The sequence below is a fragment of the Vicia villosa genome, linkage group LG4 (genome assembly GCF_029867415.1).
Source record: "Vicia villosa cultivar HV-30 ecotype Madison, WI linkage group LG4, Vvil1.0, whole genome shotgun sequence".
NCBI lineage: Eukaryota > Viridiplantae > Streptophyta > Magnoliopsida > Fabales > Fabaceae > Vicia > Vicia villosa.
Window position 1 is genome coordinate 13,965,855 of NC_081183.1, and position 72,089 is coordinate 14,037,943.

General features: G+C 35.3%; 2 protein-coding genes across 2 annotated transcripts; one reads left to right on the forward strand and one right to left on the reverse strand.

Moving 5' to 3' along the window:
• The first annotated feature begins 13,276 nt into the window (after positions 1 to 13,276).
• Positions 13,277 to 20,101, forward strand: LOC131594544 (uncharacterized). Its single transcript, XM_058866713.1, has 7 exons — positions 13,277 to 13,517; positions 14,843 to 14,924; positions 15,862 to 15,912; positions 16,631 to 16,731; positions 19,129 to 19,282; positions 19,382 to 19,621; positions 19,758 to 20,101. Exons 1-7 carry the CDS (start codon positions 13,318 to 13,320, stop codon positions 19,872 to 19,874), a joined length of 945 nt encoding a protein of 314 aa, XP_058722696.1. The 5' UTR covers positions 13,277 to 13,317; the 3' UTR covers positions 19,875 to 20,101.
• A 7,792-nt stretch (positions 20,102 to 27,893) lies between these two features.
• On the reverse strand, positions 27,894 to 29,273 carry LOC131598849 (protein HEADING DATE 3A-like). The gene is made up of 4 exons (XM_058871420.1): positions 29,070 to 29,273; positions 28,823 to 28,884; positions 28,675 to 28,715; positions 27,894 to 28,120 (listed from the first exon to the last, which is right to left on the reverse strand). The coding sequence occupies exons 1-4, from the start codon at positions 29,271 to 29,273 to the stop codon at positions 27,894 to 27,896; spliced, it is 534 nt and encodes a 177-aa protein (XP_058727403.1).
• Between the last annotated feature and the right edge of the window lie 42,816 nt (positions 29,274 to 72,089).

Sequence of the window (72,089 nt, forward strand, 5' to 3'; positions counted from 1 at the left end):
CAGGCATTCAGAACAATTCACCGATGTTCTCTGAAGGATTCTAAGTCGTCATCACTAATCATAACACGCTGATAAGTATCTTTCATTCACGTTTTATTTCAATTTTTTCCCAAATTCGTATGCATTCATGGACGCATCATAAACTGATTTTGAGTGTACAATTGTGTTCATAACATTGCTGGCAACGTATCTGGATGCTTTGATTTGAGTTTCGTTGCAGAATCCATAATCCACCATAACTAGGGTTCATGAGCTTCAATTTGGGGCCACATGATTAGGGACTAAATTCGTTGAAATCAATCGCGGGTTCGTACTCAGGGGATAACGGTTACTCGATGTGGATAATTAGTCTGCCTGGATTCACGTTATTCTGCAGGTTGGAGCTTGAAAAGCTATGGCCGCGTCGCCGTTCCCAGAATTCCGCGAAGAAGAAGAAGAAACAGGGGCGCGACTTTCTTTAATTTCTAATTCATATGCCGATTTTATGTTATATACTGATGCGTGCGTTATTTAATCAGGATCAAAATGTGGCGCAGTTGGCAAAGGTTGTTGGCTGTTGAGTAAAAGAGCGACGGTTCGAACCACGCTCGAGACAATATTTTGATAAAACGCCACGCCACTATTTGATGCAAGATTCTACGCTACGCCTGTGTATGCACTTGCCATGCGCCTTCACTCAGGGACCATAGGATCAAGCTCTCACCATATCTAATGCTCCAGAATACGCTTACCTACCATGGACGCTCAGATCAGCGCCACATACAATCAAAAGTTAAGTTTTTTTTTAATTTTTTTTATTAATTATTACACAATCCGTTCTTCAAGTTATATGTATATTCGCTTCGTTTTCTTTTATTAATAAAAGACTAGTTTTAAAAAAAAAAATCTTTTTTTTATAATTAGGATACTTATTTATTTTATAATGTTCATATTATTTATTTATTCAAATTATATTTAATTATTTATGTATTCAAAAATTCATATTTTATCTTATTCTAACTCTAAAAATTCATAAAAAATATCTTTATGCTCGATCTTATTTTCTCTTCTCGATTTAATTAATTAGGTCATGAGACCTATAATTAATTAAATCGCTTACGTTTATTCCATTCAATTCGTGCCCTAATCAGGGTTTACGAAGATCATGCCCTACACTGAGTGTCCTTTTCTTGCCTTTGCCTTATTCAGGGTTAGCAACAGGGTTAGCAACCTGATTCCTCACCGACTACGCGCGATGCCAATCAAGAAGCTAAGTTTCTAAACTTTCTCTTTTCTTTTATTTTTATTATATATTTTGATTAAATATAATTTTTGTTATTTTGCCCTGAATTATCCATACACTCACTACATCCTTTTTCTTTATGTCCAACTTTTCAGATTATCGTCAGAAACCTCCGCCCATCAACCTTCATCAATCAAAGCTAAAGGTTTGCCCAAACTGCCAAAGCTACGGATGTTGGTAAACCTAAACCCTATTTTTATTATTACTTATGTCAAGCCCTATTAAGGGATCCGCTGGTTTCATTGTCCCCTCCCCCATATTATTCCCCCATATTATTATGTATCTGTTTACTGGTTGTATTGATTGGCCTTGAAGGCACTTAAATTGTTATATTATTTTTTTACTGCGTGGTTAGTAATTTAGGGAGTGCAAGCCATGAAATGAACATAGATCACCTAACTACAAGATAAATGTAATCGAAGTTAACCACGTGAATGTTGCACCCACACACCTTTAGGGTAATCCCTCTGGTTGCCTTTGTTGCCTGTTGCCTTGTTGCCTTTAATTATACTAAATAGTCAAAGTCCCTCGATTCCGAGGATACCTAAAAGCAAACAAATGTTGCCCTAAGTTCATTATTATCATCAACATTGTCCCTCGAAGTTGCCTCGGTAAAACATGATGATTGTCCCTATTGCTAAGGTATCCTCGCATGATGCCTAAAAAGATTAATGACTATTATATCCTTCCCTTAGACTACCTGCCCTCTTTATGGCATGGGACAGTCTTATGGCGAACGATTACTCGATGACCCTTAAACATCCAATTGAAAGACTTCCTACCCTTTATGGTATGGATAGATCCTTTCACCTGAAAAGCTAAAAGAACACATTTTTAAACTTAGGGTAGTTGCTACTAATTGCTTGCTCTAAATTCAAAAACTATTTTTCCATTCTTTTCAAATCAAGTTCAAAAAGACTACGCTTACTTACACGCTAAAGTTCTTCTTCGAAAATCATTTCAAATTCAAAATACTTTTCACACCTCCTTTCAGAACAATTTCAAAACGAGGCTACGCTTATTTACAAGCTAAAGTCCTTAACGAGTTTTTTACTATTCGCACACTGCTTTTCAAACAATTCAAACAAAATCAAATATTTTCAAAGTGAGCTAAGCAATTAAGAGCCCATGGATAATCATGGATGCAAGGGGTGCCTAACACCTTCCCTTTGTATAATTACCCCCCGAACCCTATTTTATTTAAAAGGTTTTTCCTGTTCTTTTAGCCTTTCTAATATTTGGATAAAATAAAAGTCGGTGGCGACTCTTGCTTAACCGCGACATTTTCGATTATAAAAGTCAGTTCACCGTATTACACCTTGGTATGAACATCATCAAGAATATCATCATCACCATCCAAATTTTTGATGTTGACACACCTTATCACTTTTTCTTCTTTAGAGCATCACTTCTATTCCAAGACAAACACAAAAAATTATATACACCTTAACATATAATATATGTACATTATTCTACTACTAAAACACAATATTATAACAACAAGGGCATAAATTGCCCACACAAACACACATTACTTAAACAAATTACTTAATCAACAAAGGCATAAATTGCCTACAAAATATGTTCGGGTGGCACCCACGGCCACCAAAGTACAACAAACCTCATCCTCATATGGATGGCACAAAAGTAGTTACTAACAAAAGCACTAGAAATTATGCTACTAGTTCAACAACAAAAAGTAAAATCAGAGTATTACATAACTAAACATAAACTAAATAGACAACAATAAAAAAAAACACTGAATATCCTCAATCCTCCTCATCATCCTGCTCCATGCCATCTCCTTCCTCTTCTTCCTCTTCACCATCCCCCTCTCTGAAAAATGGCCTCTCCGGAGGCCATGCACAATAAGCCTCATAATCCTCATTAGTAGGAAAAGAGGGAACATCCGCCGGGTTGACTTGGTGGCGATAGAGCTTGCACAGAGAGTCATGAATCATCGCCTGCGATCTTCTGTTGGCATCAAAATACGCCCAATTGTACCTGCAAGCTAATTCTTCATTATACCTACCACCAGCAGGAGGAGCCATGTTCTGTGGCTGAGGATGCTGCTGGACACCTAGCTTGGGAGAGCAATGCCTATGCACATAACCAGTGTCCACAACACTAGTGGATTTCATGCTTGCAACATTAGGAAACTCCACACCTGCTTTCCTACATAGTCCCATAATCAAACTTGGAAAACCAAGCTGAGCAGAAGGCTTTGTCCCTGACTTGGTACCACTTGAAGTCACAATCCTAATCTCCTCAGAAATGATTTGAGCCACATCCACCTCTCCACCTGTCATAATCCAAAACAAAAGACAAGACATGTCAATGGTTAGGTCAGATGTGTGGCTCCTCGGCATGACATTGTTCAGGAGGAAAACTGTGTACAGCTGTGCCATTTGAGTCATGTTCTTCCTGTCCATCTTCTGAATATAACCGGAAGGGTTAAGAGTGAACCCTCGGCGCTCAAAGGACAGTAGATCAGCAATCTCCTGCATATTCCAAGTCTTTGCAGCCTTTTTCCTCGCATACTCACACTTCTCACCTGCAGCACGAGGAGACGGTCTTCCCAAAAAAGTGTTAATTGCATCCCTTGAAAAAGAAATGCCCCTACCTCTCACATAGGACGTGTAAGTGTACACCCTTCCCTCAATCGGAATCGCATTGGCATAAAACTCACGCACGAGGTCCGCATTGATTTGAGTATCTGGAGAGATCAGAGCTTCCCAATGGCGCTCCGCAATATTATCCAGAAACTGATAAAAGTTACCACTATGAGGGAGGTCGAACACCTTTTCTGGCCAAATCTTCCGACCAACCAATTTCTCAAACCTTGCCTGCTGCTCTGGACCTAGAAACCTATGTGAATCGAAGGGTGGTTGTGGAGCAGCTCCTGAGCTTGAACCTGCCAATTGCCTAGCTCGCTTTCCCCGATCACTTCTTGACGACATCTACAAAAAAAAACAACATAACATCGAACAAACATCGTCAAGCAACATTTATTAAATGCAACATATCCATCTGTAGCATTGCACTAGGCCCTAACCAATTCCACAACCAACATAAAACAGAAACAACATTCTGCACTCAGCAGGGTCCGCTCAACGGAGGGGGTCCGCTCAGCGGACCTGCGCAGAAAATCAAAAATCCTGCAAATCACAGGTCTGCACCAGGACATCCATGGGGTTTCAAACCCCTTTCAAGCACAAGGACACAAGCACATAAGCAATGGAAAACAAGAATATTAACATCCAATTCAAGAAACCCTAACATTACAATTTAATCTAACCTAAATCTAAAACCTAAACAGAATTTCTTACTAAAATCAAACATAATTTACACCCTAATCTTACTTATACTACCAAAACACACTAAATCCTAAAAGAAACATAATTTACAACCCTAATATAGTTTAAACACAAGATTATAACAGAAAAATAACACATACCTTGTATGAAAATGAAGAAGAACACGATAAACCAAGAAATTGAAGAGAAAATGAAACTTGAAGCTTTGAAAATGGTGGAGATGGAGATGGAATCAAGTGGAGGCAAGTATGTTTCAAAAGTGTGGTGAGTTAGGGTTCTGAACCCGCTCAGCCACAGATCTCTTTCTTAAATGGGCCTTTGGACCGGTTTGGTCCATTGGGCCCTTTTTTATTTTTCTGGTTTTTAGCAGGTCCGCTCAGCGGAGGGGGGTCCGCTGAGCGGATGACAGAAAACAACATTTTTCTGGTTTTTTCTCAGTCTGTTCCACTCGATTCTTTCTCCACCGACTTTTCAAATGTTCCAAAACACATAAAACAGAGAATACTTACAATGTTGGGGTGCCTCCCAACTAGCGCTTTGTTTAACGTCGGTTAGCTCGACGGTCCGAGGCGGCTTTACGGATCAAAAATCGGAACGGATTCCGAATTTCGATCGACTTCACCACCAAGATACGGCTTGAGTCTTTGGCCATTCACGGTCTAACTTTCATTTGTTGTCGGATTTTCTAACACAACCGCTCCATAGTCTTTTACTTGCTTGATTCGGAACGGACCCGACCACTTCGACTTTAATTTGCCCGGAAACAACTTCAACCTTGAATTAAACAAAAGAACCATTTGGCCTTCTTTGAACTCCTTCTCCACAATCTTTTTATCATGATATCCTTTCACTTTCTCCTTGTAGATTTTGTTGGATTCATAGGCTTGTAATCGCAATTCTTCCATCTCAAGCAATTGCAATCTTCTCATTTCTCCACTTGCCTTAGGATCAAAGTTAAGCAACTTCAAGGCCCAAAATGCCTTATGCTCCAATTCCACAGGTAAATGACAACTCTTCCCGTAAACCATTTGAAACGGAGTAAAACCAATCGGTGCCTTGTATGGCGTACGGTAAGCCCATAAAGCATCATCAAACTTCTGTGACCAATCCTTTCTTGATGAAGAAACTGTTTTTTCCAAGATTCTTTTGATCTCTCGGTTGGAAACTTCGGCTTGACCATTAGCTTGTGGATGATAGGCTGTTGTTACTTTGTGCTTCACACCATATTGTTGTAAGACTTTTTCAAGTTGTGTGTTGCAAAAATGTGAGCCACCATCACTAATGAGAATCCTTGGTGTTCCAAACCTTGTGAAAATATTTTTCTTTAAGAACTTGATTACGGTCTTTCCATCCGCCTTTGGACATGCTATTGCTTCCACCCATTTTGAAACATAATCAACCGCAACCAAAATATACTCACACCCAAAAGACGAAGGAAATGGTCCTACAAAGTCTATTCCCCAACAATCGAACACTTCCACTTCTAACATGTTTGTCAATGGCATTTCATTCCTTTTGCTCACTCCACCACTTCTTTGACAATTGTCACAACTTTGTGCATGCAAGTAGGCATCTTTGAATAACGTCGGCCAATAGAACCCGGATTGGAGAACTTTTGCCGCCGTTCTTTGTCCACCATAGTGCCCACCATAAGGTGAGTTATGACAATGCCACAAGATTCTCATCGCTTCTTCCCTTGTCACACATCTCCTTAACACACCATCCACACCAATTTTGAACAAGTATGGATCATCCCACACATAGAATTTGGCATCATGAAGGAACTTCTTTGTTGCACTTTTACTCCAATCTTCCGGCATCCAACCCGATGCCTTGTGATTAGCCATGTCAGCAAACCACGACCTTTCTTCCACCATGAACAACTTTTCATCCGGGAATGATTCCAAAACCTCTTCTTCTTTGCTTGTTACCTCTTCATTCACCAACCTTGATAAATGATCCGCCACCAAGTTTTCCGCTCCTTTCTTATCTCTAATCTCTAAGTGGAATTCTTGTAGCAACAATATCCACCTGATGAGCCTTTGTTTTGAATCCGGCTTGGTAAGAAAATACTTTATCGCTGCATGGTCAGTGTAAACAACAACTTTCGAACCAACTAAATAGGACCTAAATTTTTCTAATGCATATACAATAGCTAGTAGTTCTTTTTCAGTTGTTGCATAATTAATTTGTGCTTCATTAAGAACCTTACTAGCATAATGTATAGCATGAAAAAATTTTCCTTTTCTTTGACCCAACACCGCTCCTACCGCATAATCACTAGCGTCACACATTAGTTCAAAATCAAGTTTCCAATCGGGCGCTATGATTATGGGTGCGGTGGTCAATCTTTGTTTCAATTCATTAAAAGCTAAAAGGCATGCGTTATCAAAAACAAAAGACTTATCTTTGTTGAGCAAGTTGCTCAAAGGCTTTGCAATCTTTGAAAAGTCTTTGATGAATCTCCTATAGAATCCCGCATGGCCTAAGAAGCTTCGAATTCCTTTGACATTTGTTGGCGGTGGTAACTTTTCAATAACCTCCACTTTTGCTCGATCGACTTCAATTCCTTTGGAAGAAACTTTGTGACCAAGAACTATGCCTTCGGTAACCATGAAATTGCATTTTTCCCAATTGAGGACCAAGTTGGTTTCAACACATCTTTTCAACACGGCATCCAAATTCTTCAAACAAAGATCAAATGAAGCTCCAAAAACGGAGAAGTCATCCATGAAAACTTCCATTGTCTTTTCTATGAAGTCCGAGAAGATAGCTTGCATACATCTTTGGAAAGTGGCCGGTGCATTACACAATCCAAACGGCATTCGCCTATAAGCAAAAATTCCAAAGGGACAAGTGAACGCCGTTTTCTCTTGATCTTCCGGATTGACCGAAATTTGGTTGTACCCGGAGTAGCCATCCAAGAAACAATAGAACTCTTGACCCGATAACCTTTCCAACATTTGGTCCATAAAAGGTAAAGGGAAGTGATCTTTCCTAGTAGCTTGGTTAAGCTTTCGGTAATCAATACACATCCTCCAACCCGTCACGGTCCTTGTCGGAATCAACTCATTCTTTTCATTTGTGATCACGGTCATTCCTCCTTTCTTTGGTACCACTTGGACTGGACTCACCCATGCACTATCGGAAATAGGATAAATCATTCCGGCTTCCAATAGTTTCACCACTTCCTTTCTTACAACTTCTTTCATTGTAGGATTCAACCGGCGTTGAGGTTGAGCTACCGGTTTAAAATCCTCCTCCATCATAATTTTATGCATACAATAGGCCGGACTAATTCCTTTTAGATCGGAAAGAACCCATCCTATCGCCTCCTTGTTAGCTTTCAACACATGAATTAATTTCTCTTCCTCCTTTTTAGACAATGAACCACTAATTATCACCGGCTTCTTACCACCTTCTTCAAGAAAAACATATTTCAAATGGGGCGGTAACATCTTCAATTCTAATTTGGTTTCTTCCACCTTTGGCTCATCTTTCAACTCCTCCATCTTTGCTTCAAAAGGACTTATCTCTTCAAAAACATCAAGATCTCGCAAACACTCTTCAATCTCTTTTTCTTCTTCTTCATTGAGAACATCAAGAGCTTTGGTTAATGTTTTCTCAAGAGGATTGAACACATGAGCTCTACTTTCAACTTGCATGATAACTTCCTCCATAGCATCAATTCTAAAACAATCACTTGTATCATTTGGATGTTTCATTGCTTCCGAGAGATCAAAACATACTTCCTCATCTTGGAACCTCAATTTCATCAAACCATCATCAATGTCTATCATCATCCTTGCCGTCTTCATAAAAGGTCTTCCTAGTATCAATGGGGTATCAACATCTTCCTCCATATCAATGACAACAAAATCAACGGGAAAAAAGAACTTATCAACTTTCACCAGTAAATCTTCCGCTATCCCAAAAGGCATAGTTGTAGACTTATCGGCTAATTGAAGAGTCATTCTTGTATTTTTCATATTAACAATGCCTAACCTCTTGACCATGGATAAAGGAATCAAATTGATACTTGAACCCGTGTCAACCAAACCTCTTCCAATATGAATGTCACCAATAGTAACCGGCAAAGTAACTCTTCCTGGATCTCTTTCCTTCCTTGGTAAAGTACTTTGAATGATGGCACTACATTTAGCATCTAGGACAATCGTTTCGGACTCAGTGTAACTTCTTTTCTTTGTGAGGATGTCCTTCATAAACTTGGCATATTTTGGCATTTGCTCTAAAGCTTCACCAAAAGGAATATTAATTTGCAATTGCCTAAATATGTCAAGAAAACGAGCATATTGCCTCTCATTATCTTTCTTTGAGGGAGCATGAGGGTAAGGTAAATTACGAACGGGGGAACTCATAACTTTCTTCTTTCCTTCTTTAATCTTTCTCTTTTTCTCTCTATTTTTTTCTTTTTCTTCCTCACTTTTTTCTTCACTCTCATTTTCAACTAAGACTCCCTCATTTTTCTTTGGTTCTACTTCACTTTCTACCTCTTTCTCCTTTTCTATCCTAACTTCCTCCTCCTCGACCTCCTTCTCCACTTCACTTTCAAGCACCCTCCCACTCCTAGTTACAACCGCTTTGCAATGCTCCTTAGGATTGGTTTGAGTGTTTGCCGTGAATGATGGTCCGGTTTGTTTCTCGGCTAGTTGTTTCGCAAGTTGGCCGACTTTAGTCTCTAAATTCTTTATTGCCGCTTCATTACTCTTTTGATTTGCCATTGATGCTTGCATGAATTGATTTAGAGTCTCCTCCAACTTTGAAGGCTTGTCTTGAGAAGGTGGTTGTTGTTGATAAGGACTTTGTCTTTGTTGATAATTATCTTGTCTCCACCCTTGGCCATATTGTGGTGCATTAGGCCTTTGTTGGTATCCACCTTGGTTTTGGTAAGGAGCTTGTCTTTGTTGATAGCCTCCTTGATTTTGATTTGCCATGTAATTCACTTCATTCACCGGTGGACAATATCCGGTAGGGTGGTCTCCACTACAAAGCTCACACGAGGCAACTTGTTTGTTCTTGTTAGGATCATGTAATTCCTTGAGTTGTTGAGGTAACCTTGCCATTTGTTTTGTAAGCTCCTCCACTTGCTGAGAAAGAAGCTTGTTCTGAGCTAGAATAGCATCATTGGTTCCTAATTCAATAAGTCCCGGTTTCATTTGAACAACTCCTCGGTTATGTTGCACCTGATGATCATTCCTGGCCATTTTCTCAATTATCTCTATGGCCTCCTCTGCTGTCTTAGCCATCAAGGAACCTCCAGCAGTAGCATCTAAAAGAAGCTTCGGTTGTGGTTGTAAGCCATTACGAAAAATGTGAATCTGGGTGAGTTCATCAAAGCCATGACTCGAACATTTTCTCAACATTGACTTATACCTTTCCCATGCTTCATTAAGAGTTTCATTCACACCTTGAGAGAACACTGAAATTGCTGTTTTTGCTTCAAGCAACCTTGACTGAGGAAAGAACCTATCAAGAAACTTTTCTTCTAACTCATTCCAATTTGTCATGGTTTGAGTAGGTTGATCAAGGTACCAATCCTTTGCTTTACCAATCAATGAGTGAGGAAATAATCTTTTAAACACTTGCTCTTCCTCTCTTTCAGGTGCTCCGACCGCTCCGGCAATTTCATAGAACTTTGTCAAGTGTGTATATGGGTCCTCATGATCAAGTCCTGCAAAGGGACTAGCATAAAGTAGTTGAAGAATGCCAGTCTTCATTTCAGAATTTCTTGCATTGTTGTCATTTCGTGCAAACTGGGCTGCTCTTCTTGGACTGTTAGCACATGGTGCTCTAGGAGGTGGTGGTGGTGGCGGTGGTGGATCCTGTTCTCCATGCCCTGCCATCTCTTCTTCTATAACTTGTGGTGCTGATGAAGTAGTAGCTTCTTGGGCTAATCTTCGTTCTTTGGCTAGTTTCCTTCTTCTTCTGGTTTTACTGTTCAATCTCCTTGCGGTTCTTTCAATTTCTGGATCAAAAAGAAGTTGATTTGCTGGTACACTCCCACGCATAAACCAGAGCTGAAACACTAACCAAAAAGTGAGCAAAGACTAGGTAATAATAATAATATTTATACTCAAAACACACAAAAACTATTGCTATGCTTATAATATCTTAACGCCAATCCCCGGCAACGGCGCCATTTTGTTAGAAAGTTTAGGATAAGTATTCTTAGTATCGTCTCCTCAGGGATTGATGCGATATTATCGCCGTTCTACAGCTCAGTGTATTTTGAGTTAAGGTTTTGGATGTTTTTAATGTCATGAAAAATAAATAACATGAAAAGAAATTAAAGACAATGACTTCGGGTTTAAAAACTGTTTGGTAAAACTGTGTCAAGATTAGTGTTCATTAGTTTGCTTCATATGTACTCTAAAGATTATATATATGAACCTATTCATGATTAATACAATCACGATATTGCTTTAGAGATAAACAGTATCGAGAGGATACGTGATTGTATTAATCATGAATAGGTTCATATATATAATCTTTAGAGTACATATGAAGCAAACTAATGAACACTAATCTTGACACAGTTTTACCAAACAGTTTTTAAACCCGAAGTCATTGTCTTTAATTTCTTTTCATGTTATTTATTTTTCATGACATTAAAAACATCCAAAACCTTAACTCAAAATACACTGAGCTGTAGAACGGCGATAATATCGCATCAATCCCTGAGGAGACGATACTAAGAATACTTATCCTAAACTTTCTAACAAAAGGGGAGTGTCAATGTAACAAGTGACATAAAACTTTGGATCACCACACTCATCCATGCGACATTTTCTCCTCGTTAACTCCTTGATGAGTTGATAAATACAACTCTAAACTGAGTTAAACTTTCAATGTGAAGTTATTTTCCATACATTGAATGCTCATTTACTCACTTGTAAGTTGTCTTGTTATTATTTGAACACACCAAGGGGGTAAAAGGCCTGCCCCACAAAAGCCAGCAAAAAAACGGGGAGATGGGGCAGACATGTTTGAGGGTGGAGACCTAAAACTTTGGGCACTGGCCTAAAAATATAAAAAATCATGTAAATGTTAGTGCCTGCCAAAGCTCGAAAAAAATGGGATGGCGCGGGCACACTAGAGGTTGCGGGCCTAAACCCTTGGCCCGTCGTGTATTATACCTAACCTTCTTTGGCAACAGGATATGACAGAAGAACTCTCTGCTCTGCACAAGACAAATACTTGGGAGTTAGTAAGTCTTCCTGCTGAAAAACGTGTTATTAGATCTCGTTGGGTATACAAAATCAAAACTAAGTTTGATGGTTCAGTTAGGCGCTACAAAACACGTCCTGTTGATAAGGGATTCTCTCAATAATATGGTATGGATTATGAAGAAACCTTTGCTCTAATGCCCAAAATGACTACTATTCACACTCTTATTGTAGCTTCATTTATTCGCCAGAGGTATATTTCTCAAATGGATGTTAAAAATTCTTTTTTAAATGGTGATCTTCACAAGGAAGCCCACATGTTACCTCCTTTAGGTGTTTCTTGTAATCCTAGGGAAGTGTGTAAGTTGAAGAAGGCTTTATATGATTTGAAACAAAGTCCACGAGTTTGGTTTGAGAAGTTTACCATTGTTATTATATCTTGTGGTTTATTCTCTTGTGATCATGATTCAACTTTATTTATCAGGACTACCTCTCATGGTATTATTTTACTTTCATTACATGTTGATGATATGGTAATTACATGTGATGATGTTAATGGTATTAGTGATTTGAAATTACAATTAGCAAACAGTTTGAGATGAAGGGTTTTGGTACTCTTCACTACTTCTTGGGGATTGAAATTGCTTACTCTCCTAAAGACTACCTTCTTTCTCAATCTAACTACTTTGCCAACATCCTTGAACAAGTTCAACTTTATGATAGTAGATAAGCAAATAGCCCTCTTGAATTGAATGTGAAATATGCTCCCTCTAATGGTGATACTCTACCAATCCCACTTTGTATCACACTTTAGCTGGCAACCTAGTGTACCTTACGATTACTAGACCTGATATTGATTATGTTGATGTTGTCAGTCAATTTGTTGTCTCTCCCATTATAATACATCGGGCATTTATTCTTTGCATTCTACAATATCTCTGAGAAACCCAATTTCAGTCTTATATTTCCCTCATCATCCTCATTGAGGTTACATGCATATATTGGCGCTAATTGGGTTGGTGACTCCATATATTATAAGTCTACTACATATTTATGTATCTTTCTTTCTTGGAAACTCTTTTATTTCTTAAAAAAAGTAAGAAATAAGATATTTTATATCACTATTCTATTGAAGCTAAGTATCATGCTATGACATCAACCATTGCTACAATAATTTAGTTATGTTGGTTACTTTTGGATATGAATGTCACTCTTTCTAAACCAACTCCCATGTATTGTGATAACAAAAGTGCAATTCAAATTGCTTACAATTTAGTATTTCATGAACGTACTAACATATTGAAATTGATTGTCATTTCACCATCTTCAACATAAAATAGTCGATACCTTTTACTAATGCATCATGAGTTTGAGGAAAGATATTAGATAATATAGTACTACGTATTATATAATATTATATAATAGTAAGTGTCATTTAACTTATTTTTTTTAATTTTTATTTTATAAACTTTTATCATTATAATATATAGGTAGAATTTGATGAGATTGATATTTCAAAAAATAGAGAGCGATGATGAAACTATTTGATGCACACTGTCATCTTCAGGATCCAAGAATCTTAAGCAAGACACCACAACTGATTAAAGCCGCACAAGACATCGGCGTCGTCAATTTCGCCGTTAACGGAGTTTGCGAACAGGATTGGGCTTCCGTCAACCAACTCTCCATCACTTTTCCTTCCGTTCTTCCTTCCTTTGGCCTTCATCCCTGGTTCGTTCCTTATTCACACTTCTCTTCTCCATTTTTTTCATAATTCAAAAATTAATTGTTTCAATCATGCATTTATAGAGAGTTAGTTAGTTAGTTATTTTTCGTTGTAGTTAGAGAAGTTAATATATGTTTGGTTTCACATAATTGATTCTCGATGCGTAGAATTGATTTTGAGTATCGCGTAGAATTGATTTTGAGTATCGAGTAGAATTGATTATGACATGTTTGGTTGCTTTTGAGTAGAATTGATTTTGAGTGAATGATTCGGTAGTATTGATTCTGGCTGAAAGTGAGTTGAAGGTAAAATGATTTATGTTTGGATAAATTTTTGCAAAAGTGAGTTGAAGAGTTAATTTTAGTGTACAAATTACGTCTAGACTCAAAAACTACTAATCCTAGTTTGAGAGCAAAATCAATTATGGAAAGCAAAGTCAATTCTATTTGAGAGCAACCAAACATGTCGAAGTCGATTCTAAGTGCATCAACTGTGAAACCAAACATATACTTTTGCACTGAAATTTAGTCTTCAACTCGCTTTTGCAGAAGTTTATTCTAATATAAATCACTTTACATTCAACTCACTTTTAGGCATAATCAATTTTACAGATTAAGTGCATGTTTAGTTTGGCTTTTGGAAAGGCCAAAAGCAATTATAGAGGTGTAGAATTGATTCTGGGTGATTTTAAGATGTTTGGTTAGGCAAAAGTAGAATTGATTCTGTATCCAGAATTGATTCTACTTGAAGCTAGAATTTGTAGCTTCTGTCTCTAGAATTGATTCTGAATGATTTTTACACTGTAATTTATTATTCAACTAACTTTTACATAAATGTATCCAAACATAAATCAATTCTGTTAAACTCAATTATGATAAAATCAATTCTACCAAACTCAATTCTACTAGAATCAATTCTATCCACCGCCAATCCAAACACACAAATTCATTCAAAATTAATTTCCTTCACTGTATAAACACACACTCACAACTTGTTGTTTGGATTAGTTAGAGTATGTATATAAATAGGAGAACACTACAAAAGTCAAAATATTCTTTGAATATTTTAATTGTGAAGAGTATTCTCTATTATGAATAGAGTTATTTCTTTGGAATCCAATTCTTGGGTTGCTAAGAGTTACACATTCAAAGTTTTGTTGTTACAAATTGATGTTAAGTTCAGATAGTCTAGATAACATTTCTCAATAATTTGTATGTTGTGAATCCCAAACACCATACACAATACTGAAATTGACATGTAAACACAACTAGTAATTTCAGAAAATAGAAGTGATTGAATATAACTGTATGTGTTCTCGTGTAATTTTCAGGTATGTTGCAGAGAGGAGCCCCAATTGGTTTAAGAAGTTGAAAGAATATTTTGACTCTACACCCTCTGCTGCAGTTGGAGAGGTATTTTTATTCCCTGGATAAAATATCGGTCATGTTCTTCTCATCTGTTTGCACCGTTCAACAACTATAATATCTCGCGTTACAAAATTTTCAGTTAAATTTAAATTTTAGAATGATTCTGATTTTTACTATTGAATGCATATTGAAATATGTTTATAAAACAGTACAAGCACAATACGTACAGAAATGGACATAAGTTTAGTCCTGTTTCTATTTGTGTTCATTGGTTAATGGCTGAATGGAGTTGTAAAACAGTCGGGATATGTTATCAACAGTTCCATATCCTATCATTAGTTGAGACTATCACTTACTTTATACTCGAAAGTGAATTGAATTGTTCACTCTAGAGAAGTCAAATCCTGATTTTCCAAGCTTGATTGTAGAATTTCATTGTGATTGGCGTTATCTTTCTATTGACTTTGTAAACCATCAAACTTCAAAGGTACCTAAAAACTCATATCACAAACAAGACACTGTTTAAATTGTAGACAAATGCTGCCGCGAGTACACTCACTGTTGTGATGCAACTACAGTGCGGCACAACTGCACTTAGAGACTTCAATTTTAAACCTTTGAATTTGAAACTTGAAAGTACAATAAAGGATAAAAGAACATGGCTCTATCAGTACATAGTACCAAGGTATCAAGTTTTCATGCGTGGAAGATTATAGGCTCTGTTTTCATTTTTGAACATTGGCAGGTACCAAACTTTTAATATACATGCTGATTCTGTTTTTCACTATTAGATGCAGAAGATGCCATAGTTTATGTGGGTGGCTTCAATACATTTACATGCTGAGATGCATGTTAATAGTTTCTTTTTTTAAATTTATAAATGAAATTGGCTTTGCTCTAATTTCCATGCATCACATTCACATGTATAGAATATTGCGTGCTTAACATCAAAAACGAGTGAATTGTTTGTTGTCTTTCATAGATTGGCTTGGACAAAGGATCACACGGCAAGAAGATTGATTTTTCTGAGCAGGTTTTAACTCCTCTTTTATTTTTGGCTAATTTTCGTTGATGATTTTGAAACTCTATTCATTTCACTTAAAGCAATAAATAGATGCACTTTTTCCTTGCTATTGTTTATCTGCATACTACAGTAATCATAGTATTTATGAAGACTTCAAGGGAAAAGGGGAGCAGTCTGAATCTTTCTAAAGAGTGAATTACAATTCTTATGTGAGCGATAATATGGCTATAAAATAGACCTAACAGAGACTTAATACAGTTAAGTGCAATTTGGTTGGACCGGACCCACCTGTTATAACAGATAACAGAATCAGTTATTGAGTACAGTGAGTCAATATCACAACAAATAGAAACTGTTCACGACATTATACTTCACACTCTAACAATAATTTTCTTTTGAAACATTACTTAAGCCTAAGATGATTTTGGTATCCTTTTTAGCAGTAATTGTTTATGTATGGGTAACAGAAGTGCTGTATGTATACGAAGTTGAGCACTGTTTCTACTTAAGTAATTTGAATCGAGTTAACTTTAAAAGGATCTTTGATGTTAATGACCCTAAATTTGCCAATTATCAAAATTCCAAACTGAATCTGTAGCTGTGATAGGACAAATGTCAAGGAAAATTTTAAACTTGGTGGTATTGGTTTTAGAGTGAAGATGTTGCTTTCTTGCTAAAGAATGTTAGCTGGATTGTTGATTTCTAATACATTAAGATATCTATGCAGGTTGAAGTATTAAGGCAGCAGCTTGAACTTGCTAAAGAGTTAAACAAGCCAGCATCTGTACACTGTGTTCGCGCTTATGGTGACCTTCTTGTGCTAATGAAGTATGCATATCTGTTCTTTCTTTTGTTAGGATTGTTATTTTAAAAGATTGCTTGAGAACAATCATGATGAAAGGTCATATTTTTAAATTGCAAACTACATTGTTGTCAAAATTGAATTTCATGTTGGAAAAGAAAGGACAGGGGAGGTGTAGGATCATAACATTGACTTTAAGATCTTGCCAAAATGATTATATTTGCATTGAAAATAAAATACATAACATATATTGTTAAGAAATGTGGTTGAGCTTAACTCAACCCTACACAACCGGCTTATAGGGTGAGGATTTCCCTCAGTTATAAACACATGTTTAGGCCATATATTGTCTGATGTGGGACTCTTATCATATATTAATCACATAAAAGACTTAATACAACTCATAAGTCGCCTAAGTTTTTGATAACACATAAAACCAAAACATAAACGAAAATAGTCTAGCTCTAGAATCTATAGAATCATTCAAGCAAATAATAGTCATCCTTCATGTTATCTTCATCTCTGTCATTTTCCACGCCATCTCCAACTTCATCAAGTTCGTAACATAAATTACGCATTTTGAAATTATCTACAGGTGTGGCCCCATTACCATTCATTGCAAACTCATTGGAATTCCATCTCTTGGATATGAACATTCTTATTAATGCCCTTTTGTTATTGTTTAGGAAACCCAAAGTCAAGTAAGGTGTGCCGAAATATTTAATGGTAGGTCTAACCAAACCCGTTTCAACAAATGTTGGTTGTAATCTTCCTACGATGTGCAGTTGTCTCTTTATGAATGAGTATATTCTTCTCAAAATCTTGCAATATCAAGTCAATAGAATGAGATGCACTAGGTGCCGGGTCCAATATAGCGTCTTCCTTTTCTCCCTTGACATCCTTAGGGGTGTAAGCGGATCAAAAAAATCCAATTAAACCGACAATCCAAACCAAACCAAACCGAAATTAAACCGATTATTATTGGTTTGGTTCAAAAACCGAACCAAACCAATAAAAACCGATGTGGTTTGGTTCGGTTCTCGGATTTAGTTTTTAGGAACCGCCAATCCGATGAACCGAACCAATGGAAATAATGACGCTCTAAATATTTTATTCTACCCATCATTAAACTCAAATTTTTTATCGGTCCAACCATTATCCATCTTTGTTTACACTTCCTTCCTTTAAGCAAAACACGCATCTAGAATCAAACTCTAAAGCATAGACAATAGAAACCATAAGTCACAAAAGTTATGCTTTCACAGAACTGCTGCTGTTGCTGCCCACAACTATTGTTCCTTTCATTACCGTCATTATGATATGTTATGGTCATCTTCTTCGTGTTCAAGTTCTCTTTGTTAATTTTCATATATTTTTGTACCTTTTTTTTCTTCTTTTTCTTCATCAAAACTCATTTAGATCTTGTTACAAAATAGTTTTGATGTGTGTTTGAGGTGTGAAACATGTTAATGAATGTGCGTTTGTTATATTCTATATGTTATGTTTTGAAATCCCTTTCCAACTTTCTGATACTAAGTGTTGACTTTTATATTTGATAGGAAACTTATTTCATGATGCAATGGAAATCATGTCACTATTTTGTATGGAATAAGAGCAACTTGTAATTTGTTTGAACAAATATAGCATGAAACATATTATTTTAAAAAATAATAGTATAAAATACACCAAAAAATACGATAATGGAGAATATACAGATGAATATAATGTTTTAAAAAATAATAGTATAAAATATACCAAAAAACACGATAATGGAGAATATACGGATGAATATAATATTTTAAAAAATAAACATTGTAAACCGATCAACCAAACCAAACCAAACCGAACCAAACTGATTAGTTTGGTTCGGTTCCATTTTTGAAAAATGTTGAAAACCGAACCAAACCAAACCGATGGAAATATCATTGGTTCGGACCTTTTTTCAACCAAAAACCGGTCCAAACCGATCCGATTACACCCCTAGACATCCTTTTCTCCCTTGACATCGCTTTTTTTTTTTTTTTTAGAGTTTTCTGCATTATCAATGACAGTTTGGACAACATTTTACTTGAGATGCATGGGAGAAATATATGAACTGAAATGATTCTGAATATACTTCAGTGATGAGATCATTCTGCAGAATTAGTATTTACATAGATCACGATTACAAGGATAATAAATTCTAAATTCAATTTAAGAAGAATAATTAGTGTTTACTCTCTTTCCTAAGGTGCATTGAATCTATTCGACTTACCATAATATGTTTTTTCCTTCACGTCGTTAATACGGTAACTGGTATATACTTTGATTCTAATCCTCTAATGGAATGCAATGGAATTAGTGTTTTAGAGATACTTTTAGTGATTATTACGAAGTAGCATCCTTGTAATTAGTCTTCCTTAAAAAATTTCAAAATGTTCCAGGTCTATGGGACCTTTTCCCGCCGGTGTCATTCTTCATTCTTACCTAGGTTCTGCTGAGATGGTTCCTGAATTTTCAAAGCTTGGTGCTTATTTTTCCTTCTCCGGGTTTCTTATGTCACTAAAACCCAATAAGGCCAAGAAAATGCTAAAGATGGTGTGATTCTTGTCACTTCTGTTGAATGATTGATGCTCAATGTAGTTTTAATATTATAAATATCAAAACAATGACATTCTTGTATTCTATTCTATTTAGGTTTCTTCTGATAGGATCTTGTTGGAGACAGATGCACCCGATGCGCTACCAAAGTCGAACATAAATTCTCTTTTCTTTGTTGAAGGAGATACTTCTCTTGCCGAAGAGATTCATCGCCAAAGAACAACTTCATCCTCAACTTCTGATTCTTTTCCCTCTAATTCTAATTCGTCTCAAGTTGTAACCGATGCTTCAATGTTGCCGAAGGAAACACTAAACCATCCTGCTAACATTCATAACGTAAGTTGCTAAAGTATTTGCCTTTCAAAATCCCAGTCAGTATTTTAAAAACCGAACCAAATTTGTGAACTGAAAACGGGTCAATTTTCCAGTTGGTTTGCATATGTTACATAGTTTATTTCATTTTTACATACAGGTACTTGAATATGTTGCATGTATGCTAGAGATTACAAAAGAGGAAGTAGCTGAATTAAGTTACCAGAATGCAGTTCGGTTATTCTCCTATGAAGGATCAAAACTACTTCAAAAGTAAACAAATTACAGGTTCTTCTAAGATAAATTCTTAGCTTAATTAGCCAAATTTATTTTGTAAGATACGTCCAAACTAGAAATTCAACAAAGATATAAACAGAAAGATTGTAACAACAGTTTGATAAGGTCTAAGGTGTGTGGTATATGTGATAGATTTGTTTGCCTCTCAAATTTAATTACATTCAATTTTCTAATTTAAATCAAGGATTGATTATATTATTCTTCCTCTATTTTGCCTCATTCACTATTTTGGTGCCTCCATTTTTAAATCGATGGATTTGTAACCAAAAAAGAAATGCATTTATGGATAAATTTTGGATAATGTACCCATATTTTTTTTAATTTAGAAAAATTAAAAAATGTTATTAGAGGGGGATTTTGCATTAGGATAATACTACAGTAATGTAAAATTTGAATAATAACTATTCTCTAATCACCTATAAAATGATTTTTTAAAAAAGGGAAATATTTTACATTTTTCTCTTCCTTGAAGGCATTTCTTCCAAACTCTAATCAAAACCATGTAGTTTTTTCCAATTTAAAGAGGGATGGGTTTATTTTGCAAATCCTAGTTTAATCGACAAAAGCCGATATTGTTTGAACGTCATCGTCAAAATTTAAATTCTGGTATTCATTATTGATTATTGTGTGTGTGAATTTTTAGTAGTTATTATTATTTTTGCATGTTGATTTTTAAGACACAAACACACGAATGTTTTCTTTTAAAAGGTAAAATGGAATGATTTTCTTAGATATGTGAAGTAGTAAAGCTTATCTGAAAATCAAATATCATGATTTATTATTTAAATAAAATAAAAAAACTGAAATGGGCCCATGAAGAGATAAGAAGAAAAGAAAGGGCCCAAACAACTTTTAGTAAAAAACAAAGAAACTTTAGCCATTGTCTGTCTCAAATATTCATTCATGTGCTGTCTCCTCATTTCCAAACCACAGACAAACCCTCTCTTCTTGAACAAGAAGATCTCACAGCAAAGGAACAAATCACTTATGAGGACTCTGATCCAAAATCAGAGAGAGAGAGAGAGAGAGAGAAATAGAGATATAAAGATAGTGACTTTTTTTTTCTTTTTCATTTTCTTCTTTTTCACCAATTTTTATTTTTATTTAAAATAAATAAATAGAAAGTTGTTGTTCTGTTTGTGTTTTTGGGATCATTGGCTTTGGATTGATTGATGAAATCAAAGGACATCTCAAATTTGCTATGAATTAGACTCAAATTAGGCTTTTCTTAGGTTGGTATTTTTCTTCTCCTTCCATTCCATTATTGCTCATCTTTTTCAACTCTCAATATTCACATATATTATTATTATTAGATTAAAATCTATATATTATTCTTAGTACTGCTTATTTGTTTTCCATAAAAAAAATGATTATACTATTATATAGTTTTTGTTTTTGTTGCGGTGTCTAATGGCAACTAGATATTTTATCTCTGGCGTGTAGGATATTTTATTACAGCTGAGAAGATATTTTAGTACATTTTCTAGAAGAGGATATTTTGGTATATTTTGTACGGATATTTTGGTACATTCTTTGTTTTTACCTTATGAAAAAAGCCAAACAAATTTAATTTAACTCGTCTCAAGAGTCTCAAATTGGACAATATACAGTCTGGACATATTTTATAAGTGGGGGCAATCCTCACCCGATAAGCCGGTTTTGTAGGATTGAGTTAGGCCAAATCACATTTTTTAAATAACATGGTATCAAAATCTGGTTTAAGATCACGTGAGCCACCTTCTATAGTTTCCGGTGTCGGGCCCTCCACTTATGATAGAAAAAACTTGTAATCTCAACCGTAGATATGGAAAATGCAATTGATATATTACATTATTTATCTCAGTCGTTGATTCTAAATCAAACGATTGATTGATGGCATCATTCTTATGATCAATCTCTTAGTAGGAGGAATATTAAGAGTATAGTGTCACACTCAATCAAGATGGAACAATCTTTTGACAAAGTAAGAGATAAGATGAAGCAGGCTTCACCTGAAGGTGCTGGTGGTACCACTAACATATAAAACAAATCAAATAATTTAATATTTCAACACATAAAAGTATTAAACTATATTAACAAATTTTAAAAACTACTATTTAATTTTCTGTTTCATCTGACTTCAGTTTTAAATTCAAACCAAACTTCCCCAAAAAAAAAAAAATTCAAACCAAAGAATGGACTCACTTTGACTATTTTTTTTATGGAAAGATATCTAATCTAATTTCTAAGATTTCCTAGTTACTTTTAAAGACGTATTATGTTATGTTATGCAGAACTAGCTTAGTCGATTCAGATCAGAATTGATTAACTAAATCTAAAAAAACAGAATTGCAAATTACACATTTTTGATTGTTTTACCGGTTTGAGATTTTGTTTAAATTGGTAAAATATGATAAAATGGATAAAATTAACTTAAATTTTATTTAGTTAAAATTGGATGAAGCATAATAAAATAATAAATGAATGATATTCATTCTATTCTATTCTATTTTATTACTTATTATTAGGTCCGGTCATGATACAATTCTATTAAAAAACTGAAATAAATAAAACTATTTTAATTTCTCAGAATATAATCGAACCAAAAATTTATTTGTTTGGTATATCAGTTAGGAATTTTAAGCCGTAGTAAATTGTTAGAAGACATATATTTTTCAAACTGAACCATTATACTTTAAAAAAAAACTAAATAACAAATTCTAAACTTGTTTTTAAGTTTGATTTTAGTTTCAATTTAGTTTATTTATCATTTGGTTTGTTTTTAGAACTATTTGTGCAACACATGTTCAATTCATTTATCAAATATAATAGTTCGATTATTTTAAATTTAATCAATTTGATTTGATAGTGTTTTTGAACCATTCTCTTTACCACTATTTTTTTACCTTCTAATTTGGATATAATAAGAAATTTTCTCTCCCCACTAAATAATATATATTCAAACTATAGAATGGGATCTCCACTTTGCTATGTTATATTCTCATTTCTTCTTACTATATTTAGATATTTTAAAACGAATAGAATGGAATAAAAGAAAATAAAAATGTCATTTTATTGTTTATATATTTCATACTGAAATCAAATAAAATTGCTATTTCTCCAACATTGAACGGTATAAAAAGCGATAGATAAATGATATAATGATATGAAATACACTCTATCATATTCCACTCGAATCTAGTAATCCAAACAATTAACATATATTTATTCATTTCTATGTATTTTATTTAATCAATTCAAATTCAAACTCAAACATAAAGACTCCAAAGTTGTCTTACCAATAATTCTATTTGCAAGAAAGATCTTGTGAAATTAAAATGAGAAAGTTTTTATAAGTATTCATGCCTAAAAGAAAGAAAGAAAAAAGACGACTTACAAATTTAATGGGGTTATATATATTTCAAATCTTAATTTATAATTTCACAACAAAACATTTGATTTTCAACCTTCAATTTTTATAATTTTTTTTTTGCCAAGTCTCATTTTACACAAATTAATTGACATGTACACCTTGACACCAATAAAAATATATAAAAGTGAATTAATTAAACATAATTATATATAATTATATGTGTCATTCACAAGAATAAAAAAATGTAATACATTTTTACAAAGAGTGTTGATGCTACATATTTTATAATATTATAGAAGTTGTTTTATAATCTCTTTTGGATACCTAGAGGATAACTCTTTAAATAAAACGTTGGCTAAGATTGATGCCAACTTGTCTATAGGGATATCTTACATAATCGGTTTGTAAGACGAGAATTGCACCCTCACGATTAAGACTGGCATCTGGAGCGTGGACATAAATGATGGGTGACCCTATAGCGGGAACTTGATAACAAGTGACCCAACAAATTTTAAATTAGACTCTGATGTCATGTTAAAATTGACGTTTTTCTAAGTCATCCCTACTAAACACAATTGTAAGGTGACAGATACCACTCTATATATATTATTTGTAGGCTTTATCTTTATTCAATACGAGACTTAGGTTTTTCCCGATACATCCCCTCATGCGCAACACTATTGGACTTAGTGCATGGATATAGACGATAGGTAATCCAAAATGTCATATATATAAAAGACTTGATTTTTCAATACACCCCCTTACGTCCAATATTATTGGGCTTAATGCACATATAAATAATGGATCATCTTAATCTCCATGTTCGGGATACCATTTCTTAATACACAAGTACCTAAATCTTAAATTCACCACAAAGATTAAAATTGTTGTAACAAAGAGAATCAAAGGGTTTTGCTATTAAGTGTTCTAAAAAAAATTAATTGACATATACATGTTAACACCAATAACAATATAAATTAATTAAACATAATTATATGTGTCAATATCGTCTCACCGACACGTTTTAAACACCAAATACATTTTTATGAAAATTATAGAAGTTATTTTATAATCTCTTTTTGATAGCTAGAAGTTGTTTTATAAACAAAAAGTTGACTATGATTGATGCCAACTTGTCCATAGGAATATCTTGGCCTTTGAAATGCGCTCATGCATTCACACACATATATGCATTTGGAGTAGCAAGAGTAATAGTGGCTTGATAGATAAAATCTCTAATTTTCATATGAGTAAGTTGAGATGAAAATCTCATAGTGCAGGTTACTTTATCATATTGTATTAGAATTAGAGTTTTACTTAAATCATTTTTATAAAACTAACTTGTGACTTGTAAGGTGAGAGATAACACTTAATACAAACTTTTTTTCAATACACCCCCTCACACCTAATACTATTGAGTTTGATACGTAGTTTGTGCCTCAATTGATATGCTCTAATATCATTTAGAATTAGATTTTGGTCTAATTCATCCTTACAAAATCAATTAGTAAGATAAGAATTGCACCACTTATAAACATATGATCAAACCATGTAATATCACATGTAGACCTCTTTAACACACCTTTCACGCCCTTGACTTGAAATAAGGAGCATGTACATAAATGGTGGGTTATCACATAGCGGGAATCTAATAGTAGGTGGTCCAACATATTTTAAACCAGATTTTGATACCATATTAAAATTAGAGTTTTACCTAATTCATCCCTACGAAATTGACTTTTAACGTGAAGGGTGTCTGTCTATATGAGCCATTTGTTGTCTCTATGTTTAAACAATATGAAACTTGAGTTATTTTCAATACACCCCTTCATGTCTAACACTATTGAGCTTGATGCATGGATATAAACACTGGGTAGCCGAATTGTTGATATATATTTGAATTTATTTTTCCAATACACGTCCTTATGCTCAATACTATTGGACTTGGTGTACATATAAATGTTGGGTGGCCCGAATCGATAGACTCGTGATACCATGTTAAATTTAGAGTTTGACCTAACTTATCCCTACAAAATTAGTTTATAAGATGGGTATTACACTCTATATAATTTTTTTTCAAGTTCTATCTGTTATCAATGTGAGACTTGGAATTTTTCCAATATATTGTGAATTTTGTTGTTGTGATGGTCTTAGGGAGGCATGTGATGGAGGAGAAGGAACCTCGTCAAACAAATCTAAAATGCTTGGTGATGGATGAAAAATCAAAAGATCGAGACAACGTTTTAAAATTCAGATGACATACTGAATTGGTAACATATCTAAATTATTATTCAATCACGATGCACTGAATGAAAAATAAATAAAAGAAAAGAGAAAAACAAATGAAAATTGGTTGAACCGCATGATTCAACTAATATATTCACGATTAAACCATCGATGAATTAGTCAGACCCGAGTTCCACCATCTATCTAAATTTTAAAATATTGAATAATGGACATGTTTCGTGGCATTTAGTCAATAAAAAAAGTTGTTCAATTGATGATATTAGAACCGAGTGATATATAAATAAAAGAAAATAAAATAAAAATCGGTTGAATACAAGACCTCCAACTCCATTGACCCTTATCTCATCTAATTCAACTTAGAAAAAAAGTTCAAAAAATTTTGTAGCACCGACCCTTCCGAACAAAGACGTGTGCAATGTCTAATTCATGTTGGTGTTCAACAATGATACGACACCGACTATGGATGGCAATGAGAAGGGTCTGGATAGAGTACTATAGTACCCATCCCCATATCCGCAATTTGAAAAGATCATCGTACCCAAAGTTATACCCGCGTGGGAACACATGTTTGTATCTGTATCCATACCCATTGGGTACATACCTAAGTACCCATATCCGTACTTGTTTATCTGCATTCATAATAAAAATTATCGATCAATTAGAATTTATCATGTTATTTTAAGGTAAGAAATAAACAAACATTTTTATTAAAACGCCTACAAGTTTAATACTGATGTATTTGATAAAATTGATAAATATACATGTGTATATAATTTTAAAAATAAAAATATATTATATGGTAGGAGCTGGGGTGGGTACTAAGATATCTGTAACTCGTATCCATACCCGTTTATTTCAGTGAGGAATTGGCCATACCAATATTCATATCCATTTTGTGGGTTTTTATTCCGTTAGGTAATTTTTTTGATATCCACTAAAAAGAGTGAGTATAATTGCCATCCCTACCACAGACCCGTATATTTATATTTAATCTATTTATTTTTTCAAATTATTATTGATATCCACTAAACAAAAAAAATCACTTGCTGTTATTAACATTGACTGCCATTTGATATGATTACAAAATAACTATTCCTAGGCAAGTTCAAACACCTTAAATTAAATCTGAGTTTAGCCTTAGACTCTTTAAAGCAAAACAAAAAGCAGAAAATTAACTGTTCTCATAGAGACCAAAGAGATATTTATTTACTGTATGTGCTTCCTCACATTTAGATCTAGGGAATAATATGAAAGCAACACAACAATTGGTTCCATCTCCAGCCAGATCTGTCATTGCTCCGGCCGGTCGGTCCGAGAGCGCAGTCTCGCAGCCAAGCGTTTCGAGCTCGTTGAAGAAGTCTGAGCAGAACGTTTTGAGGTCTTGGAGGATTCAGAAGTAGAAACAGTGTTTTCTGTTGTTTCATATTTCCATCTGCATTCATTCATCAACCATTAGATATTTCCATATGCAACACATTTATCAAATTAGTTTCTAATTTTGAAGTTTTCATTCATATTTTGTAATCATCTTGATGCTAAGAAAAATGTTTGAAATTGTTTGTTTTGCAGTGAATTGGCAGCAATGGTTGGAACCCTAGATCTGCACCATATGTATGTATATATATGCTGTTGAATTTTTTTCACTTTATGCATTTCATTTTTAAATTTATTTATGTGCTTGTTAATAAATAATTTTTATGCAATTTTATTTATTTATTTTTTTGGTTAATTTAGTATTTTAAGAGTATGTTTGTTTCATGAATTTAAAATTTATTTTCTGAATTTTATTCTGAAAAATATGTTTATTTTATATATATTCTCATGAACATGCTTTAAAATTTTATTTAGTTTATAAATATAAAATTAGAAATAAAAATAATAATGAAGAAAAATAGATAGTTATTGACATTTGTATTTTATTTTCAAAAATAAAATATTTCTATGATCTAATGTAAGAATAAAAAGTTGAGAAATTGTCTATAAATTTTATTCTTAAAACAAAATAATATTTGTAAATAATTTCTGATGAGAAATTCATAGATTAATTTTTGTTGTTTTAGTGTTATAATTTTTGTAATTTTGCTTTGCTAGTGGACAGTGTTGGAACCCATTTTTGTAATCTCATTTTTCAATTTATTTTTCTTCCAATTTTTGGTTATATCTATAACAGTATTTTACAATTAATAATCATATATAGAATTATGAACCAAAATTTGTAGATTATTTTATTGCCACCATTGTGAATATTTTCTGGATATTTTGAATTATGAACCAAAATTGAGTGTAGAAGAATTAATTTAAAATTCAAAGTTCCTTAAGAAATTGGATTTTACAAAACTTTATTTATTGAAATATCTAATTTATTTTTCTATGTAGTAATAATAATAATATAATAAATCATCAGCATAACCTTCTTCCACCAGAGCCAGCTTCTCTTTGAATGTTAAAATAAACAGCAGCAGCTGGCAATCCCAAATTGTAAAGTTCTGCAAATTCCTTTGTGTTGAAATTCTGTCGCCATCCCGGAGCATACACCGTCTCTCGACCAAGTTGACGAAAAATTGCAAAGATGATCCGATGAATCCCCATCAACGGTCGCGGACTCTCATAAGGTACTACTTCGTGCCCTGTAAAAATAATTTATAAATATTGTCAGTGTAAATTTTTTTTATATGATCTGATGATTATGATCGACTGATTGTATAAAAATCTTTACACGGATAGTGCATACGAATTAAATCATAAAATAAATTTTGCATTAGCATCAAATATAATTTCTGAATTTGTTTGTATTATGATTAGGATATAAGTTAGTTCATCATAGTTATATTGTAAACCCTAGTATTTGAAACTTAGTTCTTTTTAATTTCAGAAGACTAAGGTTAACTGTAATTGAATTTTCGAATTGTGGTAACTGAATTCTGAGTTCTTCAGATATTGTATTGAGGAACACTTTAACCAAAATCATGATTTGTCAATTTAAAGAATTGTTGCATAATTATTGAGTTTAATTGGTATGCACAATATTGTAATTTTTATTTATATTTTCATATTTATGTATAATCACATTTTCACCTTATAGATATTTGATAAAATATTTTAAAGCTTACTAGTAGCAGCAGCAACATCATCATCATCAGAAACAAATAAAAATGAAGAAATGAATGAGCACAAAACATACCAAAAGTAGGCCCAGTAGTTGCAGGAATATCAGTCACCAACCTGAAATATATTAATAGAAATATATTAATAGAGTAATAATTAATTAATTATTAAATACTACATAGTCATAGCATTTTCAAAGCTTATAATTTTTGTTAATTACTCACCAATGAAGATACTCCCTCAAATTTGGATTACTAGGGCTAGGTGCATCTGGATCCACCATGATCTACAACAAAAGAAATTAATTCAAATAGAATTCAAATAAAGTTGTAGTAATCAAATATAATATTTCCTAAAATTTTAAAAACAAAAATCCAGAATTATAAATTTCCTTTTAATTCATTATTTTTGTTTGGTTAACCTCGAGGTACTGAGTTTGAATTTCTACATAAACAATAGTAGTAAAATTACCAGAGTATAGAAGTTTCTAAGATCATCACCACCAACACTAACCCTTGGTTGAGTGATAACTTGAGAAGGTTTGAATTCACAACCATTGGAAACATCTTTATTATTGTAAGAAACTCTTAAAGGAATACAAGTTTGAAAGACATCCAATACATCACCAATTACACCTCCAAGAACAAGAGGGTCTCTACTACCAGCTGTGGACATAACTAGAAATTAGGGTTTTAGTAACATATTCAAGTTGTTGCTAATTTAGTTAAAAAACTCATACCCTAGAAGAAGATATTTATACATGATTTAGGGCATATAATGTCACTTGTCAAGGCAAGTAAGTTGGACCAATGATATAAGAATGACCACGTGAAGGGATTTTATCATCTTGCACTTGCATTTTTTTTATTACTTCTAAATTGATTGAAACCCTTTTTTGCATCAAAAGATACTATTTAGGGCATAACCTTTTTTTATAACTAAATTTAGACTACATACATGCATAGATTTTGATTATATATTATTATTGTCTTAAACTTGTTTATTTTTCTTAATACATATTGCTTTTGGGATTTTATTTATTACAAATGAAAAACTTAATTTTTTATTGTATATTATATTTTGATCTCTAAGTTCTTCTATCTAATCTTATAAAAACGGCCTAACTTCAAAGCAAACCAGAAAGCGACGGACAAGGAAAGTCAAATCAAAGCTGATACGACTAAAAAATAGAGCAATGGTCCGAATAAATCATGAGAGCTACGCTTTCAACATAAATAAAAAAGCCTATCCGGCTTCGCTATCGCTCATGACTTGTATTGTAGTCGGCCCGGAATGCCTTTGTAGTCTTTTTAATGCTAATGTCTTCTTCCTTCATTCAGAGTTTCACATAAAATGGTGAGGTGATATCCAGGTGAACTTCGCTTAATAAAAAAGTGTGTTGTAGAGAAGAGATAGTGTTCTAACAATCATCTATTAATAATAATCTTTTTCTTCAAGTTTTTTTTTATAAAATTATTTTAAAAATTAAAAAAATCAATTTATGTATCCCTAAAATAAAAGTTTTTACTATAGTTGAGATTGTTTCACCCATTGTTTTGATAGATAGGAAAGGGCAAAGCCCAAACCCAAAATACAATGTATGTTGGGAATTTCTCTTTTTATCCCTGTAGTGTAAGTTGCATTTTCGAAAACCTCAAAATACCTTTAGTTTTTTCTGAGATATATATCTTCGTACGCATTAAATTTTATTTTTTTGCAAAAATTTAATTCGGAGATACATCTCCGAATTTTTTTAGATTATTTCGGAGTTGTATCTCTAAAGATACCATTTGTTCAATTACATTAATTTCTAAAAAAAAAAACAATTTCAATTCCATCAATTAAATTACATGTCCAAAAAATATATATAAATGTCAAATACATTATATAAAAAAACAGTTTCTCAACAAATAAATATTTATTTATGCCCACAAATAATTATTATTCTCTATACAAATGCCCAATAATAATTATACATATATAAATATACTTTTATATAGTGAATTAGTCAAGAAATATAAAATATAAAATTATATGTGAATTAGGCAAGAAAATATATAAAATTATAAAATTACATGTGAATTATACATTATAAATTAGTCAAAAATTATTTTCTATAATAATTATGCGTATTTAACTATTATAAAAAATAATTATAAAAAAATAATTATAAAAAATAACTATAAAAAATTATTATGCATATAATTATTATAGAAAATAATTCTTGATTAATATATAATTCACATAAAATTTTATAATTTTATATATTTTCTTGACCAATTCACATATTATTTTATATTTTATATTTTTTGACTAATTCATTGTATATATATATATATATATATATATATATATATATATATATATATATATATATATATATATATATATATATATATATATATATATATATATATATATATATATATATGGCATTTGTAAAAAGAAATTTATTTGTTGAGAAACTATTTTTTTAATATAGTTTATTAGATACTTATATGTATCTATTGGGCATATAATTTAATTGATGGAATTGAAATCCTTTTTTTTAGAAATTGATGGTAATTGGAATAAATGGTATCTTCGGAGATTCATTTCTAAAAAAATTTGGAGATGTATTTTCGAATTAAATTTTTATAAAAAATAGAATTTAATGTTTTCGGAGATGTATTTCCGAAAAAATTAAGAATATTTTGGGATTTTCAAACATGTGACTCATATTATAGGGATGAAAAGAGAAATTACATGTAAGTTTATACTAATATATATATATATATATATATATATATATATATATATATATATATATATATATATATATATATATATATATATATATATATATATATATTCTAATGAACTAAATATGCATATTACAATGAAACAAATATAAAAAATATAAATAATTATATGAAAAATTGTTATGAAAGATGTATGTTAAACTCAGTCCCAACAAATATGAAAACTTAATCTTAATTTCGTAAAATGATGTCAAATTCCTAATAAATATGTAATTACAGATGAAACCACAACATAGAAGAAATGACTCATATTTTTAAGGTAGATTTAAAAAAACTTTTGACTCGGTTGAATGAGATTATCTAGAGGAGATCATGGTCAAGAGATTTTCCATCACGTGATCTGTGAGATATTGGATCGAACTCTAGTATGGCCGAAGGGTAGCTTCTTGGTTCGACAGGGTTAAGCATGAAGTCGAAGGTTGTTCACATGCTTGTGTCGAAGATGCTAGGGTTGTTAGCATGTTAAATTAGGTTTTAGTGTTTAAACCCTAATTTGTTAAGTTAGCTTGTTTATTAAGTTGACTTGTGTAATGAGCCTTGTGGAAAAAGCCCATTAGTTAGTATGTTAGGTTTTATTATAAATAGCATACTAGTATCTCATCATTGCAAAGCTGCAAATCCTAATTTAGGGTGAGAGAGGTTATTTGTTATTCTTGTAAACTTGTAATCTTGTTTTAAGAGAAAGTAAAAGAATAGCAGTTATAACCAATATTTGTGTTCTCCTCTTCTTCCTTGTCCTTTATTCATCCCTTATTTTATACTTTGTTCGTGGCATTGAATTCACAACAAATTGGTGCGGTGAGCGTGGAGAAGATGCCTTCAACAAAGTATGAGATTGAAAAGTTCACCGGAGTGAATGATTTCGGTCTGTGGCGCTTGAAGATGAAAGCCCTACTGGTTCAGCAGGGTTGTTTGGAAGCGTTGAAGGGAGAGGAAGCCATGAATGCAGAATTGACGGCAGCGGAGAAGACGAATATGATCGAGAAAGCACACAGCGCAATTTTGTTGAGCCTTGGTCATAAGGTTCTCCGGCAGGTATCAAAGGAGACGACGGCATCAGGGTTATGGGTGAAACTTGAAAGTTTGTATATGACCAAATCGCTGGTAAATCGACTCTACCTGAAGCAAGCTTTGTATTCATTCAAGATGATTGAAGATAAATTATTGGCTGAGCAGTTGGATATGTTCAACAAGCTGATTCTTGATCTTGAAAATATTGATGTGAAGATCGATGATGAAGATCAAGCGCTGTTACTATTGTGTTCTTTGCCTTGATCACATGCTCACTTCAAAGAAACTCTCTTGTATGGAAGGGAGTCCCTGACGTTTGAAGAAGTTCAATCAGCCTTGTACTCTAAGGACTTGAATGAACGAAAGGAGCATAGACCTTCGACTGTTGGCGAAGGTTTGGCCGTTAAAGGAAAACTCTTACGAAAGGATGGTAAGTTCGACAAGAAGAAAGGCAAAAGCCAGTCGAAGTCTTACAGTGGCGAAGCATCTGGCATTCGATGCTACCATTGTAAGAAGGAGGGTCACACAAGAAAGGTGTGCCCTGAACGCCTGAAATATCATGGAGGTAAGGATAATGGCAACGCTGCCATTATTCAAGATGATTTCGAATCATTTGATATTCTTGTGGTTTCAAGCAGTGACTCTAAGAAGGAGTGGATTATGGATTCAGGTTGCACTTGGCACATGACTCCAAACAAAGATTTGTTCGAGGAATTATGTGATCAAGATGGTGGATCAGTATTGCTGGAAAACAACAAGGCTTGCAAGATTGCAGGTGTTGGATCTGTGAGATTCAAGCTCCATGATGAGTCAATAAGGTTGTTGACTGAAGTCAGGTATGTTCTTGATTTGAAGAGAAATCTGCTTTCTCTTGGTGAATTCCAGAAGAAAGGATATGTTTTCCAAGGAGAGAAAAGTATCCTAAGAGTCATGAAGGGTTCGAAGGAAATCTTGAGAGGCGTGAAGAAACAAGGCTTGTATACCCTTGAGGCTGAAGTTGTAAGTGGTTCGACAAATGTTGCATCCACGAAACCTTTGTCGAAAACAGAAATCTGGCACATGAGATTGGGCCATGTCAGTGAAAGGGGTCTGGTCGAATTAGGGAAATAAAATCTGCTTGGTGGAGACAAAGTCGAAAAGCTGAAGTTTTGCGAACCCTGTGTACTTGGAAAATCTTGCAGAGTGAAGTTCAACAAAGGCAAAAAAAGAACACATGGATCCCTTGATTACATCCATGCTGATCTTTGGGGGCCTGCAAGGTGTCCATCACATTCAGGAGCAAGGTATTTTCTATCCATAGTAGATGATTATTCCAGAAAATTATGGGTATTCATCCAGAAGACTAAGGATGAAACTTTTGAGAATTTCAAAAGTTGGAAGACCCTGGTTGAAAATCAGACTGGCAGAAAGGTCAAGAGGTTGAGAACCGACAATGGCTTGGAATTTTGCAATGAGGCATTCGACAGTTTTTGTGCTGCCTCTGGTATTGCAAGGCATAGAACTACTGCAGGTACTCCACAGCAAATTGGTTTGGCTGAAAGGTTTAATCGAACTATTTTGGAGAGAGTCAGATGCATGTTGACTAGTGCGGGGTTAACGAAGGTGTTCTGGGCTGAGGCTGTTTCAACATCAACATATCTGATAAACAGATGTCCTTCGACAGCGTTAGATATGAAGACACCTGAAGAAGTTTGGTCGGGACATCCACCAGATCTCGACAAATTGAGAGTATTTGGCTGCGTAGCCTATGCTCACATTAGGCAAGACAAGGTCGAACCTAGAGCTCTGAAATGCATGTTCATGGGATACCCAGAAGGAGTCAAAGCTTATAGGCTATGGTGCCTAGAGCCAGGTCACAGGAGGTGTATCACCAGTCGAGATGTAGTTTTCAATGAAGCTGAAATGGCTTTTAATAAAACTGATGATGTTGGTCGAAGTACAAAAACATCTGACGAAGAGCTGGAACAGGTAGAGATTCATGTTGAGGTGGAGCATGTTGATGCTGAATTGCATATCCCTGATGAAGTCGAAGAAGAAGCAGAAGATGCTGAGGAAGTTGAGGAAACTGACGATGACTACCTATTGTCGAGAGATAGGTCGAGAAGAGTCATAAAGGCACCTCAGAGGCTTGGGTATGCAGATCTTATAGCTTATGCCTTAATCTCTGCAAGTGAGGTTCTAGACGAAGAACCTAGAGACTACAAGGAAGTTATGAGGAGTCGAAATAAGACTGAATGGCTGAAGGCCATGGATGATGAGATGAAATCTCTTCATGATAATCATACTTGGGAACTGATCAAGAAACCTGTTGGGGCAAGGTTAGTCAGCTGTAAATGGATTTTCAAAGTTAAGGAAGGAATTGAAGGAGTGACGTCAAAAAGATACAAGGCAAGGTTAGTTGCAAGGGGTTTCACTCAGAAAGAAGGTGTCGACTTCAATGATGTGTTTTCTCCTGTTGTGAAGCATAGGTCCATTCGAATGTTACTTGCCATGGTAGCACAGTTCGATCTTGAACTGGAACAGATGGATGTGAAGACTGCGTTCTTGTATGGTGATCTAGATGAAACGATCCTGATGAGGCAACCTGAAGGGTATGTCGAAAAGGGGAAGGAAGATTATGTGTGCAAGTTAAAGAGATCTTTGTATGGGCTGAAACAATCTCCTCGACAGTGGAATAGGAGATTCGACAAGTTCATGGCACGCATAAGTTTCATTAGAAGCCAGTTGTGACTCCAACAAACCCTCAATTCAAGCTGAGTATTGATCAGTGTCCCAGTACTGATGTCGAAAGAGCCTATATGAATAGCATCCCATATGCTAATATAGTTGGTTCTTTGATGTATGCTATGGTCTGTACTAGACCCGACATAGCATACACAGTAAGTCTTGTAAGCAGGTACATGGCGAATCCTGGAAAGGCTCACTTGCAAGCATTGAAGTGGATTTTAAGGTACATAAATGGGTCTCTGAAAAGAATCCTAATTTATGGTGGAGCCTTGGGTGAAGATGGTAAAGCAGCAATTGGAGGATATGTCGACTCTGATTATGCAGGTTGTATGAATTCCAGAAAATCTATTTCTGGATATGTTTTCACTATGTTTGGCACAACAATTAGTTGGAAAGCAACACTTCAGAAGGTTGTTGCTCTATCAACCACTGAAGCGGAGTATATTGCATTAACTGAAGCTGTGAAAGAAGCATTGTGGCTTGAAGGTTTTGCGAAGGAGCTGAAACTTCAAGGTCGAGGTATCACTGTTAAATATGATAGTCAAAGTGCAATACACATGTCAAAGAATTCAGCCTATCATGAGCGAACTAAGCACATTGATGTGAGGCTGCATTTCGTCAGAGGAGTAATCGAGCGTGGAGAAGTCCAAGTGCTGAAGGTTTCGACTGAAGACAATGCTGCTGATATGATCACCAAGACATTACCGAGTTGCAAGTTTTTCCACTGTATGCAGTTGCTAAAGCTGCATGAAGAAAGCTAGTTTGTTCCCTTGATGTTGTAGAGTTAGATCCAAGGTGGAGATTTGTGAGATATTGGATCGAACTCTAGTATGGCCGAAGGGTAGCTTCTTGGTTCGACAGGGTTAAGCATGAAGTCGAAGGTTGTTCACATGCTTGTGTCGAAGATGCTAGGGTTGTTAGCATGTTAAATTAGGTTTTAGTGTTTAAACCCTAATTTGTTAAGTTAGCTTGTTTATTAAGTTGGCTTGTGTAATGGGCCTTGTGGAAAAAGCCCATTAGTTAGTATGTTAGGTTTTATTATAAATAGCATACTAGTCTCTCATCATTGCAAAGCTGCAAATCCTAATTTAGGGTGAGAGAGGTTATTCGTTATTCTTGTAAACTTGTAATCTTGTTTTAAGAGAAAGTAAAAGAATAGCAGTTATAACCAATATTTGTGTTCTCCTCTTCTTCCTTGTCCTTTATTCATCCCTTATTTTATACTTTGTTCGTGGCATTGAATTCACAACATGATCAATGCTTGTCAATGGAAGTTCAACATAAGTATTCTAATGAAATAGGTGCGTGAGACAAGTGACTCCTTTCATCTTTCTTAAATTTAATAATAATGAAAGATCTAAATATCATGTTAAGCAACGATGAATGTTAATCTATTCAAGGTTTGTGTTAGATTGATAAAGAAGTTTTTTTAATTAATTGAGAAAGTTTTTACACTGCCTAATCGATTAGGAGCATATGTCCTAATCAATTAGAGAAAGAAAAATGACTTTTTAATAGATTAACAACACTTTTAATCATTAAAACATATAGATGCTTAGGTTTTTTTTCTTGAATTAGGGTTGTCGCTTTTTAGAGTGTCTTAATATATTAAATGGTAATTTAATCTATTAAATCATTTAATTCCGCCCATGAATCATTTTTTTTATTGAGGAAAATCATTTTTTATATTAAGGAGGTTTCTCCTATTTCATAACACACAAACTTTTTGAAAAAAAAATCATTTCTTTCATTCTTTTTACAATTCTTTTTTCTTCTTTCTATTTTTCACTAAAGTTGCCTCTATGCAGTGTGAGTGAAAAATACTTGTAAAAGTATGGTTGTACTAGTGTTCGTGCTTCGATTGTTCTTTATAAAGAATGTAATTCTCTTGTTTTATTTCTTTGTTTAGTTTTTGAGATTATCCTGGTAAAATATCTATTTGGTTCTTGAGATTATATTGGTAAAATCTCAAATTGGTTCTTAAGATTATCTTGGTAAAGTTTATGTTTTATTTATGAGGTTAGCTGGTCAAAATATCTACTTGCTTCGTGGCTCAGCCTATTAAAAGTTTTGTTTGGTTTGGAAGAACAACATGTGTAAAATATCTCATCTGTTGTGATAAGGTTTGTGGGTATATCCTTAAAAGCTCAAGACATTTTAGTGGAACTCTCTAGAAGAAATTCTTGGGGACATGAGTAAGCCAAGTGGTTAGGCCGAACCTGTATAAAGCTTGGTGCAATCTCTCTATTCCTATCTATTTACTCTTTGTTATTTAGATTTATATTTTCCACTACTTTACCTATGTTTATCCTTTGAACTAATATAAATTGTTTTTTAAGATTTTTTTTAATTAATCACGATTTCTGCATTTCACAAGTCACATCCCTTTTGTGTTTGAAATCACTTGTTCAATAAGTGGTATTAGAGTCTAACTTCTGTTCAAGATTAACCGTCCCAGGATGAAGGAAATAACTTCAAACGATTAACTTAACAAATCCACATCCTTTAATGGAGTAGAGTATGCTTTTTGAAAGAAGGAGAAGAAAATCTTTATAGAAGAGATGAATTGTGAAATGTGAAAGACTGTGAAAAATTATACATTCTTACACATCAAGTTAATGATATTATGGTACCAAAAAGAAATATGATTGAGCCAAAGAGGAAAGAAAAAAGTGCAACACAATCGAAAATTAAAACTATCATCACTATCGCTCTTGGTCTTGATTAGTTTTTATGTGTTTGTTACTGCGAGATTGCAAAAGAAATGCGGGACACCCTTCAAGTTACCCATGAAACACTAGTGGAAAAAAAGGCTTTTTAAGTCGGTTAAAAACGACTCGATAAGACAGTTTCGTGCCAGTTCTAATAATTCCTCACATAACAGGTTTAAACTTGTTAAGTCGGGTTTGAACCTAACTTAACAGGATTTTTTCTTAAGTCGGATATGTTTAACCAACCTAAGAAGTTGGTCTTTTACCATTGATGCATCAATCACAAGTACATTGAGACTGCTAGAGAGAACCAAAGTCAGCGGCATAGTGAAGTAACTAGTGAAAGCGAGATAGAGATGAGAGAGAGTGAGAGAGAAGAGAATATGAGAGACACATTAATAACAACACTAACAATAGAAATTGAAATTGAAATTTCACGCCAAATAAAATAAAAAGTTAGGGTTTAAAGTTTACATACATATATGAATGAGTAGCCTCTAAGATTGCAATTAAACATAAAAAAGAAGATTATTTGCAGCGAACAGGAAGAAGATTGTTTCGGCGAAGAAGATCGTTGCGACGGTAAAGGAATTAAAGGGTTTGAGTTCTGGGTTGTAAGGGTTTGAGGTACAATCAAGGTAAAAAAGGAAAGTATGAACACATTGACCCATGAATATGAACTCTTCAGAATGAAGCCTGAAATATATTTATGATATAGAAAAACGCTTTATCCACATCGTTAGTCACATTTGAACACTTGGAAATTTTTTTCAAAACGAGAACTTGGTTGCAAAAGTCCTTAGATGTTTAAACCGCAGTTGGAACCTCAAATTCACTATTACTTTTTAATCTAGGGATTTTTCATCCATGAACATGTCTACTATCTTTGGTAAATTGCAGGAACATGAAATGGAATTGAAAAAACTTACAGATGATGAAGAAGGTGACAAGAAGAAGAAAGTCTTTCTCTAAAAGTTACAAACATCACATATATGGAGTCAAAAGACAAAGATTGCCAAAGTGAAAGTAATAAAAACATGGAACCCATGTTTCAAACATCCAAGGAATTCCTAAGGGACGAAAAACAAACTTTAAAGTTCTAGAAGCAAAGTGAAGAAAGATCTTCATTCATTTCTGCATGCCATCAATATAGTAAGAAATGGAACATAATACCAAACATCCCTCAGAACCAGGACCAAAGAAAGAACCAAAATCCAAATTAAAGAAAGTTCAAGAAAACTCAAAGAGAATTAAAGAGGGCCTACATATCTTGGGATTAAAATGACAAGGAATTCTCATATGAAAAAGTCAATATTTTTCTCATGGAAGATCATGAAGAAAACAAGGTAACTTCATATTTTCCTATCATGATTTATCTTGCATTTGCAATAAGTTAAATAAAAAAACAAGCAAGTTAAAACATCTTATCTCCACTTCTAAAAACATTATTCCTTCCCTCGAATTTGAAAATAAAAACCTCTTGGAAGAAATATGAAATTTCAAAAAAAAGGCAAAATGTTTTAAATCAAATCTCTTCCCCTTCTCAAGAAGTATTAGATGAATCTATCAAGTGTGATCAATGTGATGTTTCGAAAAGTGAAAATAAGGATCTACAAAATACACTAAGGGAAGAGATAACTTGAATCTCCTTCTTGGAAATCAAAGAGCATCATAAAATAAGGCTGACCTAGGTTATGAACCTAAAATTAATGTTAAATTTTTTTAGCAAAATATGTCTTGAAAATAAAATGTCTATTAGCAATACTCTTGAGTGTAATTATTGCAATAAAATGGTCAAGTCGCTTGATTTTGCTTTGTTAAGAAAAGTCATGATAGCAAAAATGTATTTTCTCCTTCTCACATTTACAAAGAATATCTTGAAATGAAAATGAGAAATATGTCTAAGAATTATTGAGATAACATGTATTTCTCTATCGCAAGAGGACGCAGAAAGAATTGGGTACCAAAAGTCCTAATCAATTAGAGAAAGAAAAATGACTTTCTAAGAGATTAAAAACACTTTTAATTGATTAAAACATAGAGTCGTTTAGGGTTTTTTCTTTTAATTAGGGTTGTTGCTTTTTGGAGTGTCTTAATATATTAAATGGTGATTTAATCTATTAAATCATTTAATTTCGTCCATGAATCATTTTCTTTTTGAGAAAAATAATTTCTATATAAAGGAGGTTTCTCCATATTTCTTAACACACAAACTTTCTAAAAAAAATCCTTTCTCTCATTCTTTTTACAATTTTTCTTCTTTCTATTTTCATAAAGTTGTCTCAGAGCCTTGTGATTTAAAAATACTTGTGAAACTATGGTTGTACCAGTGTTCGTGCTTCAGTTGTTCTTTATAAAGAATGTGATCTCTTGTTTTATTTCTTTGTTTTGTTTTTGAGATTATCATCCCTATTTGATTGAGATTATATTGGTAAAATCTCAGTTTGATTCTTGAGATTATCATGGTAAAATTTCAGTTTTGTTTGTGAGATTAGCCGGTCAAAATCTCTATTTGGTTCGTGAGTTCAGCCTATTAAAAACTCCATTTGGTTTGGGGGAACAAATTGTATAAAATCTCTCATCTACTGTAATAAGGTTCGTGGGCATATCCTTAAAAGCTTAAGATATTTTATTAGTGGAACTCTCAAGAAGAAATTATTGGGGACATGGGTAAGCCAAGTGGTTAGGCCGAGCCTATATAAAGCTAAGTGTAATATCTCTATCCCTATCTCTTTACCTTTGTTGTTTATATTCTATATTTTCCACTACTTTACCTATGTTTATCTATTGAACTAATATAAACTATTTTTTAAGAAAATATTTTTTAAAATTAATCATGATTTCCGTACTTCCCAATTCACATCCCTTTTGTGTTTGGAATCACTTGTTCAACAAGTGGTATTAGAGTCTAACTCCTCTTGAAGACTAACCATCCCAAAATGAAGGGAATGAATTCAAATGATTAACTTAACAAACGCACATCCTTTAATGGAGAAGAGCATGCTTTGTGGAAAAGAAGATGAGAATCTATATAGAAGAGATGAATTTTTAAATGTGGAAGATTGTGATAAAATTTCCATTTATTCTCACACATCAAGTTAATGATGTTGTGGTAACAAAAAGAAAGATGTCACAAGGTACTCCCGTGGGACAAGGTGGCACTGAACAATTCTTTGGAACTGGAAATGACACCACTCACACTGTTGTTACCCATACCCATCCTTCTAACTCACATGTAGATAACATAAATCAAGACACACCCCCTTCATATTCTTTCTCAAATGGATAAATTCCGAACTGAGTTTTATAACAAGGTTAAGTGGCTGGTCTATGATAGATATGGTACCTCTGACACTACAACCTATGCTGCAAGGTGGGATAATTTCAAACTCTCTGTTGACTATTTCATACATCGTTTAAAAAACTTCTCATCTGAGGTTTTTTCTTCAGCAAATTAGAGGATAGTTCATCTTAAGGCCAAATTAGCTTTTGTGACAAACTCTCAAGTTAAAATGGGCAATCAAATTCAAGATATGAAGTCTCAGATATCCAATCGATCCGATCATCAAGAGAGAGTGGATGCTAAACTCAGTTGTATGGCTGCTAAGCAAGAGGAAATGAGATTTGATCTAAAGACTATTCTGGATCTTTTGAAGAAACCCCGGAATTAGGATCTAGAACCCTTCAGTTTTATTTTAGCTATCTTTTAATACTTTGAACTTCTTTTGCTGCACCATTTCTTCTATTTATTTTCAGGGGGCTTACTAACCTCAGACTTTGATGTTGTCAAGTTCTTTAAACTAACCAACCATTATTCTTAAACACTCTTATTTGTCATCATCAAAAGGCAAAGATTGTTGTAACAAAATCTGTTAATACTCCTTAGATTTTGATGATAACAAAGTACTTAAAGAACAATAGGGTATACTAACATTTGTTTAAGTGTGAAGGATCATTAAGCTAGTAACTAATTAGGTTCTGACCTAGTTAAATGGCTTATAAAGAAGAAGCATATAATTCAGATTCTAATGGATCAAAATCTGATTTTCAAATAGAACCTCAGCGCCATATTGACTCAGCCTCTGATAAGCTGAAAACATAGTACAACACTTTTTGGTCCGTACTATGTGCAAAAGCAGCTCCATCTTATCAACTGCCAGAATTATGGAGAAAATCAACTAGAGGTTTTAGCGCAAGGCTCAAGGCTGTGTAACACGATTTCTTCACTCTACTCCAGCATGCCAATGGATGGCTTACTTGAGAAAGACACAATGGATAAAGAGACTACTCAGAAGATGAAAATCCTAATCAGACCTACTCCAACATCTCTCTCTTGGAAACCGCTTCTTCAGTAAATATACTTGCGAAGAAAGCTTCCAACCTCTCTTTTGTTCCCTCTATATAAGGAGCTAAATATTCAAAATAAATAACAAGAAAATATACAACAAGAACAACAACAAACACCAAGATATTGCAAGAACTGTCTCACTCTCTAAGGTGTAATATATAGTTGGTGTATTGCACATAGACTTGAGAGTTTATTACACTTGTATATTTTAGAAATCTCAAGTAACAAAATATTTGCTTTTGCTGTATTATTTGTACCTCTAATTGTATATTAGATACATCTTGTTGTAATCCTAAAAACTTTGTTTAGAATTTGTAAAAGTCTCAAATAGTGTGTTTGAGCAAGAAAGTCTCAGACTGAGTGTTTGAGCAAGGAAATCTCTTTCTAATTTGATTGAACAAGGAGGTCCTGAGCTGTGAGTTTAGGCAAAGAAGTCTTTTTCTGGGTTAATTGAGCAAGGAAGTCCTGAACCGGCGTGTTTAGGCAAGGAAATCTCTTTCAAGTGTGATTGAGCAGGAAGTCTTGGACTGGTGTGTGTAGGGGACTGGACTACTCTCGTTATAGAGGAACCCGGATAATTTCTATGTGTGATTTACTTATTTCTTTTTCACTTTAAATTATTCTGCTACTGATTACTCTTGTTGAGAATTTGAACTTGGTCAGATTCAGAAGCTGTTGTTCTTAAAAGCAAAAGTTTATCAGATACACAATTCAACCCCCATTCTTGTGTATTTTTTATCACCTTCATAGTGATGTCCCCCATGCGACATCCACATATAACGGTGGTTTCCTCAAGAGTTTTCCTAAACCCGGGGCTCAAATTCCCCCCATAAATACCTCTCCCCTAATGGAAGAAGGAAAGATCTAAACTCATGTATATCACACCTTACATACTCTAAAGCATATAAACAGAGCCTCTCACCTCACAAGAGCATGTCATCTAAACTACCATAAACACCATAATCCATGGCTTCTAGCCACTATGGGTAAGCTCTAACCACCAAACATCGTAATATACCTACAAAGGCCTCTGAGTGCCTCTGCCCTTGCAGAGGTAACTTATACACTTGTACTTTTTTACTAGTACATTGGCGCCCACCGTGGGGCCCCGGTAAAACTAACATGGGCTACATCTCCTTCATCACAATCACCATACCCTTTATCATCCTCCACTCTTATACCTAACCTTTCACAACCATGGTTAATAGGAAGGCTACATACCATGCGTCAGAGTATACCAGTGGTAACAGTGATCCCAACGCCCTAGTAGAGATGTTCGCTACCATAGAAGAATTAAGGCGATAAAATCAGACACTTGAGGACAAAGTCTACAACATCAAACAATGCTGACAAGAACCAATCCCACTGAGGAGATGGAACTGCTGGATTCCTAAATGCTCTTGGTTAAGATATGGGACGCGCCCGTCTTTGAAGGATTCAAACCCTCATCTCTGGCCAAGTTTGATGGGCGTAGTGATCACTATAAGCATGTTGACTCCGTCAACTCACAAATAGCTATCATTGAGGCCCTTGACTCCATGAAGTGCAAATTATTGTTAGGCACCTTCAGAGACGCCGCTCTTTGATGGTATATGGATCTACCTCGTGCCTCCATTTCCATCTATCAAAAGATGGAAAAGAAACTTGTGCACCAATTCTTCGTCGGCCGTCATAGGAATATTTCCACCACCATCTTGTTCAATATACGACAAGATCCATGGGAGTCGCTAAGGGATTACCTCGCCAGATTTAATAAAGCCACCATTAGGGCGTTCTCCCAAACCAATATATGTTTGCGGTAGAATTCTAAAATGGACTCAAGGCAGAACACTTCTACGAATCTCTCTCTTAGAAACCATAATTTTCATTGGCAAAAGTGGTCACCAAAGAAGAACGTTACACGAAGGGAGAGGAAAGTAACATCGAGAAGAAGGTGCGATATGCCAAGGAACTTGTTCCCAACACCAAAGGTTCGCACCATCAGAGGAAGAGCAACTATACCTCTCCATTAAAGACAAAACTGCATTCAAGGGGATATGAAAGACCTCAGAGAGCTTCACGCCTCTGAACACTAGCTGTGAACAAATCTAGCGCGGGGTTCTTGACCTGGACAACATCCCCACGCCTCCAACTCTGAAGGAAGATGTAATGGGTCCTGAACCAGAAAGATGATGCAAATTCCATATAGTCAAGGGACACCATGCTAAGGATTGTTACCAACTCAAGAAAGAAATCAAGAGGTTGATCCAGGAGGAACCTAAAGAAATATGTGAAGGGAGACTCTTCTTAGGTGTCAGATGAACGTGTGTGAACCGTAAATGCACAGTTGTGTCAAGTAGTAAAAAGAATCGAACCCACAAAATCAGGGGACCCCAACCAATAATTATTAAAATGGAATGTCTTAGGCCCATATATTTGAGATATGTATTTGATAACAAGAGGATAATGGTATGGGACATCTCTAGGCAATGCCTAAAGCCTTCCCTAGCCCCAGTGAACCTCCTAACCCGACGAAAGAAAGATCTGATACAACTTACTCATCGAAGCCCCATTGGAGTGGAACCAAGTGAACCTCCTATCCAACAAATGTAAGTCCATCAAACCCATGGCCTCAATGAAATCCCTAAACGCAAGAAACTCAACCAAACGTGACACATGAATTTCCTTACCCACTCCTTTCCTTTTTGTGGGCCTAAAATTGCATTAGATTCGCATAAGACTCACCATAAACACAATGAAACTGCTTACACTCAAGAATTAGGTGATACCACATCTCCCTTTCCCCCTTCAGGGAGCACATAACATAAACATTCACCACAAAGCATGGACGATTACACATACCCCATTTAAGGAAATCTCTTAGCTTATTTACACAAAAAAGAAGATAACCTTATCTTTCACATTACACCAAATGGAAAACAAGCCCCCACTAGCACCCTCATCTGGACAAAAACTCCAGTTACAGAAAGAACCCCCTACAGGAAATCACACAACGACTCCTTTACCGGACTTAACTTGACCTCTTGAATAGCTATGAAATTAAGATGGAGATCCTAAACCAACTCCCTCACCTTTCTCTTATTAATACTAACTCATAAACCTTTAATATTAACGGAGTCGATAATCATTGGAACCCAACCGACTCCCTAAGATACTTAGCTTGAATGTCTCTCAACTCCATCCAGACCACTCTCCGAATTCCCAAACTATCAGATCTCTTAGAAGAAAATTCTACCTCTTTAGATCTAGCTAAGACCTGAGAAACTTCCAAGTAGTATGGAATCGACCCTAAAATACCACTAAAAGTCATAATAGGAAAAATCGATGAAATCACTAGATAAACAGGAGAATAAGCTGACTGAGTGTGTCCCACTACTACTGAAATAATCAATCCTACAACTGGGTCATCAATAGACACCACATTATTGGGCATAAATGTTTTAGGGGATAGTTGGATTTGCTTACTTGGATCCGACATGTAAAAAGAAAAAAAAAATCGTCACTTGTTTTCCTGTAGCAAACACATAAAAAAGATCACTTGCCTAGTCTACAAAGTAAAACTTCACGAAAGAAAAATTCAACTGAATATGCCTCTAATTCCTAAACTTGGGGCTGAAATGGCCCCTATAAATACATCTTCCCTGACGAAAAAAGGATAGATCTAAACTCATGCATATCAAACCTTACGTACTCTAAAGCATATAGACAAAGCCTCTCACCTCACAAGAGTATATCCTCCAACCTACCATAAACACCGCCATCCATGGATTCTCTCCGCTGTGGGTAAGCTCTAACCACCAAACATCGTAATATACCTACTAAGGCATGTGAATGTGTCTACCCTTGCAGGGGTAAATTATACACCTGTACTTTTTTACTAGTACATTGGCGCCCACCGTGGGACCCTGGTAAAACTAACATGGGCCACACCTCCTTCTTCACAATCACCATACCCTCTATCATCCTCCACTCTTATACCTAAAATTTTGCAACCATGTTTAATAAGAGGGCAACGTCCCTTGCGCTAGAGGATACCAGTGGTAATAGTGATCCCAACATCCTGGCAGAGATGTTCACCACCATGGAAGAACTAAGGCGATAGAATCAGACACTGGAGGACAACGTCCACGACATCAAACCATGTGACAAGAATCCAATCCCCGAAGAAGATGGAAATGTTGGATCCCAAATCACTCTTGGATAAGATATGGGAAGCGTCCGTCTTTGAAGGATTCAAACCCTCCTCTCTAGCCAAGTTTGATGGGCGTGGTGATCACTATGAGCATGTTGCTTCCATCAACTCACAAATGGCCATCATTGGGGCACTTGACTCCCTGAAGTGAAAACTACTGTCAGGCACCTTCAGAGACGCCACTTTTCGATGATATATGGGTCTACCCCGTGCCTCCATTGCCAACTATCAGGAGCTGGTAAAGAAACTTATGCACCAATTCTTCGTCGACCGTCACAGGAAGATTTCCACCACCATCTTGTTCAATATACGACAAGATCTACGAGAGTCGCTGAGGGATTACCTCACCTAATTTAATAAATCCACCATTAAGAAGTTCCCCTAAACCAATATATGTTTGCGGGGGCATTCCAAAATGGACTCAAGGCAGAATACTTCTATGAGTCTGTCGCTCAGAAACCATCACTTTCATTGGCAGAAGTGGTCACCAGAGCAGAATGTTACATGAAGGGCGAGGAAAGCAACATCAAGAAGAATGTGTGAGATGTCAAGGAGTTTGTTACCAACACCAAAGGTTCGCACCATCAGAGGAAGATCAATTATACCTCTCCCATCAAAGACTAAACTGTATTCAAGGGGATAGGAAAGACCCCAGAGAGCTTCATGTAACACCCTTCTAAAACCCCCGCGGAAAATACAATAATAATCAGAGTAATCATACAACAAGGATGTTACAATTAATAAAATAAAGAAAACTCCAAGTCATTTGTCATGCTTTATTAGGAATAATCCAAAAATATCAAAACACATGTCCAGCACAGCGGAAACTCATTCAACAGTGTTATAAAACATCTTCAACAAAATTAACGGTACATAATCCAATAATGGCAAAACAGTGTATCACAAGTAACTCTAAGACTATCGACCCCATGTGTTACAAGATCAGAGCATGACCGACACAACCCCACATAACCGGATAAACTCTACGAGTCATCCTCACCGATCTCTTAAACCGCTACTTCAATCTGAAATCATCAAAGTAAGGGTGAGACTAAATCATAATTAAATAGCATTATAAATCATCAGATATAGAATTTCATAAGCAATTATCTACCCTACTTAGCATATTCAGATTAATCAATTCATACCAATCACAAGCACAAGTCAATAGTATGCACCAATAACACAACACAATCATACCACCGGATTTCATCCTGACATGTCACAATTTATACAAAGACCATGCAGACTCTTATGCATGTGGTACCAAAATCCGTGAATCACATTCACAGGACTTCTCTCTGCAATACTGCCCTTCAAGTCGCTCACACCCCACATGGGCACACGACTAACCTCATCGCTCACACCCCACATGGGCACACGATGACTGCTTACTAATCTCTGCACAATGGGAATTAGCCACTAACGATCCACTCATCAACTAGATCCAATGCAAATGATTTATGAATGAATGCACACATATCACATACTTATATCATCACCGATCCGATGCTTAACATCGTCTCATTTCATCTCACCAATATCATCACAAACAAGTATGTACATGTCCATGCATCATTCAAAACAAATAAAATTATCATTATACGATCACAACAATCACCACATGATCAAAATAAATAATGTCATTACCAATAACTCACCAAAAGCAACACCGAATGATATATTCGGTCTCAGCACCATCTACAATTATATCATATATAATTCACACCACATATAACGTTAAATCACAATTATATTATTACAACATCACCACATTGTCACATTAACCAAATCATGTACACAATGTACAAAGCACGCCATAAACGAAATAAATCAAGATTTTCAAAATAAAATCAAGTTATTGTTGTTTTCTTTACTTTATATTGTAGAGTATTTAATTTAAGAAACAACGTCCAAAACGGCGTCTAAAACGGACTTACGGTTCAAAAATTAGAAGCTTTTAAAGTTAGAATAGTTTTCAAAACGTGCTGCTGGAATTTGTACTGGAACCCGGTTCCTCCCACATGAGAACCGGTTCCTGGACTCAAAAATGCTATTTTTAACGTTCTAAAACAGTGGAACCTGGTTCCTCCCACATGGGAACCGGTTCCCACGAACCCAGTAGCTGAAAAACATGATTTTTAAGGCTTTTATGCATCCCAAACACATACCAACTCATACCATTACGAAATGGATCACCAATAACATCAAAATACTCCAAATACATGATTCTAATGCACAAACAACATACTACAACACCATGTAACAATACTACATCATCAATTGTAGTCAATTCATCAAATCATGCATGTCAGTGTTGGAATTTCATAAAACCTAACATCCCAAACAGAGATTCTAATCCCTTAATTCAATCCTATCATCATCAAAATCATAATACCATATAATTAGAGTAATCACCCCTTACCTTAGTCAAAGGTTTCTCGATTGGTCTTCTTCTTCTTTGTTCCTCTTCACGTATCAGCTTTCCAATCTCCCATCTCCCTGCTCTGTTTTTCACGTTTCTTTTTCCTTTCTCCCAATTCTTATTATTTTTATAAAATAACCTTTAGTTAGAATAGGGCCTTTACTAATATAACACCCCCCCTCATTCCTTAACATCACTCATGGCCCAACATCATAAACCATTCTTTTCCAATTAAATTCCACAAACCACCAATAATTCTAATTATTAATTAAATTTCCAATTAAATTAAAATTAGAAAATATGGGGTGTTACACTTCACGCCTCTGAACACTCGCTGTGAAAAGATCTGGCGCGGGGTTCTTGATCTGCGCAACATTCCCACGCCTCCAGCTCCGAAGGCAGATGTAATGGGTCCTGAACCATCAAGATAATGCAAATTCCATATAGTCAAGGGACACCACACTAAGGATTGTTACCAACTCAAGAATGAAATCGAGAGGCTGATCAAGGAGGAACACCTCAATAAATATGTGAAGGGAGACTCTTCTTAGGTGTCAGATGATCATGTGTGAACCGCAAGTGCACAGTTGTGTCAAGTAGTAAAAATAATCAAACCCATAAGACCCCAGCCAATAATTATTAAAATGGAATGGCTTAGGCCCCTAGAATTGAGATATGTATTTAATAACAAGAGGACAATGGTATGGGACATCTCTAGGCAATGCCTAGAGCCTTCCCTAGCCCCACTGAACCTCCTAACCTGACGAAAGAAAGATCTGATCCAACCTACTCAGCGAAGCCCCATTGGAGTGGAACCAAGTGAACCTCCTATCCCGCAAATGTAAGTCCACCAACCCCATCGCCTCAATGAAAGCCCTAAACGCAAGAAAATCAACCAAATCTGACACATGAATTTCCTGACATACTCCTTTCCTTTTCGTGGGCTTAAAATTGCATTAAATTTGCATAAGACTCACCACAAACACCCTTAAACTGCTTACACTTAAGAATTAAGTGATACCATATCTCCCTTTCCCCCTTCAGGGAGCACATAACATAAACATTCACCACAAAGCATGGACGATTACACATACCCCATTTAAGGAAATCCCTTAGATTATTTACACAAAAAAGAAGATAACCTTATCTTTCACATTACACCAAATAGAAAATAAGCCCCCACTAGCACCCTCATCTGGACAAAAACTCCAGTCACAGAAAGAACTCCCCTACAGACTATGACACAACGATTCCCCTACCAAACTTAACTTGACCTCTGGAATAGCTATGAAATTAAGATGGAGATCCTCAACCAACTCCCTCACCTTTCTCTTCTTAATATTAGCTCATAAACCCTTAATATTAAAGGAGTCAATAATCATTGGAACACAACCGACTCCCTAAGAGACTTAGCTTGAATGTCTCTCGACTCCATCCAGACCAATCTCCGAATCTCCAAACTATCAGATCTCTTAAAAGAAAATTCTACCTCTTTAGATCTATCTAGGACCTGAGAAACATCTAAGTAGTATGGAATCGACCATAAAATACCACTAAAACTCATAACGGGAAAACTCGACGAAACCACTGGATGAACAGGAGAAAAAGCTGACTGAGTGTGTCCCACTACTACCGAAACAATCAATCCTACAACTAGGTCATCAATAGACACCACATCATTAGACATGTAATTTTTAGGAGATAGTTGGATATGCTTACTTGGATCTGACATGTAAAAAGAAAAAATGGTCGTCACTTGTTTTCCTACAACAAACACTATAAAAAGATCACTTGCCCAGTCTACAAAGTAAAACTTCACCAAAGAAAAATTCAACTGAATATGCCTCTAATTTCTCTGAAAAAATCTATTCAATCAAAGAATACTAAAATAGAATGGAGTTGAGAAAACATGTGCCATATCTAAAGAGGAAAACTTCTCCATCAGGGTTTTTTATCATTAAAAAGATTTATTAGGTTATTTAGATGAATATTTATCACAATACCTTGTTATAATAAAGTAATATCACACACTTGTTTACTTTTTTCTAAAGCATAAAGCGCATCATCCTTATCATAATTAATAGATGAAACTTAAATCCTACAATTTTTCTTTCAAACAAACTTAAACCCTAATATTTTAGAATATATCAAGATAAATCTTGTGAGTTCTAACAACTTCTATCCCTAAGAACAAAATGTCAATCTCCACTTTAATTCAAAAGTGTCTAGGTCAAACTCCAACGTCACTTATTCCATGCACAATCTAGTCGAAAATTCAAGTGCTAAATTAGCCACACAAAAACAATAATGTATCTTGTTTTCATTGGCTCTTAATAAAGTGATTTTTGGACTAGAATAATTTCTCCCCCTTTATCTTTCTTTCTATTGGTTTCTCTCTTCATATTTGATTGATAGTATATATATTTTGTTTGATATTAAATATACTTTTTTTAACGATTTTCAATGTCAAATCAAATGGTGTTAATTTTTCAATGACCAATATTGTTTTCCAATACTTTATTGGTTGCCAAAGAATAAAGCCACCTATCTACAAGAACAATGAAGAAACATCAAAATTTATACTAGTACTTCCTTTATTGAAAAATAAATAAATTTGATACTTCTTCCATTATATAATTCTTGACACAAAATTATTAGTGTCACTATAAAAAATTAAATGTATTTATAAATAAAAATAATTTAGTAGTAACTATATACAATAATTATACAATCAACTTTTTTTTAAAAAAAATAAAATATATTATAAAGTCTTTGTAAATAGGAATAAATGAAGTCTTAATCAATGTATATTTAGAATAGAATATTTCTATTTTATCCTCTCAAAATAAGGATATACTAGAAAGAAAGAAAAACATTAATTTGACATTGAAATCAAAAACATATCAATGGTTTTGAAATAAAAATGAAAGGCTATAGTAAGAGATATGTAATGGAGGGAGAATATATGTATATGCATCAATCTTTCTATTATATGTGTATATCTTTCACAACTAATTGATTGGTGGTCCAAATTGACAATCCTCAATTTTATTTCTAATATTATTATATTCCTTTTTCTAGTTTATCTCTCTAGAACCTATTTATAATTCTCATTAACACGTAGTAGGATAAATGATGCAATTGCAAGAACAAAATTTAGAGTTTACTTCATTGAAATACCACAAAAGATGTGCTTCATTCCGGCAAAAGCAAAAGCCAACATTGAAGGAGTCCCCACATGTTAATACACATGTTTTCTAAATACTATGATATACTATGTTAAGCAATTTTGGGCTAACATGAAATCGAATGTGGCCGCAAAAGTCTGAAAGTCATCACAACATTGGGAATAACTAGTTCAGAGAGCAACAAAGTAAATCAGGATGCTATTAGAAGGACTAGTTGCCGTTGCCATAATAAGTGAGTCAAGTCCATCAAATTTCATGACAAAACTTTCACCTTAGCATTACAATAAATAACACTTTTTATAGTAAAATCTTCACTGTGTACAATAAGGCGCCTTTATTTTTTATAGATTTTATGTCGACTATGTTATCTCGGTATTTTAGATTTACCGAGATAAATACTCTTTATATTTTTTATTTCCTCAGTGTCTACCTAATTCAGTTTTTGAGCCCTAACGAAAGAACACTACTTCTCCAGTCAACGGAAGAACACTTCTTCTCCAAGGAGTCATAGCGAACGAAAAAAATCTCTCACCATTAATCTAAAACCTCTTCCTCACGGTATGTTATTGTTGTTGTTATTCTCCATTATTGGTGTTCTTCTTCTTCTTGTTCCCCATTACTGTTATTCTTGTTGTTCTTGTTCTCCATTACTCTTGTTCTTCTTGTTGTTGTTGTTGTTCTCCATTACTATTATTCTTATGGTTATTGTGTTTCATTACTGTTGTTCTTATTGTTCTCCATTACTGTTGTTGTTGTTGAGCAGCTTTATTTTATGGATCGTAGTTGGGCTTCACGATATCTATTTCTTATTCAAATTTTGTGACAATAACTTTGGGTTGTTTTAGGCTTTGGTTTTGGTGTTTTGGATGGTTATACAAATGCCAGTTTTTATAAGAAATCTTGGTTAACGTACAAACTGCATTGAAGACTATGCATCTGATAGACAACAAGAAGGAATATGGGAAAGACAACAAGATAATTTATTGTAAGTTATAATTTCTATGTTTTAGATTTTGTGTATGAAGCATTAGTGTGCCATTAACATTTCATTTATTTTTGTTTTCTTGCAATTATGTTTTGGTTTTATTCAAATTTAGTAGCATAAAACCATAGAATGAAAGGTGATAGATTAGTGTGTACGAGAAAGGAGTTCTTGAATTCCTTGAAACCGTAGAATGAAATCCCTAAATTAGTTGTAATCTTAAGTTGACAGATAAGAAACCATCGAATAAAACTTTCATTAAATACACTTACAAAAACGTCTTTTTTTGTTAATCATAACTAAATCCTCTACCTGAGAGAAAGTTTGACCAAGTGTAATTTGCTTGATCATCATCATCAAAATCGATGATAAATGACATTTTCACCCTTTTTCTTCTTGATCTCCTCTTCATAGGAGCTCTCCTGGGTCTCAAAGATTAGGTAGCCGGGCCTTTTTCAATGACTTGGACCTCTACTGATGTTATTATTGTTCTTGTTGTTCTCAATTATTGTTGTTCTTGTTATCTCGGTTCTTTAAAACACCGATGGTTAATATTGGGTGCGTCATCCAGTTCTGAAAAATAATAAAAATGCTTCCGTAGCCGAGGTCAAACACACTTCGCGTATGACATTAGATGTGTTTTTTGTAGTAGTGTAGTAGAAAAAACGAGGTATAATGTCAAGGCGCGCCATATTTTATTTTTTAAAAAAAATAATAAAAACAACATATTTCCTCGGTTTTTAAAATAACCGAGGGGAAAAATAATTCAGAACACGTTTCGAATCTCTACTATTGCAGCTTATGTTTTTATTTCTTTGTAAGTGTAAACTAAATGATCTATCCATTTGGTTTACTTAATAACTGAAGAATAAAATAATCAGATATTACTATAAAATCACTTGTTAAACAGATTTTACCCTAAACCTAACTTATATGTAGTCGTCCCAAACTTATATGCATCATTCTTGTGGGAAGAATTGCCAGACATAAAAAATCTTCAGTGTTCTTCAATCTTGAACAAAACCTTTTTTCTGCCCTTACAATTGTTGAAAGTATTTGTGGGTAAATATTTTCGGTATATATCGTATCCACAAAGATTGGTTTAATATTACTGTCGTTCTATAGTTGTTTATTTTGAGTTAAAAAAATAGTTGGGTTTGTTTGTTTATCCTCAAGTTGCATATAACAGAATAATAATTGAATGATAAAAAGCTTAAAGATGATTAACGATGGTAAACGAGTATGTTGAGTTCTAGGGTTCATCAACCTATTCCTATACAATTTATTAATTAATCCTTATTCGAGCAATCATTTGAAATATTATCTTCACTTATCCTCAAATATGATTCTATGTCTGCAAATCAAATTAGATAAACTTTTACCGGTATGAGATTCGATCTCTCCAAATATCAATATCGATAATAGTAATAAAGAACGATAATTATGAAAACCCAATCACAATTCCATCTCTGCAAATTGGGATTGAATCAATATAGTAACCTAGGGCAAAAGTTAGAATCCTTTCTTTCGATCAAAGACTCCACAATGATTTAAGATAAAAACAAGGTTTCTTATTGATAATAAATTCAAACAATTGTTCATAAGAATCAATCAACGGTATTGTATATTCATAAGTTAACTACTACCTTAAACTCAACAAGAATGATTTAGCTCTCCATAGACATGAAGAACAAACAAGGTTTCATGGATAGATTCATCTTCATCAAGGGAATGTCTTCAATTGATGTTGAATTCTCCATCGGATATTGTTTGCTGTTCTGGATTAGGATTGCTCTCTTAATTTCGTTCACCAAGGATCCCCTTCTTATGAGGGCTAGGGCTTCTATTTATAATAATTTAACTTTGTAACGCAGCCACCGAGCCTCGGCACGCAATGGCGCGGCGCGAACCCAAGGTAGAGAGTTTGGCGCGTCTCGCCCATTATTGGCGCGGCTCGCCCTTTACTCTTCTTTCTTCTTTGTGACTCTTCCTCTCTAGAGCTCCACGCCTGCGTGTTTCTTCGTCTTTGCCTCTTAGCTTCAATATTTGCACAAATAACACCCAAAGTGATGCAGGTTGTTCTAAGATTAGCATCGAACCCAAAGAGTTCAATTCTACAAAGAAATCCTTAAAAAGGCACAAGATATGTTCACTTTTAGCTCAAAAGGTAGTTAATTTAACACATAAAAATACCATTAATTCACTCCTAACAAACTCTCCCCAACTTAGAGTTTTGTTTGTCCCTAAACAAAATTACTTACCTCAACCAAACATACCAACAATCATGCACAAGTTTTTCAAAAAGGTTTTTCAAGTGGCTCAATTCAGCAACCAAATCGGATACTCCTCGTCTTCGTGCAAACTTAGAACATATACATGAAACCGATTTTGAAAGAAGATTACCTCCAGAAGTTCAAAACACTACACTATTGCAATTGAATCAGCACTAATCACTCTCATTAAAAAGTATGATGAATAATAGAGGGGTTAAACACTCATCCAAACAATTAAATCAACAAAAATCCATATCATACGTTCACCATATTGTTAGCATCAAGTCATGTGGAATCTGAGAATCAGAAGATCTTTCCAGGGTTGTAGTGTGGTTTAAGATTCAAAGAAAAGAAGACAAACGAGGGTTGTTCCTATTCTAGGAAAGCATCCGAATCATAACTCCTTTCCTTTTCCTTTATACCTTTGACTTTTTCACCACTTCTTCTTTTTCATTCGTAGCTCAGTGTTTCTCTTTTTTTTCTTTAACAATTGTTTTCTTTCAAACATTGTTTTTCTTTTGTTTCTTTTCTTTTTTTTTCAAGCTACGAATTTCTTTCGTTCTTTGTAAATCACCACTTACATACTTGCTCTTCTTTTGATTATGATTCTCCCCAACTTGGAGATCAACCTGTATTTGGATTATATGAATGCTCCCCTACTTTCTATGAAGGTCAAAGGGAAAACACATCACCAAATTTTGTGGTTGATGGTCCACAACAAAATTTTTATTGAGATCAAAACTCACCAGGTTTTTCCTTGGTGTATATGTGTCATACCCCAAATTTGTCCTACCCTTTAATTTCTAACTGGCTTTAGCTTCGCATTTCATCTGCATACTTCCACTAGGTCATTTAACACATCATGCATCATTAATAAATAAATCTGGTATTGGGATCAAGGATCTTGAAGAACTAGGGTTCCTATATTGCTTTGAGGCTCTCGCATTCATTCAAAGGATACAGAGGTACTATCTCTCAAGATGTACCAAGTTCGAAGGACTAAGGTCTATATTCCCGTGGGTATCGAGAGATTAGAGTTACTTATGCTTGGTGTCTGAGATTGTTGTTTCATTTTGAGTTCTCTGGACTTCGTGTTAAGGCATTCCCCTATGCTCAATTATGATCTTCTTTAAGGATTCCTTCAAAGCTTTATTGTTATGGGGGGATCGAATTACAAATGCAACAACAGAAGAGTGAACCAAACTTTCTTAAGATGCAAGGTGTCGGTCAAAGGCTAGCAAAAGAGGGGAAATGCTTTGCGTATTGAAAAGGGATCATCGAGGTCACAAGAGTTACAAGAGCATCAACACCCTTTCAAGTTTCATTCAACATCATTATTCATTACAAACTTACATAAAAAATTCAATATCCATTACAAAAATATCCAATCCATACCCCATTACAATATTTGTTTTCCACACCATATCCAAAGGTCCTATTCTACTACATGAGTCATAATTCATTACCAAAAATTACATCAAATTCCCAACATTTATACGTCTAAGCCTGCCATTGCAGTAAAGAAAAATTCAGTTACAAAGAGCCCGAAATTTGGGAAATATAAAGGCATTGGTCAGAGCTCTTGCTTGTGGGCATCATAGGTATTCATCTTACTCTCAGGCCTATACTTGCAGCCACTTCACTTGCCAACCGAAACCGCACCGCCATGCATTCAAGACTGAGCCATACAATGTGCTCCAAGCTGCTGCTTTTCCATCCAAAATTAAACAAAAAAACCTGCAACATACTGAATCAGCATCACAAAAAGAACAACTCTATTCTCATCCATATATTCAGCAGCAAGCTAACAATAATTTCTAACAGCTATCCCAATAAACAGCCCTCATTAACAGAACCATATAACCAACTCAGTACCAACTAATAGCTTTTCATAACACAAAATTCAGTTTCAATCAGTCCCTAAACTCAGCCACTTTCTTTTCAATTCAAAACATAACTTCATCCATCAATTAACATTCTAATCTACTAACAGTTTTACTAACATATCAACCTATAGCATTACTAACTGTTAACACCCAGCTTCTAACCTTACCACATACCAAATAAGCTAACAGTGGCCACTCAACATCCATAACAGTTTTACAACTAACTCTAACCTCTTCATAACTGAATTTAACCACATATCAATTAACCTACAACATTCATTTTCCTAAACACCCTATAACCGCTCTAACAGAATTTCCTAACAAACTTTCCTAAGTCCACAACTAACATCTAACAGCTTTATAACCTCTTAATAGAATTACTAACAACCAATAACAGAAAACGGATAACTCAAAAACAGAAAAGAGAAGAAGAATTGGATTATCAGAAAAGAGAAAATCAGATTGCAACTAACTTCTAACTGACTCAATCCAAGCCCTTCAATCTTTAACAAACTCCCTTTCAATCTAATGGCTCACACTTCATCCCCTCAGCCTATATAAACAATCTTTCCCTCCATTTTTCAGATTACACACACTCATCTCCACCACTCTACGCCATCTCTCCCACCTCTTCTTCATCTTCTCCCTTCAACTCTCTCTGCAACTTTCAACCTTCACCTTCTTCATCAATCCTTTAACCGCAACATCACCATCATCATCTTGTGCCAATCTTCATCACACTTTCATCATCATCTTTCTGGTGTCGCAAAAACAGAAAAGAAAAAGAAGAAGAAAATTATCATAAGAAAGAGAAGATCATAACAGAAGATGAACCTGGTGACTAACCTCAGAACAAATTCTTCAATCTTCGATCCTCACTATTTGTTGAAGCGGTAAAGCGGCAAGCAACAAAAGATTTGGAAGTTTTTATCCGGGAAATTATCGTCTCCACAGGGATCAGTGCATTGAACTGCCGTTCAACAGTTTCTAAAGTTATGAGTTTGGATTGAATAGTTAAAACATAAAAATGGAAAAGTAAATATCAACACAAAAAGAATACATTCTTCAAATAGAAGAAACTATCAAGTATTGCATATAATCTACTCTTCACAAACTTAAACTTATTGACCGAATATACTCAACTTGTAACCTATCAATATTACCACATGTCAACAACACAACCCACAATATTATCTAAGTGACGATCTCTCAGACACCTAAACAACACATGAGAAATCCGAGCTTCCCGTAAATGTCAATCTCTCAGACAAACACGACCACTCAGACGCATTAAGCACTGACACTAAGTGATTATCAACCTAATCCATCTCTGCAATTAAGTTAATAGAAAATCATCCTAGATAAGCATTAGAGCCCTACATCTCTATAGCAACTCAAACACATAGCCACAAAGCAATAATCTAAGACAATAATCCATAAAAATATGAAAGCAAGCTTTATATAACATAATAGTCAACAAATATACATGAGATCATAGTAGATCTACACAAAACCCACAAATGAAACCACAAAGAGAAGAAAAGAAGAAAAACCCAAAAATCTCCCGGTTTGTCGGCTCCGATTGATGAAGGATTCAACCCCGGATCATCCATTTGACAGCTCCAATGTGTTTTCTAGCATCATTCCACTCAAAAAATGCTATTGGATGGATTGGAGCTCTAAAATATCCAACCATAACCTAAAAAATGTGTTTTTGGCCCTTAAAACGTGTTTCAGTCAGTACCGCTTCGCCCGGCGACGCAAACGGTTCGCCCGGCGACTCCAGGCAGTAGCAAATCACATTTTTGAGTATTTCTGCTTCGCCCGGCGAGCCAATTGCTCCGCCCGGCGAAGTACACCAGAACAGCAAAAATTCTGCACTGTTTCGGCCATAACTTGAGAACCGTAACTCCGATTTTCGCCCGGTTTGAAGCGTTGGAAAGCTTATTCAATGCTCTATCTAACTATGAATAAATATCAATGCTTGAATACCTACAAAAATAAGATGAAAACAATTAAACTCAATGATATTTACACGATAATGCAATATATACACTATAACGTAAACTATACCAAATATAGACTAAAGTTAAGGTTTATTGACGAAAAGCAAATGAATTAAGCTGATGAGTGCTAATTATTCACACTCAAATTCACAACAATTTACCACTCATCAAACTCTCCCCAACTTAGACTTGTTTGTCCTCAAACAAGAAACAAACAAATCTCACTCAAAAGAAAGTTTGTCCTCAAACAAAACTAAACAACTCGAAATGACAAAAAGATCAATCAAAGAATCACGAAACGACAAGTTTTAAAAAAGGAAACAAATGTATGGCTCAATCAAAAACGGTACACACAAAGTATACTACTTACCACTACTTTGATGATAACATAAAAACATGAAACCAATGCTAAATACAAAATTTATGCCAAACATTCTAAAACAATGCAAGTTCACATATGAATCATACCTAGCAAAAAGAATCATCGGTAGATGAAAAACACAAAATGAAGAATTTTCACTCGTCCAACAATCTTGCAAACAATAGACAAAATTATGCATTTATCTCAAAAATTCACATTAACACATGAAAACATAAATCACAAGGGCTTTTCAAGGTTGTAATGCGGCTCGGTAAACAAACAAGTGATAAGTCCTAAAGCTAAATGAAACAAAAACTTGCCTAAAACTAAGGGAGTAATTACTTCCACAAAGTTTCACACAATATAATTTAAATCACACTTCTTCATCATCACAAGTTTCACACCAAACACAAAACTTATTAGCACAATTTATTCCATACTCTTTGTCTTACTATTTTTCAAAGCTTTTCCTCTTTTTTCTTTCTTTTTCTTTTTCTTTCTTTTTCTATTTTTCTCTTTCTTTATTTTTCTTTCTTTCTTTTTTTTCTTTTTCCTTTCCTCAACACATACTCAACCAACCAAACAAGCACATAATCAATGCTCTCCCCAACTTGAATTCAACCAACGTTATACAATGAATACTCCCACTTACTAAGGCAAGGTAAAAACTCATACAACAACAAAAGGTTGAGGGTTCAAGAAAAAACAACAATCAAAATCCACCAAAAAGCGAACTAATTCTCAAGTTCAAAAAGCGAAATGGATAATGACAAAAAGCTCAAAGGGGGTTAACAAAAGATCACACACTCACAAGGTGAAATGACAATATGGCTAAGGTAGTTGTGCTCAAAATCAAACAAAATGCCTTGATCATTTTCATGCTTTCACAAAGTCAATACAAACAAAAGATTAAACATAATAACATCTAGTTAAAACAAGAATTATGGTCTCCCGCATATGTAAACAATGGAAAGCTTCCTCACAAAAAGGTTGGGAACTAAAGTGATTCACAAATGAACAAGTATATGAAAGAATGAATGGCATAAAAGTTGCAAAAAGCCTAAGTATCATGAATATGCTACAATCTAGAAAGCGATAAACACATACCTCGAACGTGTACAAAATGTTAAACTCTATCGTTACCATACATCCGCAAGTCGCAACGATCAAACTTGACAAATCACCAATTGCGACCTCAAGCTATCGAGCCAAACTTTGAACACAAACAATAAAAAACTAAAGAAAAATTATAAACAATTTACAAACGTTAGGGTGCCTCCCAACAAGCGCTTGTTTTACGTCGTTAGCTCGACGCCTGTTATTTAAGAACGTTCATTCAAGTTACTTCCGCCCGGCTATTCCTAACCACACACAAGCAAACGTGAAAGGAAAACAAACAATAATATAACAAATGTACAAGTATAGAAAACATGTGAAAGTATAGTAAACATATACACAAATATAGATAAGTAAGAATATACAATATGTTCAATATATACAAAACTCCAAACCAAAGAAACTATTGCAATGCAAATTCAATAAAACACCAATCCCCGGCAACGACGCCATTTTGTTGGAGCGGTAAAGCGGCAAGCAAGAAAAGTTTTGGAAGTATTACTCCGGGAAAAATTATCGTCTCCACAGGGATCAGTGCATTAAACTGCCGTTCAACAGTTTCCAAAGTTATGAGTTTGGATTGAATTTGTTAAAGATAAAAAATGGAAAAGTAACTATTAACACAAAAAGAATTCATTCTTTAGAGAGAAGAAACTATCAAGTATTGCATATAATCTACTCTTCACAAACTTAAACTTATTGACCGAATATACTCAACTTATAACCTATCAATATTACCACATGTCAACAACACAACCCACAACATTATCTAAGTGACGATCTCTCAAACACCTAAACAACACATGAGAAATCCGAGCTTCCCGTAAATGTCGATCTCTCAGACAAACACGACCACTCAGACGCATTAAGCACTGACACTAAGTGATTATCAACCTAATCCATCTCTGCAATTAAGTTAATAGAAAATCATCCTAGATAAGCATTAGAGCCCTACATCTCTATAGCAACTCAAACACATAGCAACAAAGCAACAATCTAAGACAATAATCCATAAAAATATGAAAGCAAGCTTTATATAACATAATAGTCAACAAATATACATGAGTTCATAGTAGATCTACACAAAACCCACAAATAAAACCACAAAGAGAAGAAAAGAAGAAAAACCCAAAAATCTCCCGGTTTGTCGGCTCCGATTGATGAAGGATTCAACCCCGGATCATCCATTTGACAGCTCCAATGTGTTTTCTAGCATCTTTCCACTCAAAAAATGCTATTGGATGGATTGGAGCTCTAAAATATCCAACCATAACCTAAAAAATGTGTTTTTGGCCCTTAAAACGTGTTTCAGTCAGTACCGCTTCGCCCCGCGACGCAAACGGTTCGCCCGGCGACTCCAGGCAGTAGCAAATCACATTTTTGAGTATTTCTGCTTCGCCCGGCGAGCCAATTGCTCCGCCCGGCGAAGTACACCAGAACAGCAAAAATTCTGCACTGTTTCGGCCATAACTTGAGAACCGTAACTCCGATTTTCGCCCGGTTTGAAGCGTTGGAAAGCTTATTCAATGCTCTATCTAACTATGAATAAATATCAATGCTTGAATACCTACAAAAATAAGATGAAAACAATTAAACTCAATAATATTTACACGATAATGCAATATATACACTATAACGTAAACTATACCAAATATAGACTAAAGTTAAGGTTTATTGACGAAAAGCAAACGAATTAAGCTGATGAGTGCTAATTATTCACACTCAAATTCACAACAATTTACCACTCATCACTAATCTGCAATCAACCTTCGTCTTCTTCATCATTTGACGATTCTCAGATTCTTTTCAATCTTCCTCGCTACCTCACCTTCATATCGCTTCAGAATCTTCTCCGAGCATTCAAGAATTGTTGACATTAAAATCTGCAAAACATCAGTCACAATAATCAACTTCACACATCGCCGCCAATCTTCGATCGTCATCAGCATCATCGTACATCACCGAATCCTCTTCATCAGCAATCTTCAACAACCTTCACTCACCAATTTCGAATCCTATCTCTATGTCAATCGCACATCATCATCAAGAACATTGCAAAGAACGAGTCGAAGACGAGATTGAGAGGAAGGGACCGAGAGCTTGAATCGAGAGAGTGAGATTCGAGTGTAGTAGAGAGACGCAATCGAAAACATCTGGTTCGAATTGAGGCTGAGAGAGTATACACTGTTGATTCACCGTGGTGCTTCAATCGGAGCTAAACGAAAAGACCGTCGTCGCCGCCGCCGTTCGACGGAGAGAACGAGAGTGAAGGAGTTGAATCCGGGGAAGGCGAAGGGTCGTAAGGTACGAACCCTAATTCCCAATCCATTTTCCCTTTTTCTATTAATCTTGTTAATCATTTTTTATTATTTCCTTTTAACTTTTATTGTATAATAATATTAATTGAATAAAATCTGAAAAGAATAATAAATGGATCAAACACACAAATAATCTGGGCCGGATTGCTATTCATCACCCTCACAGAGCCCATATTTCGTTTTTGCAATTGAATCCTTGAACAAAAAAAACATCACCTTGGGCCATCCTTTGGGCCCTGCGCACAATTGCTAATTACACCAGTATTTTCAGACTGCACCCCCTGTTTCCTTTTTTTATTGATTCTTTTAGATTTTAATTAGATTTTTTGTCATTCCTTTTAGACATTAAAAGTACTAATTCTTCCACTATCATTTTTAGACCTTTAATACGATTTTTGACATATAAAAATGTTCATAAAAAATAGTAATTTTAGGCTATTTGTTTTTTAGTCTTTTACTTGATTCATTTTCTTTTATAAAAATCAATATAAAATAGTAGTATTTTTAGTCCACTTTTGCTATATTTTCTACTTGTTCTATTTCATGCTCTTATGCTATTTTCCAATATTCTACTTACCGCTTTATTTTTCATGCTTCTTTTAAATCCTAACCTTAGGTAGAAACCATGATAATATTAGGTAGAAATTCCCGTTCATATTAGGCTAGTTTTCTTAGGCTAGTTCTTTTTTCTTTTCAACATAAAACACCTAAAAATACTTGAATAAACTCCCATTAAAAAATACCAAGAAAACGCATAAAAAATGACTAATAAATACTTTGACTAATAAAAAGGGAATGATAGCTTGTAACTTCCCTTGCTTAAGGGATGTTCGAGTGCTTGGAGCTCCCTTGCTTAAGGGTTCCATTCAGGCGTAAGTTCCCAACCTTTAAAAGACACAAACCAAAGAGTAATTCGAGTTTCCCTTGCTTAAGGGATTTCCTCGAAACACTCAAACTCTCTCTTTTCTCTCTTTTCTTAAGGGCTTTGTTATCTCCGCTCCATTGCATCCTAGGCTGTCCCCTTATGCAAGAGCGCGAGCGTTAACGCCGCCCAACTAAAAAACACAAAAACAAACAAAACTATGGAGCCGAACTACGGCGCTCTGATTCCTGAAAAGGATACGTAGGCATCAAGTCGCGGGGCTTGAACGAGCACATTTGTAAATATTTCCTTCTTTTCCCCGTATTTCTCTTGCATGCATTCGCATTTAGGTTTAGACATAGTACACACCCTTTAGATAGAAACAAACATAGGTGGATACCATCGAGTACGATGGGCGCGAGGGGTGCTAATACCTTCCCCTTGCGTAACCGACTCCCGTACCTTGATTCTCTGGTCGTAAGGCCCTGTTCCTTCCTTTGTTAGGTTTTCTGATATTCCTTTCCCTTATGGGATAAATATATTGGTGGCGACTATGTTCATTTTTCGCGAGCGTGCGACAGCTGGCGACTCTGCTGGGGATGTTGCTAGACCTGTTGCTGGTCCATCCTTAGTGAGTCGATCCTAGCCTGCGTTTGTTTGTTTATTTACTGGGTGTTTACTTGTTTTTATGTCTATACTTTGTATATATGTTTGCATGCTTATTCTTTGCCTGCATGTCATGTTTATTTCTGTTTGCACGTCATGCATATGGATTATATTCTGTGTTCCTTGGGGTCTTCTGTTCTGTTTTGCAGGTGGGGGGTTTGTATGAGGTAAAAGGCCCACTACCCAGGCCAAGTGACACATAGGATTAGCGTGGATGCTCATGTTGACTCCCGTAGCGCTTGCTATGGCTGAGATTGACATGGGGTACCACAACTGGGCGAGGTTCTTTCATGGAACACTGTGTCTGGCACGCTTGTTGCCTCAAACACTTTGTACCCCATGGGAACTGTAGACCCTGGTGACCATTAGGGACCACCTGTCCGTGTCTAGAATTCATACCCGTGAGATTGGGGTGGGACAGGAAACCTTGGCTCCTACATACCATTGCTTCTTCATAGTTGAGGTCGGACCTTTATTTGGTCTGTTCTCATGGTGCTTGCTATTCTGGTATTCAAAAAAGGCGTCGAACTTTTGATCCTGTGACATTTGGCCTGTACAAAGGCTTTACATCAGTCATTCAGAGGATTGCACAAATTGCTACTCAGATTATATGGACCTTGATCCCATGCCTTTGCATTGCATAACATCATTCCTTCATCCACTTCATTTGTGGGGGATCCTAAAGTCTATTTCCAAAAAAAAAAAGAGGAAAAAAAGGAGGAACTAAAAAATCAGAAAAAAGAAAAGAAAAGATATTCTATACACAAAAAAAATAAAGCTTAGATTCCAAAAGAGAAAAAGAAAAAAGAAAAAGGAAAGTGTATGAAGAGACTTTAGGATCCCTTGAAAATGAAACATGCATTCATACCATCATGCATTTCATGGCTCTTTCAAAGACTTATGGGACCCTGACCCTTTCTATTCAGATTTCAAGATCAACAACAGATTTGACTTCTCACCGCCACAAGCTCCTAGATCAACTAATGGAACAACTCCGTGAGGTTTTTGAATGAGATGAGAACAGAAATGGAGACTGACATGAATCAGAATATGGAGGTTATTCAAGCCTTTTCTCTTTGACAAGAAGAATTGAGACAAGTTCCTCAGAGGCCGAATGTCAATGTTAATCTCATCCATGAGAAGGTCTTATGAATCAGAATGTTTGAAGTATTGTTGAGATTCCTATTCTTGGTAAAGAGAATTCACATCATCGAAGTCTGCAAGTTTCCAATTATTGAAATTGACAAAAGGTTCCACCTCTTGGAGAAAAGGTTGAAAGTCATAGAAGGTCGTGACTCCATTGACTTATACATTGTGTGTCTGAGCCTAATACTTGATGTCAAGAAACTACAAGGGTCATTTACTCACTCTAGATGGTTTGGATATTGAAGCTAAATTGGTAATTATCTCCTATACATGTGTGGAAGTTGCTTGGGGCTCCCGCACGAGGGATAAGCAAGACACACTCTTATCTTGAGCATTGCATCATCCGCATTGCTCGAATCCCTAAAGCATTACAAATTCTTGGATGACTTCGTCAGAATCTTCTTCCGTGTGATAATCAAGAGTTTTCTTTGCAATGCTTCTCATTCTCAAGGTTCTACTTCATATATCAGTTGCCTTTTCTCAGGATCTCCTTCTCAGTGGCCTTGTTAGTTAACAGAGACAAGAAGAATATGAGAAACAAATTGATGTGATTCTATTGCCTTGTGCTCATTCGTTTCCTTGTTTGTTGGAATCACAATTGGTTAAGATTCTAGTATTGGGTCTTCTTCACCACAAGTAGCTCTCTTGAGTTGATGATCATATAAGATTCTACCCATTTATGATGGCGATTACTACTCTAGCAACTATGCTTGGGGCTCCCGCACGAGGGATAAGCAAGACGTACTCTTATCTTGAGCATTGCATCACTCGCATTGCTCGAATCCCTAAAGCAAGGCAAAAGTTTACAACTCATAGGTGACTTTGTTGGAGTTCTCTTTTGAAGTAATCTGAAGTGTTTGGAAAAGAACTGCAAAAAGTATTCAAGATCAATAAGTCCAGACGGAGTCAAGTCTCCTCAACAATGGCATTCATTTAGTTTCTTCATTGCATTCTCATTTGTAACATTTCATTGTTTGTTTAAGCATTTATAGCATGTAAAAACTTGTTAATTTCTGAATGAAAATGAGATACATTGTTTATGTTTGTCTTGAAGAAACCCATTCGTTTTCACTCATAAAATGTTTTTGGCATTACGATACCAACTTTATTAATTGCTTGCTGAGGCAAAAAGCTGAGGGAGAATGATGAAAAATAAAAATGCAAAATCTCCAATTGTGTGCCTTTGAATAAAACCCTACTGAGGATGTACAGGCATTATTTCAAATCCCCAAACACCGGAGATATAAGGGAGATAGACCCTCGTCAACCCCTTTGAGCCTTGAAGTAGGAGTTTCGTTTCTAATCACAAAAACCCTTATTTTAAACCTTGGGGAAGGGTAGTGTTCATTTAACTTGATTGAGTGTTCAAAACTCACCAGAAGGGCATGCATCTAAGGATACAACAATGGTTATCCTCCAAAAGGTCGAGGAATGTCAAAACCGCAATGATTATCCTTATTCCATCAAGAGATCGAGAGATGACGATACCACAATGGTAATCCTTCATCAAATCAAAGGAGTGAGGCGGTCGCAATCACCTCCAACAAATCAAAAGCAACACAAGATCACACGACTTGTTCAAAAAAAAAAGGGTAAAAAATGGCAAAAAAAAAAGGATGAAAAGAAATATGACAAAATAAGCATGAGGAAAAAGATGATGAAATTGCCAAGCAAGAACAAAGTCGTGTGACAATGAATCAGAAGAATAAAAGGTGAGCGACCGCCATGTCCAAAAAACTTCATTGATTCCTCAACCATTTCAAAATTCCTTGTGAGGTATGGACACTCGTGTCGAGTTAACTGAACATAGGACTGGAGAACATCACGAAGGGGGTGGGTACAAATAATTTTGAGCCTAAAAATCCTTTGTTTTCTAAAAACCGTGAACCCGGCCAAATTACAACCCTTAAAAGTCCTAATTGAAGTAGGGTTTATTTTGAAAGCGCACTCCGATGAGATAGCGTTTAACTGACTCCCAATGAAGCGAGACACATATCCATGTTGGTATCGTATGCTTGCTTTATCTTCCATATGCAAAAATTGAGGTTGTGTCAACTAGTGATCCATTCACAAGAGGTCGCAACCTTATTTCACAAAAAAGGTTTTACAACTTCAAGACTAACATACGCTTTGCATTAGAATTAACATTCTTTTGCCTGCAAAACATCTGCTTAAGCATCAAAGAAATTTCAAGATGAGAATCAGTGAAGAGCTTGATCATATTAAAGTACAAGAGACTTGAGAACTCCGTGGAGTGAAAAGCCAATCATTTCAAAGACTGATTATCAAAGGATAAGTTCTCTAAAGAAATCCGTTGGGCATGAACAGTTAATGCCTTCCTTGATTACCTTTGAGGGGAAGAGTTTGAAGACTCCGTTGAGCGTGGTAAAGTTGTTTCCATGTTTGTTTGACTTCAAAACGATGAAGGCTTGAGGATCCTATTAAGATGTACCTAATCTGGGGCAATTAAGTCGAGGTTTGACCTCTCAAGTTCAGCTTATCTGGGGCAATCATGTCGATAAATCTCTTCAAGCTTTGATCAATATGGGGCAATCACGTCGAGGAATCTCTCTTAAATTCAACCAATCTGGGGCAGTTACGTCGGGATTTGACAAATCTCTCCAAGGATCCTGTGGGGCAATTTCCTTCATGGGTCATAAAACTTGGGGCACGATCTTCTGAGTTTTATTGTCCTCTCCCTAATCATAGGAGTTTATTTCTCCTGGAACCTTGGTCTCTCCCCAAATATGGAGTTTATTTCTCCTGAGAGTTTATTCCATTCCTCAAGCATAGGAGTTTATTTCTCCTAGGAGTTGTCCTACTTCCCTAACCAAGGCTCATTACCTGGATTTCTCATCCCTAACATGGTGAATCGAGGGAATCTCCTCAAGTTGAAAATCCTCCAAGCGGTGGCACATGGTGAGAAGTCATAAATCATTCTTCAAGTCAACAAGAGTGTGCTCTTACAAGTCAAAGTCCAATATCTATTGGCACCTCCACATGGTCCTTGAGACCAAGGGGATTCTCCCTGGTGTTTACCTCACTAATGCCTTTATTTGGCACTCTGCATATAGCGTTCACTGCATATAACATTGCATCCTCAAAAGCGTAGCATATCCATCAAAATGGAACATTACGCCATAGAAAAATTCAAACATGCATACAAAGCATAAGCCAGATAATACAAATCAACACTCAATCAAGACAATGATACTTCCCCACATAAAAGTTGTCCTTACAAACTCCGATTGATATCTGCTACCGCATTGCAAATCTCCCCAAGCCACGGTGCCGATACTTGGTGTCCTCAATCCCCAGAAGAAGTCTCGTTTCTCTCTCCAATATGGATCGGATGCAATGTCTTTCTTCGTCAGAATCGTTGTCTCCGAGGTTATTTCCCATGTGCTGCGTGCAGATTAGAGCGTGAATGAGGGTGGGCATTCAACCCATCTCATTTTTCAACCGTTTGAATAACCATACTTGGTGTGTGGTAATTCGAACGATTGCCACTCTTGAAGAGTTACACCCCGCCTTTGGCCTGAGGGATTAATGTAATTCTTATGCTTCGCCAGCATCAATATCTTCGTGATTATGTCTTTTGATCGAGTCTAGTCGTCACTAGTCTCCGTGATTCCTTCCCTCGTACGGGAAAATTTTTCAGATCCAACCCCCCGTGTTGCGTATCCTTTGCCTTCCGTCCTGGCAAATCATTTCAAGACTAAATCCCAATCCCCAGTAAGTCCATCTACCAAGCTTCTCAAACACTCGTCTGTGCCATTCTTTCGATACTCGTCTGTATCTCCTTTTGATGCTCGTATGTGTCATTCTTTCGATACTCGTCTGTATCTCCTTTTGATGCTCGTCTGTGTCATTCTTTCGATACTCGTCTGTATCTCCTTTTGATGCTCGTCTGTGTCATTCTTTCGACACTCGTCTGTATCTCCATTTGATGCTCGTATGTGTCATTCCTTTGGTACTCGTCTGTATCCTCCATTTGATGCTCGTATGTGTCATTCTTTCGATACTCGTCTGTATCTCCTTTTGATGCTCGTATGTGTCATTCTTTCGATACTCGTCTGTATCTCCTTTTGATGCTCGTATGTGTCATCCTTTCGATACTCGTCTGTATCTCCCTTTTGATGCTCGTATGTGTCATTCTTTCGATACTCGTCTGTATCCTCCATTCGATGCTCGTATGTGTCATTCTTTCGATACTCGTCTGTATCTCCTTTTGATGCTCGTATGTGTCATTCTTTCGATACTCGTCTGTATCTCCTTTTGATGCTCGTATGTGTCATTCTTTCGATACTCGTCTGTATCTCCTTTTGATGCTCGTATGTGTCATTCTTTCGATACTCGTCTGTATCTCCTTTTGATGCTCGTATGTGTCATTCTTTCGATACTCGTCTGTATCTCCTTTTGATGCTCGTATGTGTCATTCTTTCGATACTCGTCTGTATCTCCTTTTGATGCTCGTATGTGTCATTCTTTCGATACTCGTCTGCATCTCCTTTTGATGCTTGTATGTGTCATTCTTTCGATACTCGTCTGTATCTCCTTTTGATGCTCGTATGTGTCATTCTTTCGATACTCGTCTGTATCTCCTTTTGATGCTCGTATGTGTCATTCTTTCGATACTCGTCTGTATCTCCTTTTGATGCTCGTATGTGTCATTCTTTCGATACTCGTCTGTATCTCTTTTTGATGCTCGTATGTGTCATTATTTCGATACTCGTCTGTATCTCCTTTTGATGCTCGTATGTGTCATTCTTTCGATACTCGTCTGTATCTCCTTTTGATGTTTGTATGTGTCATTCTTTCGATACTCGTCTGTATCTCCTTTTGATGCTAGTATGTGTCATTCTTTCGATACTCGTCTGTGTCTCCTTTTGATGCTCGTATGTGTCATTCTTTCGATACTCATCTGTATCTTCTTTTGATGCTCGTCTGTGTCATTCTTTCGATACTCGTCTGTATCTCCTTTTGATGCTCGTCTGTGTCATTCTTTCGACACTCGTCTGTATCTCCATTTGATGCTCGTATGTGTCATTCCTTTGGTACTCGTCTGTATCCTCCATTTGATGCTCGTATGTGTCATTCTTTCGATACTCGTCTGTATCTCCTTTTGATGCTCGTATGTGTCATTCTTTCGATACTCGTCTGTATCTCCTTTTGATGCTCGTATGTGTCATTCTTTCGATACTCGTCTGTATCTCCTTTTGATGCTCGTATGTGTCATTCTTTCGATACTCGTCTGTATCTCCTTTTGATGCTCGTATGTGTCATCCTTTCGATACTCGTCTGTATCTCCCTTTTGATGCTCGTATGTGTCATTCTTTCGATACTCGTCTGTATCCTCCATTCGATGCTCGTATGTGTCATTCTTTCGATACTCGTCTGTATCTCCTTTTGATGCTCGTATGTGTCATTCTTTCGATACTCGTCTGTATCTCCTTTTGATGCTCGTATGTGTCATTCTTTCGATACTCGTCTGTATCTCCTTTTGATGCTCGTATGTGTCATTCTTTCGATACTCGTCTGTATCTCCTTTTGATGCTCGTATGTGTCATTCTTTCGATACTCGTCTGCATCTCCTTTTGATGCTCGTATGTGTCATTCTTTCGATACTCGTCTGTATCTCCTTTTGATGCTCGTATGTGTCATTCTTTCGATACTCGTCTGTATCTCCTTTTGATGCTCGTATGTGTCATTCTTTCGATACTCGTCTGTATCTCCTTTTGATGCTCGTATGTGTCATTCTTTCGATACTCGTCTGTATCTCTTTTTGATGCTCGTATGTGTCATTCTTTCGATACTCGTCTGTATCTCCTTTTGATGCTCGTATGTGTCATTCTTTCGATACTCGTCTGTATCTCCTTTTGATGTTTGTATGTGTCATTCTTTCGATACTCGTCTGTATCTCCTTTTGATGCTCGTATGTGTCATTCTTTCGATACTCGTCTGTATCTCCTTTTGATGCTCGTATGTGTCATTCTTTCGATACTCGTCTGTATCTCTTTTTGATGCTCGTATGTGTCATTCTTTCGATACTCGTCTGTATCTCCTTTTGATGCTCGTATGTGTCATTCTTTCGATACTCGTCTGTATCTCCTTTTGATGCTCGTATGTGTCATTCTTTCGATACTCGTCTGTATCTCCTTTTGATGCTCGTATGTGTCATTCTTTCGATACTCGTCTGTATCTCCTTTTGATGCTCGTATGTGTCATTCTTTCGATACTCGTCTGTATCTCCTTTTGATGCTCGTATGTGTCATTCTTTCGATACTCGTCTGTATCTCCTTTTGATGCTCGTATGTGTCATTCTTTCGATACTCGTCTGTATCTCCTTTTGATGCTCGTATGTGTCATTCTTTCGATACTCGTCTGTATCTCCTTTTGATGCTCGTATGTGTCAATCTTTCGATACTCGTCTGTATCTCCCTTTTGATGCTCGTATGTGTCATTCTCTCGA

Bases quoted from the DNA above. Each gene is read 5' to 3' on its own strand.
- LOC131594544 (XM_058866713.1), top strand. From the start codon at position 13,318: ATGATGAAACTATTTGATGCACACTGTCATCTTCAGGATCCAAGAATC. The intron at 13,518-14,842 runs GTTCGTTCCTTA...TGTAATTTTCAG, and splicing joins TCCTTTGGCCTTCATCCCTG to GTATGTTGCAGAGAGGAGCC. The intron at 19,283-19,381 runs GTGTGATTCTTG...TATTCTATTTAG, and splicing joins CCAAGAAAATGCTAAAGATG to GTTTCTTCTGATAGGATCTT.
- LOC131598849 (XM_058871420.1), bottom strand. From the start codon at position 29,273: ATGTCCACAGCTGGTAGTAGAGACCCTCTTGTTCTTGGAGGTGTAATT. The intron at 28,885-29,069 runs GTAATTTTACTA...CTTTTGTTGTAG, and splicing joins TTAGAAACTTCTATACTCTG to ATCATGGTGGATCCAGATGC. The intron at 28,121-28,674 runs GTATGTTTTGTG...TTATTTTTACAG, and splicing joins AACTACTGGGCCTACTTTTG to GGCACGAAGTAGTACCTTAT.